The sequence below is a fragment of the Octopus sinensis genome, linkage group LG7 (assembly GCF_006345805.1).
Source record: "Octopus sinensis linkage group LG7, ASM634580v1, whole genome shotgun sequence".
Lineage (NCBI taxonomy): Eukaryota > Metazoa > Mollusca > Cephalopoda > Octopoda > Octopodidae > Octopus > Octopus sinensis.
In genome coordinates, this window is record NC_043003.1 from 21480587 (window position 1) to 21552675 (window position 72089).

General features: G+C 36.7%; 3 protein-coding genes across 18 annotated transcripts in view; 2 read left to right on the forward strand and 1 right to left on the reverse strand.

Annotated features, from left to right (window-relative positions):
* Window positions 1-6491: 6491 nt before the first annotated feature.
* On the reverse strand, window positions 6492-39469 carry LOC115214169 (glucose-6-phosphate exchanger SLC37A4). Of its 6 annotated transcripts, none has more exons than XM_029783254.2 (10): window positions 37669-39467; window positions 31437-31574; window positions 23619-23713; window positions 21105-21240; window positions 17396-17518; window positions 15644-15799; window positions 13667-13752; window positions 13372-13485; window positions 11326-11464; window positions 6492-6897 (listed from the first exon to the last, which is right to left on the reverse strand). In XM_029783254.2, exons 1-10 carry the CDS (start codon window positions 37802-37804, stop codon window positions 6725-6727), a joined length of 1296 nt encoding a protein of 431 aa, XP_029639114.1. In that variant the 5' UTR covers window positions 37805-39467; the 3' UTR covers window positions 6492-6724. The 6 variants fall into 6 exon arrangements, with proteins under 6 accessions (XP_029639114.1, XP_029639113.1, XP_029639115.1 ...); XM_029783253.2 differs by having other exon boundaries at window positions 15644-15802; XM_029783255.2 differs by lacking the exon at window positions 37669-39467 and adding an exon at window positions 29609-29704 and having other exon boundaries at window positions 15644-15802.
* Window positions 39470-44214: 4745 nt separating this feature from the next.
* LOC115214041 (anaphase-promoting complex subunit 15) lies at window positions 44215-60872 on the forward strand. Of its 5 annotated transcripts, XM_029783067.2 has the most exons (6): window positions 44216-44377; window positions 49072-49131; window positions 50039-50152; window positions 55337-55372; window positions 57745-57790; window positions 59225-60872. In XM_029783067.2, exons 1-6 carry the CDS (start codon window positions 44255-44257, stop codon window positions 59227-59229), a joined length of 384 nt encoding a protein of 127 aa, XP_029638927.1. In that variant the 5' UTR covers window positions 44216-44254; the 3' UTR covers window positions 59230-60872. The 5 variants fall into 5 exon arrangements, with proteins under 5 accessions (XP_029638929.1, XP_029638927.1, XP_036360510.1 ...); XM_029783069.2 differs by lacking the exon at window positions 55337-55372 and having other exon boundaries at window positions 44215-44377; XM_036504617.1 differs by lacking the exon at window positions 59225-60872 and having other exon boundaries at window positions 57727-57782.
* Window positions 60873-69152: 8280 nt separating this feature from the next.
* LOC115213880 (probable phosphorylase b kinase regulatory subunit alpha) overlaps window positions 69153-72089 on the forward strand; it is a 133593-nt gene continuing 130656 nt past the window's right edge. For 3 of the 7 annotated variants that reach the window (XM_029782830.2, XM_029782832.2, XM_029782834.2), the window contains exon 1: window positions 69155-69714. In XM_029782830.2, coding sequence (XP_029638690.1) covers window positions 69637-69714 — 78 coding nt within the window. In that variant the 5' untranslated portion in view covers window positions 69155-69636. Of the gene's footprint in view, window positions 69715-72089 lie in introns of all 7 variants that reach the window. The other 4 variants (XM_029782831.2, XM_029782833.2, XM_036504622.1 and 1 more) reach the window with 3 other exon arrangements.

Below are 72089 nucleotides of genomic sequence, written 5' to 3' on the forward strand. Positions count from 1 at the left end.
CCCTCCCCCAAAATGGCTGCCTGTGTTGCAACATTTGAAACCATTATTATTATTATTATTATTATTATTAGCGAAGAGTTAAATCATTTAACCAATCAATTGTTCAATCAATTGTTCAGCTGGTTTGTCAGACTTCTTTTGTTACAATTTGTGACCCCCATCATTGACATACCCAAGTAACCAAACTTTAGTTTTGTCATGTATGAGTGAAAGAGTGAGTGAGCATGCATGATGTGTTGGGTTGTTTTTATGGTTAGTATCTCTATAAGCAGGTTCTGTGTATGTACACGTACATGTGTGCAAGTCAGTTTGTGCATGCACACACGTGCCTTTTGTCACTTTTTGCTGTTGTTTTTGACGGATCATATTTTTCAGTTTATGGCTGTCAGCTTTGTATTCTTATCTCTCAGATCTGAAGGAAATAAATACATGAAGTCACATATATAATAGAAAAATGGCCGACACTAAATAGTAAATACAAGAGAAATAACAATTATCCAACCACCACCAACCATAAATTCCCTCACCATTATATAGAGCTGTGGGTGTGTTGAGTGTGTGTGTATGTGAGCATGTGTTTGAGAGATCATGTGCTGGTTTGTATATATAAATATATATATATAAATATAAATATACACACACACACATATATATATATATATATATATATATATATATGTGTGTGTGTGTGTATATATATATCATCACCATCATCATCATCATTTAATGTTCTATTTCCATGCTGACATTGGTTAGATGGCTGTATATATACACTTTTGAGGGTAGGGTGAAAAAAATTTGTTTTGGAGTTCAGAAATATCTCCAGATGAAGTGGATTCTTCAGGATCATCCACTTCTCCATTAAGCAGAGCATACAACCCTGCTGCAGCTAAAATACTGCCTACATTTTCCAATCATCTTCCAGTTGATCTTCATATATCACCACTTTTTCCTTTAACAACCAAATGTGTTTAGTTGATGTTGTAACACGTCACCTTTCCAGATATTAAAGGAGAACCTGTGGTTCTTCAGTGAGGTCTTGAAGGGGTCTTCTGCTATTCCAACATATCGTTGCACTTGTATTGTCACAATGGGATCCTTAGGTGCAATTTCCACTTCATACACAACAGTTCCTGTATCAAATTGGCTATTAAACAGTCATGTGTTGTTACCTCTGCATAAACAATCTACCTCCGTGCTTGATTTATGGCAATTATGCAAAACACCATATTTTCTACTCTGTATAAATTTTTACTCTTATCACAAAAGAGCAAAGTCTTATCAAAATTTTATATCTAATCTTCAGTACAAAAGACCTCTAGCTATACCATTCCAATAATAATGTCTCATAATTGTTTAATTCTACTTTCTGCCTCAGGAAAGTCTGAGCTTGCACAAAACCACTCAGTAACTTAGCTCGACTAAGACATGGTTCTTATATAATACTGTTTTCAAACCATACCCACTCTATCATATATATTAAATGTGCTTGCTTTTTTACTCATGAACTCTCTTTGGATAACTATATGTGTATGTGTGTAGGTGTGTAATATTGGGTTGTCCCGAAAGTTCGTGCCAATTTTTAAAGGAAAGAAAAAGGTCAATAAATAAATTATATTTTTAATCAACCAAATATGAACCATTTTGTTGTACAATGCGTCTCCATCTTTCCTTTAACTTGAAAATACCCTCTTCCCAGAATTGAGGTGGTTTCATGCCAAAGAATTCATAAAGGTATCTTTTTACATCATCCAAGGAATTGAAATTTTTACCATTAAGACTATTCTGCAGAGACCTGAATAATTTGAAATCTGAAGGAGCAATATCTGGTGAATATGGAGGGTGGGGTAACACATCCCAGCCGAGCTGCAGTAATTTTTGTCTGGTTACCAAGGCATCAAGTGCCAAAAATGAACTTTCTTATCTTCCATTTTAAAGGGTTACAGAATTAACACAGGTTATAGGAACATAAACCTTCTTCCACACAAAGATAGCTTAAACTGTGCTCTAAATGGAGGTGTAGTCAAATCCTATTTTATGGACTCAACCATGTTCTAAAATAAGTTGAAAGGTAAGCTACAAACTTTCTTGACAACCCTATATACATATATATATATATATATATATATACATACATACATAGGTATCAATCATGCAAATGTATATTCATCCATCCATATAAATATTTATATATATATACATATATATATATATTATACATACACATATCACACTTTCATCCATCCATATAAATATTCATATTTAAACACCCCTAGAGAGAGTTTTTGTCTTCTAATTGCAAAGACAATCTCAGTTAATCGAACTGAAATTTTTCAACTCATTATATTACATATGCAGGTTTCTACCATATATCTATACACACACACACACACATATATATATATATACACACACACACACACATATATATATATATTATATATACACACATATGTATATACACACACACACACATATATATATACACACACACATACATGTATGAATATATATATATTTATATATATACTATGCGTAATGCTCCCCTGGGGTACAAACAAATATATTGTTCTGTTTCTGATATACATTCAACCATACTGGAAGATAACTATGAATATAAAACAGAAAAGCGGAAAGGGAAAAGGTGAGACAATTTTCTTTCTCTTTTCCCTAACAAAAATATCAAGAACAAAATAGTAATTTACGAGGAAATGCTTTAAGAAAATATTATAAATCAATATAAAGGATATATTTTTGAACGGTTTGGTTTATATATAGTACAAAGTTCAACGTTGCCATATTTTTAAAATGTTTTATTTATTCGATTTTAATCCATCCTCTTCCTCATCACCACCCTCACCATCCTCATCATCATCATTTCTTTTCTTCAGTCCGGTCATATTTTTGTTCTTAAGAGATTAACTATTAAATTCAAGTTTAATGGAAATTACTGTTTATGGAAATAACAAATTAGGGCGCATTAAAGCAATAGCGATAAAAATATATAATTGCTTGCTTTATTCTCCTTTCCTAACTTACAAGTCATTAGTGTTTATTTGCATCACTGACGGTCAATATCGAACATCAAGAAACTAAAGATATCTTGTAATAACAATGATAGAAATACTTATTAATATTCTAATCTATGAATCAAATTTTTTCTAGTAACTTACCATAGAATAATGTATGAAAGATTTCTTGTTTAAAACCCAGAGCAATATTTGAACAGGAGAATGCAGTGAGCTGACAAAATCATTATGGCACCAGACAAAATGCTTAGCAACATTTTTCGGTTTTACATTCTGAGTTTCAAATATCACAAAGGTCAACTTTGCCTTTCATCCTATCAGGTTTAATAAAATAAGTACCAGGGAAGCACTGGGGTCAATATAACTGACTTTGTCTTCTCCCCTAAAAATTGCTGGCCTTGTACCAAACTTAGAAAAGCATATTTGAAGAGGGGTGGGACTTGAGTTACTTACCGTAAATCCTCGAGTATAATCCGCATTTTTTTCCCAAAATTTAAAGGTCAAAATCCCTAGTGCGTACTATATATGAGATTAGAAATGAAAATTATTTTCTAAGCAATGTCCGAGTCTCTATTTGCTGTTTGGCAATGTTTACTCAGACGCATTTTGTGATGACGGGCGCAAAAATACCCTAAGCTAAGCCTGAAAGCAATGAAGTCATAAAAGAATCATCCATAACTTGCAGTAAGCAACATTTATTAAACGTTATTACTGTTATTTCTTTATTTTCTGGAAAAAAATGCACAAAAAAGCTTCACGTTTGCATTATGTTATATATACAATAATAATAAAGGATGTTACCATATACATTTTTACAAACCAAGGACGTTATATAGACCTCCTTGACTCAAGTTAGAGAAGGGGTGCGTATTATACACAAGGTTTAGGTTTTTCAGAGGTACAGCCCCCTAAAAATCCTCTGCGTATTATACTCAAGGGCAGACTATACTCGAGGATTTACAGTAATCCAAACCTATATACTACCAATTCTTTATCTGCAAATTTGGATGAAGGAAAATGCTAACTTAAGCAAGGTTTGAACCCAGAACCAAGAAAGATGAATCTAAATATTGTAATAAATCATTTAGACCAGTGGTTGCCAAAAATGAGTAGTAATGCCCTGCTGGGAGTGATGTAAAGATCCGGGGAAGCGTTGAAGAAAAATAGAATGATAATGAGATTAATTAGGTGAATTTTTATTTGTAAAATACTGTTGTTTTGAATTTGCAGCAGAAAGTAGTCTGTATTTGTAGTGCAAGGAATGAGGCCTCATGGCCAAGAGGGCGGCAGCCTGAAAATGTTTGGAAACCACTGATTTAGTCCTATGGTCTCCTACTTCAGCCATCATCAGAGCCTACATGGCCAAGAGGGTGGAAGCCTGAAAAAGTTTGGAAACCACTGATTTAGTCCTATGGTATCCTAGTTCAGCTATCATCAGAGCTTTTTTTAGTATATGTAATAATATCTTACTGGAGAGGAATAACATGCAATCAGATGCATCACTTAAGAATACGACATCATAATATCAGTTTTGGAGAGATGAAAACTTAAAGCTGACCCCAGCATGGTTTGAACTTGGAAGGACAAAACTAAATATTCTAACGAATTTAGTTCAATACTCTCCATATTTAGAAATATACATACAAGGTCTGATCAATAAGTATCCGGATTGTTGCCATAGTAATGAAGCTAAAGCACACAAACTAAAGCCATTTGGCAAAGATTGACCTTGAACTCTGCTGTGCATGTGCACTAAGTTTTAACATTCTAGCTTGCTTCTGTTGTTTACAGCAGTGCTTGGAAGGAAGGTGTGTAGTATGTGATCGTCACACTGATCATGACAGAGAAAGTGGTCATGCTGATACCTGCTCAGAGCCCAGCAAAAATTTGTAGAAAGTGTATGAGCTGCACACAAGTGTACGAGTGGTTCAGACATTTCCAAAATGGCCGAAAAAGTGTCAGTATTGTTGAACATTCTGGGAGACCTACAGCCAGCAAAACTGAGAAAAACATCACAGATGTGCGTGCAGCTGTGAGGGGAAATTATCAAATCACCATCCGTGAGTTATCAGAGGATGTACAGATTAGTTACAGTTCAGTTCAGTCCATTATCACTGAAGACTTAGGTATGAGACATGTACCTGTCAATTTTGTGCCAAAACTGCTTTCAGTTGACCAAAAATGACACTCAGATTTCAGTTGCACAAGATCTCCTTAATTGAGTCAAGAATTACGAAAACCTTTTGAAAACTTTGTGTTAGGCCTCTGAGCAGGTACTGCCAAGCTTTTGACAAAATTTGATACAGATTCTCTTCTCAACATTCTCCGTGATGGTCAATGCGACAATCACATGCTACACACTTTCCTTCCAGGCACTGCTGTAAACAGCAGAAGTGAACTAGGATGTTAAAATTTAGTGCACAAGCACAGGAGATTTTAAGTTCAATCTATGTCAAGTGGCTTCACTCTGCATGTTTCAGTTTCATTACTATGGCAACAGTCTGGATACTTATTGATCAGAACACATGTATCATTTTTCAGTACGTAAAGATTATTTCTAATACTGATACAAAGCCATAAATTTAAGAAGGGAAGGAGATATTTGATTGTATTTGTGTGTTATAGCTGAAGTGTTATACTAAAAATTTGCCTGTGAGTAACATTAAAAATTTGTCTTTGTGTGTGTCACTGACAAATTGTGCATATTTGTAAAGCTAAAAAAATTATGTATGTGTAAAGTCGAGAGATTTTCTCAGTGTAACATTGCTAAAACTATGTGTGTGTCACTGACAAATTGCGTGTATTTGTAAAACTAAAAAATTATGTGTGTAAAGTTGATAGATTTTCTCAGTGTAACATTGATAAACTATGTGTGTGTGTGTGTGGGTGTAAAGTTGACAGATATTTTAAGTGTAACATTGATAAATTGTCTGTGTGACACTGACAAACTGTGTGCGCAGATACTGAAAAACTGTTAATGAGTGTGACACAGGCAAATTGTGTCTATGTGTGACACTAATAATTTGTCTATCTTTGACACCGACAAATTGCTTATGTAACACTAACAACTTGACTGTATGCAACATTGATAAATTGTGTGAATTTATGACAGCGACAAGCAGCTTTGTCAAGAAAATAGCAAATTACTTTCTTTCTTTTTTCTTTAATGACAATGACAGATTATCTTGGAAAAATACCAGAAGTTGTGATTAACTTTGAAGAGAACAGGTGCAGGTGAAGAAAAGAATTTGTTAAAATATAATGTTAATAACTGTTCTAGATGGCAGTGGAAATTTGATAGTTTGGTTTATGGCAGTAAATCCTGTGGTTTTAACTAAAGAGTTAAACTTAACTATTATTAGTTAATGACAGCTTCAGCTGAGCTCATCATTATTAAACATCATTTATTCAAACAGTTTTCAAATACTCTGTTAGTAATGTTAGTTGTAATGAAATGTGAGGTCGACTTTAAAAAAATAAATACTTTTTTATTCTCCAATTATGTAAGTAGTTGCTGCAACTTACGACAATAGCAACGGTGGTTTTGTTAATGCACTCAATGACAACAAAAAATACACAGAAAACAAGTTGCTATTTTCCAAGAGTCCTCAAAATCAAACGTATTCAAAGTGTAGCTGAGTAGCAGCCCTTCAGTATTTGAGGAAAATTTTGATGGATATATGAACAATCGGGTTTCAGGATGTTTTGTCTTTTGTGTCGTCTTGTTTCAGTTGACATTGCATACGGCCCAGCTGCCAGAATAAAGCCAGTGAAACAAGAGATAAATAGCAAATGTACACAAATGTTTGATGCCACCCTCGATGACTGGCCAGATATGTAACCGGTAAGCCAGCAATCACACCACCAGCTAGAAAAGACAAATTAGAGAAATAAAAAAAAATTATTTTTTATTGAAGGATATAAATGATGACTGATTTTTAAATATTACTTTAATATTTCAATAATATTTTAAATATTTAAATATCATTTTAACACAAGTTAAAGATGAACAAAACATTCACATAATGGATTTGGTAGATGGAAACTGAAAAAAGCCTGTCATGTAAGTATATATATATATATATATATATTTCAACAATTGAGGGTAAAATTAATTAGCTATTAATCAATTTCACCAAGTATTCAGTATGTAAAGGGACCATTTAAGGCGAATTCAAAATATTACATTGTATAAAAGGGCTTAGTAAAATAAATTACTTTGCCACATACTGAACTCATTAGAAATAGCAGCCAAAAAAAGATTTTTTAGCCATTTCTAATACTTAAAGAAAATTTCTCTCAGATAGTGTTTACTCAAATAGTGTTTACTCAGATAGTGTTTATTTTGAGTAAACACTATCTGAGAGAAATTATTAGAAGTATTAGAAATGGCTAAAAAATCTTTTTTTGGCTGCTATTTCTAATGAGTTCAGTATGTGGCAAAGTAATTTATTTTACTAAGCCCTTTTATACAATGTAATATATATATATATATATATATATATATACAAGCAAAATGCCCCCCGTCCAATGGACGGTGCTGAGTTGTCAAACATTTAAACCAATTTTTTTTTAAAAACAACTTGTCTGACCGTCCCATAGGCCTCCCCTTTCAGAAACAATGATTTAACTTAAATTTGAGACACCAGCAACAGAAGAAATAAAGATAGACATTTTTTCTTTTCCAAAGAATAACGATTTTATTCAGACAAATATGCAACCGAAGAGTTTAAAGTACCAGTAAGTACAGCACAACAGCTGATGTACTTGCACGTACAAATGCACGTTCCCATGGCTTTATCGACCGCATTCTCACCTGGAATTGATTTAAAAAATTTTTTCAAGACTTATACACGCCCTGATACCGTCAGTATCTACATACCAAATTTGAGCGCAATCGGATGGAGGATGCCCAAGATCCTAGAAGACACACACACAGACAGAACGGATTTTATATATATATCTTTGGGGAGGGGGATCTCTGTGTCTGTGCGTGTCCCCGACCTTGCTTGACAACCAGTGTTGGTGTGTTTACAGCTTCCATAACTTAGTGGTTTGGCAAAAGAGACCCATAGAATAAATACCAGGCTTAAAAGATAAAGTACTAGGGTTGGTTCATTCGACTAAAAAATTCTTCAAGACAGTGCCCCAGCATGGCCAAGATAACTTATGTTGATATACAATTAGTGTTTTGTCTGATGGCTTATTCAACCAGTCTGGCTAAATAAGCCATCAGGCAAACATAGAATCCTAACCAATATGAATTTTATATGAAAGGATACATATTTACAAATATTACATACTTAAGGCCCATTTTCTTCATAAGGAACCACTGTTTTTATAATAGCTTGTTCCACGATTAACCTTTTAGCATTCAGATAACTCTTTCAAATGTAATGTTTATTTATTCACATTGTTTTGAATTAATTATGCATCATCTCACAGCTTCGAGATTTTGATGATGTGACTGTTTATTTTTAGAATGACATTGTAGGCTAAGTGTGAGAGGCTGGATCTGGCCAGTTTGAACATAAAACAGGTATAATATTTAGGCCTCATATGGCTGGTTTAAATTCTAAATGGTTAATGATGGTCCTCTCTCAATCTTTTATTCATAAAATAATGTATCACAGATGGCATTTTTTTTATATGACAATAGGCATAGGAGTGGCTGTGTGGTAAGTAGCTTGCTTACAAACCACATGGTTCCGGGTTCAGTCCCACTGCGTGGCCTCTTGGGCAAGTATCTTCTACAATAACCTCAGGTTGACCGAAGCCTTATGAGTGGATTTGGTAGACGGAAACTGAAAGAAGCCCGTCGTATATATGTGTGTGTGTATATATATATATATATATATATATATATATATATATATATATATATATATATATGTATATATATATGTATGTGTGTGTATTTGTTTGTGTGTCTGTGTTTGTTCCCCCAATGTCGCTTGACAACCGATGCTGGTGTGTTTACGTCCCTGTAACTTAGCGGTTCGGTAAAAGAGACCGATAGAATAAGTACTAAGGTTACAAAGAATAAGTCCTGGGGTCGATTTGCTCGATCGACTAAAGGCAGTGCTCCAGCATGGCCACAGTCAAATGACTGAAACAAGTAAAAGAGTAAAGAGTAATAGAGCTTGATTTGATAAAGATATGGCTAATATTTTAGCAAGCCACAAAACCATGTAAAGCCTCCCTTGATAGCTTGTTTTCTATAACATTATGACAAAGATGTACAACATCTTTTATTAAAACATGATGCTATGTGACTTCAAAATTCTCTATTCAAATGGACTTTCAGATATTCTGACTCAGTGCACCTATCCATTGAGTTGTGATCCTTAATCAGGGCGGCCCTGCTTGCAACAGTTTCGATTCTCATTTACATGTGCATGGTTAATAGCAAAGAGTGTATTCATGCATGTATAAAAATTGGTGTTCAAATACAACCAAATTTTAGAAACCGAAAAAAAAAAAACCTTTTCCATTTATAATAAATTTATAAGCACTGTGTAACAAACTAGCTACTCACTGGAATTGTTAGTCAACATAATATACCTGCTGAACCAAAGACTATCACACCTAGTTTCAATAATATATATGAAAATAAAGTGGATGCAATTTTATTGAACACCTGGAATTAATTATTAATATAATTGTTCTGGCTGCATTGATATACTAATATGTCTATTGATGAACAGTCTTTAAAAGAAAATTGCAACTTGTGTTGTAACAGGCATGGCTGTGTTATTAAGAAGCTTGCTTCCCAACTGCATGGTCTTGAGTTCAGTCCTACTGCATGGCACCTTTGCGAAAATTGTTCTGCTATAGTCCTGGACTGACCAAAGCATTACGAATGGATTTGGGAGATGGAAACTGAAAGAAGCCCATCGTATGTATGCATATATATATATATATAAGTATAAGGTGTGCTATGAGCATTTATAGAACACATATCCAATATAAACTCAACAAACAATTAAAGATGGAGAAGAGATGTTAAAAGTTTTATAAAATGTTTTAAACTTTTAACATCTCTTCTCCTTCTTTAATTGTTTGTTGAGTTTATATAGGATGTGTGTGCTATGTGTCCTATAAATGCTCATAACACACTTTATACTTGTAACATCTTCATATTTTTTTTAAATACTTACAATAGTAAGCTACAAATTTAATATGAAAAATCTTTATTAGAAATCTAATAAAAAGTAAAAGGATGAAATTGAACTCAACCTTTCTCATATATCATCATCATCATCATCATCATCATCGTTTAACGTCCGCTTTCCATGCTAGCATGGGTTGGACGGTTCAACTGGGGTCTGGCAAGCCCGAAGGCTGCACCAGGCCAGTCAGATCTGGCAGTGTTTCTACAGCTGGATGCCCTTCCTAATGCCAACCACTCCGAGAGTGTAGTGGGTGATTTTATGTGCCACCGACACAGGTGCCAGACGAGGCTGGCAGACGGTCACGCTCGGATGGTGTTTTTTATGTGCCACCGACACAGGTGCCAGACGAGGCTGGCAGACGGCCACGCTCGGATGGTGTTTTTTATGTGCCACCGACACAGGTGCCAGACGAGGCTGGCGAACAGCTACGATCGGATGGTGTTTGTTACGTGCCCACAGCATGGAGGCCAGTCGATGCGGTACTGGCTACGGTCCCGTTCAGATGGTTTTCTTATGTGCCACCGGCACTGGTACCACAAGGATACAAATTCCATTGATGTTCATCTATTTTGATTGGTTTGATTTGATTCGATATATATAATTTGGGATTTTTTCCAGAAGGTGAAAGTGGTAACAAGAACAGGACAGTGAGAAGAAGACAGTAAAAACAAACGGTGAGGGCTGTTAAGCCAAGACGATAGAAAAATTACTATGAACGCTAGGAGGACGAGCTATGAAAGGAGACAGGTATAAGTATGTCTTGTCTTTAGGAAGGAAATGGACAGAAATAGATAAATAAATAAATAAATATATATATATATTTCTTTATTGCCCACAAGGGGCTAAACATAGAGGGGACAAACAAGGACAGACAAACGGATTAAGTCGATTACATCGACTCCAGTGCAAAACTGGTACTTTATTTATCGACCCCGAAAGGATGAAAGGCAAAGTCGACCTCGGCAGAATTTGAACTCAGAACGTAACGACAGACGAAATACTGCTAAGCATTTCACCCGGCGCGCTAATATTTCTGCCAGCTCGCCGACATACATATATACATACACACACACACACAGATACAAAATAAAATATATCAAATATAAATTGCAAATATTTACCATTTCCAAAAGCTGAACAGACAGAAGATGCAGCACCACACATATGTCCTGGCACTGATTCCAGAGCAGCAACTCCACTAATTGTGAGAGGACCATACACAAAGAAGCCAATAGCAAAACCAACCAGAACAACAAATATCTGTAAGAATAAAATAAAATATTAGAATAAATAGGCACAGGAGTGGCTGTGTGGTAAGTAGCTTGCTAACCAACCACATGGTTCCGGGTTCAGTCCCACTGCGTGGCATCTTGGGCAAGTGTCTTCTACTATAGCCCTGGGCTGACCAATGCCTTGTGAGTGGATTTGGTAGACGGAAACTGAAAGAAGCCTGTCATATATATGTATATATATATATGTGTGTGTGTTTGTTCCCCTAGCATTGCTTGACAACCGATGCTGGTGTGTTTACGTCCTCGTCACTTAGCGATTCGGCAAAAGAGGTCGCTAGAATAAGTACTGGGCTTACAAAGAATAAGTCCCAGGGTCGATTTGCTCCACTAACGGCGGTGCTCCAGCATGGCCGCAGTCAAATGACTGAAACAAGTAAAAGAGTAAAATAATTAAAAGAAAAAAAAACAATCCACAAAACACAAACCCTTCTGTAGTTAGCTTATTGAGTTAGTTGACCCAGGGTTAAACTGCTATTGCTGTTTAACCCTAGGTCAACTTCTATTAGGTAGATTTATCATCAAAGCCAATTTATTAATGAATATCTAATCTTTTATTTTTTACTTGTTTCAGTCATTAGACTGTGGCCATACTGGGGCACCACCCTGAAGAGTTTAGTTGAACAAATCCTAGTCCTTATTTTTAAATCTTGTACTTATTTTATTGGCATCTTTTGCCAAAATGCTAAGTTATGTGGACATAGACTGATAACAGTTGTTAAGTGGTGGAATGATAAAAATAGAGACACAAACGTGTGTGTGTGCGTGCATATATATATACCTTCTACCCCTACTGATGACAAAGGGTCTCTCGCTCAGAGTGAAAGCTAGATTGTGTGACGCATGTGTGCGAACTGTCATGCTTCACAGCACTGAAACATGGGCTGTGACTGCAGAGGACATGCGTAGGCTCGAAAGAAATGAAGCTAGCATGAGCCGCTGGAAGTGTAATGTCAGTGTGCACACACAACAGAGTGTAAGCACCCTGAGAGAAATGTTGGACATAAGAAACATCGGATGTGGCGTGCAAGAGAGATGTTTGCACTGGTATGGTCATGTACTACAGATGAATGAGGAGAGATGTGTGAAGAAGTGCCACTCCCAAACAGTTGAAGGAATCCGGGGTAGAGGTAGACCCAGGAAGACATAGGATGAGGTGGTCAAGCATGACCTTCGAACATTGGTCCTCACAGAGGCAATGACGAAAGACAAAACCTCTGGAGATATGCTGTAACTGCGAAGACCCGACAAATAAAGTGAGTTCATGGTTGTATCCTACACCAGCTTCACACAACCAGCCCCAGCCCATTCAAATACCTTGGATCGCGGGATGGCCTATAGTGCTTACCTTGGATCGTGGGGCAACCTGCTGTGCTCAAGGAGACCTATTGAGTCAAGTACATCAACATCAAAATCAAATGGAAATTGTAGTTGTGATACCCGTGCCGGTGACACGTAAAAAGCACCATCCGAATGTGAACGATGCTAGCACCACCTGGGCTGGCTTCCGTGCCGGTGGCACATAAAAAGCACCAAACGGTCATGGCCATTGCCAGCCTCCTCTGGCCCCTGTGCCGGTGGCATGTAAAAAGCACCCACTACACTCAGAGTGGTTGGCGTTAGGAAGGGCATCCAGCTGTAGAAACACTTCCAGATCAGACTGGAGACTGGTGCAGCCTCCTGGCTTCCCAGACCCTGGTTGAACTATCCCACTCATGCTAGCATGGAAAACGGACATTAAACGATGATGATGAGCATTAGGATTAGGTTACCTAGTTTACATGGTGTAAAAGTGACCAAAATTATAACACGCCCTCCTTTCACCACACACTCTGATGCTACCTTATTATGCATGTTAAATAAAACAAGTATATTTACCTCATTAGAATAATGATGCATGTGATGAACAAAGAGATAGAGGGATAGAGTGACACCAAAACAAAAGTTCCGAGCAACGTTTAGACGGCATTTGACTCTGCTGACAGATCCCGGCTATGAGGAAACAAACAAAATAAATAAATGAATAAATAAATAAATACATAAAGGAAATACTTAATTTTATGTTTTCTTTTTAATGGTTAAGAAAGAAGCAATTCATTGAAATAGAATATTTAAACATTGAGATTTTGTCTAAAAATTAAAAATAGGAAAAGGTGAAAGTAAGTTTGCTCACACTTATGCTAGCTTTGTCAGACCAGATTCCAGAGACAATAGAACCTACTATACCGCCAACCTCCATACTGGATGCTATCGTGCTACCTGTAAATGATTAAAAAAATTAATTAATTGTCATGAAAATAAAGAATATTGCCAAAATATTCCAAATTTAGAGTTTGTTGCTGTTTGGCTCTACGTTAGCCTTGATCTAAAGGTATTCCAGCTACAGCTGTCCATTTTTTTAAAGATATGATGTATCTAGGACTACAATATTCAATGTGTCCTGACTTGTTGTTTAGCCCCAGGTCAGTCCTGATGCAGTAGGCTTTTGATTAGAGGCATTCCAACTGTAACCATCCTGTCTTTGTTTTACAAATACAATTTATCTAAGACTATCCTCCTCCTCGTTTAACGTCCGCTTTCCATGCTAGCATGGGTTGGACGATTTCACTGAGGACTGGCGAAACAGATAGCTGCACCAGACTCCAATCTGATCTGGCAGAGTTTCTACAGCTGGATGCCCTTCCTAATGCCAACCACTCCGAGAGTGTAGTGGGTGCTTTTACGTGTCACCGGCACGAGGGCCAGTCAGGTGGTACTGACAACAGCCACGCTCAAATGGTGCTTTTTTTTACATTTTTTAAGACAGTAGAGTGTGATTTGAGGGAGTTGTAAGAGCTATTTCTAGCAGGTTGAATGACTGTATAAGAAGCATTTTTGTTGGTTTGTAATGAATGTTACCACAGGTATGTTCACATGTTCCAATCAGGATTTTTACAGGTGGAATGGATGATTGGATAAGATATAGAATTCAAATTTTGGCACAAGACCAGTAATTTTGGGGGAGTGTGTAAGTCGGTTACATCGATCCCAGTGTTCAACTGGGACTTATTTTATTGACTCCAGCATTCAACTGGTACTTATTTTGTCAACCCTGAAAGGATGAAAGGCAAGTCAACCTTGGCAAAAATTGAATGGATAAGATATTGAACTACTAGCTTCTAGAACATAAGTTCATATCACAATTGAATATTTAGTAGTGGCATGACAACCATCCTTGCATAGGTAATACATTCAAAATTATATTTGGCACGTTTAAGTTTTGGGATCTGGGTCTTTGCCTAACAGTGAATACAGAGTTCTCTTTGTAACTATGTGGTCTTGAGTTCTGTATTACTGTGCAGTGGTATCTCAGGTGTCTTCTACTGCAGCTTCAGGCCAACCAATGCCTTTCGAATGGAATTGATAGAAAGACAGTTTGGAAGCCTGTTGTCATCGTCGCTATTGTTGCCATCATTTTAATGTCCACTTTTCTATGCTTGTATGGGTCAGATGGAACATGATGAAGTAGATTTTATAATAATAATGAAATTATTGTATACAGTGCTCAGATGCACCACAACTTGTCAAAAATTGAACATAAAGTATATGCAGTAATGTACAAATGTCTGGAAAGTGAACAGTGTATGAATCAGATACATGCTTGCACGTGTATGGAGGGGAGAAAATCAGGTGTAGTGTTGGCGAATCTCAAGAATCATGGAAGTTTTGAAGGATGCAGTACTCCAACAACTAACAACTGATGCCGGTAGTTTGCTCCATGTTTCTGAAAGTCATGTGAGCTGTGCTGTTTTCTGACTTTGTAAACCTGTCCACGAGTGTTAGACAGGTGAAGTTTGAAAAGATACTCAGTGTTATTGTTAGTAAGAGGTGCTCAGTGTTATTGTTTGTAAGTTATTGTTTTAATAATTTTAAATCTGCATTCTGGTGGTACCTAATCTATTTCTTGTTTCAAAATACACTCCACGAATTTCAATTACATGTGAAATGCTGTTTGAAGAAGAAAATACAACAAAAAAAATAAGGGGCCTTGGAAAGAAGATGAAAGAAAAAAGAAAAGAAATAATGGGAAAAAGAAACAAAGAGAAAAAAGATGAAGAAAGGGACAAGAGCAGCAGCAGGTAATAAAGAGGAGAAAACTCTGTCAACTTACTCAGTATGGGACTAAACTGCTTCTCTTCAATCAGATACAAGTGACTCCAGTCCATCATACATGTACGGATACCACAGAGAATCAAATAGCTTATTCCCAACAGAAAAAGAAATGGATCCAGAAACACAGATGTTACTTGTGAAATGTTAGTCTCATCTTCTTTCGGAAAAGAGGAAGTAAGAAAAATAAAAAAGGGAAATTATAAAAATAGATTGAATTTGATAGTTGAGTGTGTGCCATCACACTTGATGCAGAAAAATTAATAACATTGTATTTGTAAGTAAAAAAACAAAAAACAAAACAAAAATGTTACTTGTTACCTTTTATTTCTTTCAGCCATTGGACTGTGGCAATGCGGAGGCATCACCTTGAAGGGTTTTGATGACTAATTCAACTACAGTACTTATTTGTTGTGATGGCCCGGCGTCCCATCCAGGTGGGGAACCTATACACCAACGTAACCAGGAAACCGGCCCTTATGAGCCAGGCGTGGCTCATGAAGGGAAAAACAACTTATTTGTAAGTCTATTACTTATTCTCTCAATCTCTTTTGTCAAGTCGCTATACCATTTGAGGCAGCAGGGTTTGACTCCTTACCACACCTCTGGAAATAGTCAGAAGTGGTCGTTAAACAATTTTACCAGGCCCAATTCTAGCCTTCTAATTCCCCTGATTGTAATCCCATGGAAATGTGAAGAAGATTCATCAACTTGTGCATGAGGATAGACAAAGGACAATCAACAATGTTTTGAAGCATTTGAAGGAAGATAATTTGGTGAAAGCAACCAGATCTGTGGAACACAAGAATTGGATTCTTCATGATGACAATGCATCCTGTCATCAAGCTCCCCTCAATAGTGAGCTTCTCACCAAAAACAACATGGTACCACTTCTGCACCCACCCTATTCGCCAGACCTAGCACCTACGGACTTCCATCTCTTCCCTCGAGATGAAAATGTAGCTCAAAGGTCACTGTTTCAACACTGTTGCTACAATCAAGAGCAAATAGCAGAAGGTTCTGCACCCACTTACCGAAAACAACTTCCAGGCCAGATTCCAGAAGTGGCAGGAACACTGGGACCAGTGTACCATTTTTGAAAGAGATGATATTAAAACTTAGGTAAATAAGTTATATTTTATTAGACATAACTACCGTAAATCCTCGAGTATAATCCACACTTTTTTCCCAAAATCCCTTGTACGTACTATATACGAGGTTAAAAATGAAAATTATTTTCTAAGCAATGTCCGAGTCTCTATTTGCTGTCCGGCAATGTTTATTCAGACGCATTTTGAGATGTCGGGCGTGAAAATACCTTAAATCATCCATAACTTGCAGTTAGCAACATTTATTAGACGTTATTACTGTTATTTCTTTATTTTCTGCAAACAAAATGTACAAAAAAGCTACACGTTTGCATTATGTTATATATACAATAATAATAAAGGACGTTACCATATACATTTTTACAAACCAAGGACGTTATATAGACCTCCTTGACTCAAGTTAGAGAAGGGGTGCATATCATACACAAGGTTTAGGTTTTTCAGAGGTACAGCCCCCCTAAAAATCCCGTGTATTATACTCAAGGGCAGTCTGTACTCGAGGATTTACGGTAGTCTGGGAATGTTTTGATATTATCTTCTACATAGGCATATTTATATACACATTTATACAAGTGTGTGCATGTTTGTGTATGTGTGTGCTTTCTTTTATTTCCATTCTTAGCAAGATTAAGAAATGTCCTTACTTTTGTTGATGGATTTGTCTTTGTCACCAGAATGTTCTTCCTGATAGTTTTGCAAACCAAACTGCGATGGATCTTCCTGCAGTGTGACAGTAAATATGACAGCCAGTACCAATGCACTACAAGCTGAAGGAGAAAAACAAGATGTAAAAAGAAATCATTGAAATATCCAACCCACCCATCCATCAATACACACACACACAATGGGTTTCTTTCAGTTTCTGACTACCAAATCCACTCACATGGCTTTGGTTAGCCCAAGGCTATTGTAGAAGACACTTGCCCAAGGTGCCACACAGAAGGACTGAACCCAGAACCATGTAGTTGAAAAGCAAATTTCTTATCCACCACAAAGTCCAGTGTTTGTTGGAGTGTTGGTGAGCTTCAAATGATCTTGTGATTATCCTAGTAAAGCACAAGTTCCTGGTTGGGCCTCCCATGCTGGACAGGTCAGACAAATATGGACCACTTCTTCCAGGAGGTAAAAATGAAGTTGTGTAGGGTGAACATCACAACCAAGAAAAAAGCTACAGAAGCATTGATGATAATTCAAGACCAACAAGACCTGAGAAAGGATGGACTTCTCTCTAGGAAAAACTGCCCAGATTTGAGAAACAGTGAAGCAAAGCCACTGATGGCCTATTGTTCCATAAAGAGCATGGAGCTTCAGTAAATAATAGATTTTAGTGAAGGCACATGGTTCAGTGGTTAGAGCATTGGGCTCACAATCATGAGGTAGTGAGTTCAATTCCCAGACTGGGCTGTGTGTTGTGTTCTTGAGCAAGACACTTTATTTAATGTTGCTCCAGTTCACTCAGCTGTAGAAATGAGTTGTAACATCACAGGTACCAAGCTGTATAAGCCACTTTGCCTTTCCCTTGATCAACATTGATGGCTGTGAAGAGGGGAGACTGGTATGCATAGGTGGCTGCTGGTTTTCCATAAACAACCTTGCCTGGACTTGTGCCTAGGAGAACTTTCTAGGTGCAATCCCATGGTCATTCATGACCAAAGGGGGTCTTTACCCTTTTTTAATAGATCTTGGTAGCTTTTTTTTGTTGCTATAAGATATGACTAAAAGGGATGTCAAGAAAAGGGATTTTGTATTAAAAAAAAAAGACATGGAACACGTTACAATACTTGGGAAGAGGTGAGGGTTGGCAACAGGAAGGACATCCAGCAGAAGAAAAACTGCCTCGACAAATTCCATCCAACCCATGCATACATGGAAAAGTGGATGTTAAACAATAATAATGATGATGATGATGATTACTTGCAACTAATTTGAACTTATGTCACATGAGTAGTTGTCCAATGCTTTATCCACTTGGCCACTTTGCTTTGACACTATGTCATCACCACCATCATCATCATCATCATCATCATTAAATGTCCATTTTCCATGCTGGCATGGGTTGGACAGTTTGATAGGAGCTGGAGAACTATGTCAGGGTCCAGTCATGTGCTTTGGTTTGGTTTCTATGGTTGGGTGCCCTTCTTAACACCAACCCCTTTACAGAGTGTACTGGGTGTCTTTTATGTGGCACCTGCACAGGTGCTTTTTATATGGCACCAGCACAGGTGCTTTTTACATGGCATCAACACAGGTGCTATTTTAAATATATACAATTCTATTTTTGGAATGGATCTTGAAGCACACATAAAGCTATAAGTAACAGCCCCGAAATATTGGGTTGAAAAACCCTTTTGGATAAAAGGAAGTTGAAGGCTGCATATGGGACTTGAACCCATATCACTTGTAATGGGTTTGAGCACCACCACAAAGTCCAGTGTTGGTTGGAGTGTGGTGAGCTTCAAATGATCTTGTGAGTATTCTAGCAAAGCACAAGTTCCTGGTTGGGCCTTCCATGTTGGACTGGTCAGACAAATATGGACCACTTCTTCCAGGAGGTAAAAATAAATTTGTGTAAGGTCAACATCACAGCCAAGAAAGGCAGATGACAACTTTTTTTTTATCCAAAAGGGTTTTGTGACCCAATATTTAGGGGCTATTATTTACAGTTTTATGTGTGCTTTGAGATTCATTCCAAAAGAATATTATTTCACACCCTCTCAAAAGTTTATACAATTCTTATAACCTTATATATATATATACCATCATCATCATCATCATTTAACGTCCGTTTTCCATGCTGGCATGGGTTAGACGGTTTGACTGAAGGCTGGAGAGCCAGCGGCTGCACCAGTCTCCAATCTGATCAGGCAATGTTTCTACAGCTGGATGCCCTTCCTAATGCCAACCACTCCGAAAGTGTAGTGGGTGCTTTTTACGTGCTACCAGCATGGGAGCCAGTCAGGTGGGTCTGGCATTGATCACATTCAGAAATTGATTTTAATGTGCCACCGGCGGACAAAGCATATATAATGGATATTACATATTTGACTCTAGTAAATTTGACTTACAGTTGTTTCCAGTAATCATTAGAGGTTTGCTATTGATACGTTTACTCAATCAGCCTATTGACTGATTGAAAAAAACTGAAATTGAAAGTAATTTCTATTCAGTTTTCAAATATATATATAGGCGCAGGAGTGGGTGTGTGGTAAGTAGCTTGCTTACCAACCACATGGTTCCAGGTTCAGTCCCACTGCATGGTACCTTGGACAGGTGTCTTCTACTATAGCCTCAGGCCAACCAAAGATTTGTGAATGGATTTGGTAGATGGAAACTGGAAGAAGCCCATCATATGTATATATATATATATATATATCCCGTCCAACGATGATGATGATGATATATATATATATAAGCGACTGAGACCTTTGGAGATATGCTGTGCTTGAGAAAACCCGGCAAGCCAAGTCAGATTATAGCCATGGCCAATACCAGTGTTGCATAACTGGCACATTTGAAAGTACCCTTCAATTGTCAGGCAATATGCTATGCTTGAGAAGACCTGTTGAGTCAAGCAAAATCATTATCGTGGCCAATGCCAGTGCTACCTGACTGGCACCCATGCCAGTGGCACTTAAAAAGCACCATTCAAGTGTGGCCAATGTCAGTGCCAGTGGTACATAAAACGCACCATTTGAGCATGATCAATGCCAGTGCCCCCTGACTGGGCCCCCCATGCCAGTGGCACGTAAAAAGCACCCACCACAGTCTTGGAGTGGTTGGCATTAGGAAGGGCATACAGCTGTAGAAACTCTGCCAGATCAGACTGGAGCCTGTTGCAGCCTCCTGGTTTGCCAGTCCTCAGTCAAACCGTCCAACCCATGCCAGCATGGAAAGCAGACATTAAATGATGATGATATACTTGAAAAAATGAATAGAAATTATTAGGTGTTTACAAATAAACACCTAATGATTTATAAACACCTAATTATTAATTTGGAAAAATCATCAGAAAAGGCATTTCCATTCATTTTTTCAAATATATAATACTGTACCAAGGACTTTCTGTTTCTTATTCTATGTGTGCATGTGTGTGTGTGTGTGTATGTTTGTGTGTGAGTGTGTGTGTGTGTGTGTGTGTGAGTGTGTGTGTGTGTGTGTGTGATTGTGTGTGTGTGTGTGTGTGTGTGTGAGTGTGTGTGTGAGTGTGTGAATGTGTGTGTGAGTGAGTGTGTGTGTGTGTGTGTGTGTGAGTGTGTGAGTGTGTGTGTGTGTGTGTAATGAAATACCAATTCTGCAGATTCCACTGCTTTTTTTTGAAGGATAGAAAATAAAATAAAGACATGTAGTTGTTACCTGGGATTATCATTCCTAATCTCCACCCATAGTGAAGTGCAATGGTTGTGATGAAGAGAGGACCAATGCTGCCGGATACATTGATGGATGTTGATAGTATACTCCACACAGTAGCAAAGTTATCAGGAGGGAACCACTGGGTAGATCACAGACAGAGAGAGTGAGTAAGAGGAGGAAGAGAGAGGGGTGAGTGTGGAAAATAAAAGAGATGAGAGTTTGTGAAAGTAGGAGGGAAGAGAGAAAGGTAAAGAACAAGAAGGAAAGAGAATGAAGGAAAGAAAAAATGGAAGAGTAAAATGGGAGAGAAGGAGAGAGAAAGAGGAGAGAGAGAGAGGAAAAGGAGAGAGATGAAAAGGAGAGCAAGAGAAAGAAGTAGAGAGAGAGAGATTGTGTGTATGTGACAGATATAATAGTGGAAGAAATATACAAGGGGATGCTGAAAAGTTCCTGGTTTTAAGGGTATTGCAAAGGCCTAGTTGGAGGACCAACTTTCCAATTTATTTTACAGAACTTAGAAGATCTGAAGGACCTCTGCAATAAGCATGTGAATCTGAGAGGTGAATATGTTGAATAAAATCATAATTAACCGATTTTCTTTTAGCCAAAGCCAGGAACTTTTCAGTACCTCCTTGTAGATTATATGAGAGAGTAGGAAGGAATTTCAGAGAGACAAGTATTAAGAGAGTGATACAAAAATGACCATTTGAGAGGGATAGACACCAGAATTGAAAAGAGTGTTAGTGGGAGATATAGGCACCAGAATTGAAGAAGTGTTAGTATGAGAGTGAAAGAGATAGACTAACAAGAAAGAGAACTGATGAGATGGAGTGACAGAAAAGAGGCAGTTTAGAAAAGGAAGAATCAGTGAGGTGATAAAAATAAGAAACTAAATGTGTATGAAAATCCAATTACAACAATGATTAATTAATTAATTAATTAGTTACAGAGTTAAATAAGTGTCTCTGTAAGAGCAATGCATTTTACAGTTAGATATTCTTGCTACTACGAAAGCAGGATTAGAAAAGGATTTGTGGGGTTTGTATTTAGCTTTTGTTAGTCAAGCAAATTGAAACAGAGTTGTGTACCTTGTTCATGGCTGTAGCATGATCTGACCTTCTGACAATGTGGTCAGAAGTCCATCTCTTTAACATCACAACTAGTTTGTCTTTAAAGTTATACATGATCAAATGAAAATAAATTTAGATGTGATAAACACTTCAATTAGATGTTGTTTTTATTGGTAAGCCTCATATCAGCTAACTATGCTCTCCTACCAATCAAGAAGTTGGCATCGACCTTTTTGTCACCATATTTCTGCTGAAATACATGGCTTTGTTTCAATTAACTTTTAAAAATTATAAAGAATTTACTAAGTTAATTTTGTCATTATTAAGCTGGTGTGTGGCGAGCTAGTAGAATCGTTAGCATACTGGATGAAATGCTTAGCGTTATTTCTCCTGTTGCTATGTTCTGAGATCATGTTCTGCCAAGGTCGATTTTGCCTTTCATCCTTTCAGGGTCAATAAATTAAGCACCAGTAAAACACTGGGGTTGATGTAATCGACTTATCTCCTCCCCAAAATGGCTGCCCTTGTGGCAAAATTTGAAACCATTATTAAGCTGGTGTAGTGACGTCATTTTCCAGTGTGCGCACACACAACATCATTCTTCAGTGTGCGTGTGCGGAACGTAATTCTTCAGTGTGCATGTGCGGAATGTCATTCTTCAGTGTGCGTGTGCGGGGCTGGAAACTTATGGAAAGGCCTGAGGAAGTTCCCTCATTCACATGCGCTAGAGACTGGGGAAGAAAATTATATCGCGTTCCTCGTTAGCGTCGTTGACTTGAGACACGGCTATTGAAGAGAGAGGACGTGTTTAAAAGTATGATCAGTCTATTCTCCTGTCCCAGACGCTTAGGATTTGACCTGCTTTGTTGCTGCTGAATTTGTTGTAAAATCTTACAAATGATAAAATTCAGCCTTGCTAGATTGAACCAAGTGGATACCAATATACCAACGTGCTTCATTTGTGAATAAGAGAATAAAGAATCACATATATTTTTAAAGTTGCGTTTTGTTCCTGACTGGTAATTTCTAGAAACAAAAAGAAAGGAAATTGTGTTGCACCCAAGTTACACCCCAAAAGTGTAAAGAATCAACCAGTTCCGTTTACACTGGTGTTTGAAACATAAATTATGATAGAATTTTGATGTGAGGTTATAATTTAGATCACCTTAAAACGGAGTTTTTATCACAGAACCAGATTTGTATCAAATGGGTTAACAAAAGGATTATCCAATAGTTATTGGCATTGAAAAAAAAAAAAAAGGATCCAACTGTAAAATACAAGCTATAGCAATTCCTGCAAATACTGACATTTGTAAATCTAATCTACCAATAGGAATGGGAGAGAAAGAATGGGAACAGATCTGTGAAAGAGAGAATGAAAATTGATCTAGATTACAAAAAAAAAAAACAAGAAAAGAAAATGAAGATGATATTTAATAATACTTACTGCCATTAATATTTTAGCACAAGCTGGCCAGGACAGTCCTTGACACAAACCATTAAGAAACCAGAAAATTGAAAACATCCATACAGAATTAAAACCTGCGTATGTATATTTAAAAAATGACAATGAGAAATAAAGACAACACTGAAAAGAAATTCCACAAAGGGAAACTTAAAAAATAAACTGAAATACTGTATGGCTTCTAATCTCTATATAATAATAATAACAACAACAATAATAACAACAACAACCAATATAAATGTCGGTTGGTCACGCTTTACATTGTTTGGAAATAAGGAGGAACGAGAGAGTAAGATAGATAGATATATAAAGGGAGAGAGAGAGAGAGAGAGAGAGAGTATGTGTGTAAAGGGTAAAGAACCCCTTCAGTCATGAATGACCATGAGATTGCACCTAGAAAGTTACCCTCTGAGGCACAAGTCCAGGCACGGCTGTTTATGGAAGACCAGCAGTTAGTTGCCCATGTATACCCGTCTCCCTTCTCCACGCTACTGATTGTTATCTAAGAGAGAGGCAAAGGTTGATACAGCTTGGCACCAGTGACACTGCAACTCATTTTTACAGTTGGGTGAACTGGAGCAACATGAAATAAAGTGTCTTGCTCAAGAACACAACACACAACCCAGTCCAAGAAACAAACTCACTACCTTATGATTGTAAGCCCAATGCTCTAACCACTGAGCCATGTGATTTCATTTAAGTGTAAACCCTTTTGTCAACATATGCTGTCTTTGTTTCAATTAATTTTCAAAATAGTGAAGAATTTAGTAAAATAACTTTCTCATTTTCAAGCTGGGGGTCTGGAACAAATTAGTATAAACTTTTAATAGAAAATAATAATTTAGACCACTTTTAGAACAGAAAGTTTATGCCACAGATCCTGGGGAATTCTCAGGCAGATTGGTACCAAAAGGGTTAAGGCAAAAAGTTCCCTGCAATTCAACATGAAGGTTTTATTTCTAAAAAAATATATTTTTATCAGTTTTTTTTTCTTTTTATACTTTGTCATAGGATTGATGTTGTCAACTTCAATATACAGCCTAATTGATTTGAAAAGAGGTAAAAAAAATAATAAACTATTTATGAAGGTTAGTAGCTAAACTACAGAAATAAAAAATTTGAAATTACATACAACATCCAAACAGCACATTACTGCCATATCTGATTGGGTGAAAATGGAATTTGATCCAATATCAAAGGGAAGATACATGCAAAGGTGAAAATACATTGATTAAAATGCATGAGACTAACCAGGAATGTTATTACCTTGACTACGTATGAAGAGTTAGTTGAGAACTTACTAAAATTAAAATACTCATTATTACTATATTTTAACATGTATAAGGAACCCCCTCATTTTTGGGGTTTCAATTTGGAAAAATGGTTTTGTAAAAGATTATGATACTATCCATGTATAAGAAACTCCCATAATTTTTAAACTTAATTTTTGCCAAAAAAGGTTCCTTATACATGTTAAAATATGGTAATTGATTGATCAACAGATATGTAACAAAATTAATAATGTGCTTGTGTGAAGATCAAAGAATGCAAACATCTCACTTCATAATGAAATGGGAAATTTTTTGAACAACGAACAACAGGGTGATATAAGGTGCAAACATGGTTGTGTAGTTAAGTAGACTGATTCTCAATCACATGGTTTTGAGTTCAGTCCTAACATGTAGCACTTTGGAGAAACATTGTTTACAATAGCTCTATAGCCCCAGGCTGACCCAAGCCTTGCGAGTAAATTTGGTATGTGTGTGTGTGTGCATGCATGTGTGTGCGTGCATGCATGTATGCACGTGCACATTTGTATGTTTGTGTTTTCTTGTCTTGACTCTAAACAAACATCCCTATTATACAAGTGGTATCATTTCATTTCCAGTCTTCTGGGAAAACATGTCCGGCCATGGGGTAATATTACCTTACTTGGAAACAGGTGAAGAATGGTGACAGAAAGGCCATTTGGCTGCAGAAAATCCATCTCAATGAATTCTGTCTGACTTGTGCAAACTTGGAACAGTGGACATTAAATGACATGTCAACAACTGGTAAATATCTTCTTTATGAAACCAGAAATATTCTTAAATAACAATCAACATTAATCATCATTTAACAGCCATTTTTCCATGCTTGTGAGGGTCATATGGAATTTATAGAGTCAGATTTTCTAAGGCCAGATGCCCTTTCTGTCATCATCATCTGCTACCTGTTTCTAAGCAAGGTAATAATTTCCCATGGCCAGACATGTGTTTCACAGGAGACTGGAAGTGAACAACATCACTTATATGATGGGGAAGCTTGTTTACAATCATCACATGATGTCAAGACATGAGTACACACAAACACACACACACACACCTACCTACCTACATACATACATACATACATACATACATACAGGTGTAGGAGTGGCTGTGTGGTAAGTAGCTTGCTTACAGACCACATGGTTCTGGGTTCACTCCCACTGCATGGCACCTTGGGCAAGTGTCTTCTACTGTAACCTTGGACTGACCAAAGCCTTGTGAGTGGATTTGGTAGATGGAAACTGAAAGAAGCCTGTCATATATATGTATATATATATATATATAAATATATATATATATATATATGTGTGTATATATATATATATATATATATATATATATGTATGTATGTGTGTGTATATGTTTGTCCCCCCAACATCGCTTGACAACTGATTTTGGTGTGTTTATGTCCCCGTAACTTAGCAGTTCGGCAAAAGAGACCGATAGAATAAGTATTAGGCTTACAAAGAATAAGTCCTGGGTCGATTTGTTCGACTAAAGGTGGTGCTCCAGTATGGCCACAGTCACATGACTGAATCAAGTAAAAGAGTATAATACATACATACATGCACACACACATACATACATACAGTGAAAATCTGTAAGATATTCCCAAAATTCTCCATCTCAGATTCTTATATAAATTGATTCACACACTTGGGTGTATGCATCAAAAGCTCAACCAACACACCATCTCAACCACATATTTACAAACACAGGGAACTCTCTTAACTCAAAAAGTCTTGTCATTTTGTTAGCAACTGGTTTGAACTCTCTCTCAAGAACTTAAATTAAACTCAAAGAAACACACATACACACACGACAGGCTTCTTTCAGTTTCTGTCTATCAAAACTGTTCACAAGGCTTTATCAGCTTTGGACTAATAATTGTAGGAGACACTTGCCTAAAGTGCCATGCTGTGGGACTGAACCTCAGACCACTTGTTTGGGAAGCAAGTTTCTCAACCATACAGCCAAGCTTCTGTTTATTGATATAAATAACTGCACTGGACTTGAGACAGATGAACAAATAATCCACACACAAGATATACATGCCAAAGTCTAGCTTAATGCTGCCAAATGGCGTTTACTTGTTTACCTTCTATTTTAACTTTTCTTATATCAAAGGTTCCAAACTAATTTAGTGTTAGCAGCCCCATCATCGTTGTTACAAGAAAATTTAAAATTTATTCAATAATGAATGATGGAAATACATGCTGCCAAAGAGGTGGTGTCAGATCTTTGGATAAACATCAAACTCTCCCACATTGGTAAAATTGCCAAGAAGGCTAAGGGTGTCTTGGCATCATTTACCAAGTCCTTTGTGAGCCGTTCTCCAGCTATCTATCTGAGGCTTTATATAGCTATGGTGCAGCCTTACTTGAAATTTTCATCACCGGTCTGGAACCCCTATCTTACCCAGGATATTAATCATCTGGAAACTGTTCAGCGACATGCAGCCAAGAGAATACCCTCCATCAGGCATTTGCCATATTCTGAACACCTTACTTCCCTGGGCATGGATACATTGAAACTCCAACGTCTGGCAGCTGACTTGGCAGACACCCATAAAATTATTAACCATCTTACTAACAATAACACTGAGCACCTTTTCAAACTCCACCTGTCTAACACCTGTGGACATGTTTACAAAGTCAGAAAACAGCACCGCTCCCATGACTTTCGGAAACATTTTTTCCTGCTAAGAGTTGCTGAAGCATGGAACAAACTGCCGGCATCAGTTGTTAGTTGTCAGAGCACTGCATCCTTCAAAACTTCCATGCTTCCTGAGATTCGCCAACACTACACCTGATTTTCTTCCCTCCATACACACGCAAGCATGTATCTGACTCATACACTGTTCCCTTCTCAGACATTTGTACATTACTGCATATGCTTTATACGCACTTTTGACAAGTTGTGGTGCACCTGAACACTGTATACAATAATTTCATTATTATTATATTATTATTAAGTGTGAATTGAAAGAAAAGAGTGATGATGATACAATGCAGTGATTGAAATGATTGAAGCTGATGATTCACCAGAAGAGGCCATCTTCAAAAATCCTGAGTTTTATGGGTATTTTTGATAATAATATTGTAGGATTTAAGGTGGAATTGTTAGCATGCTGGGCAAAATGTTTAACAGCATTTCGTTTGTTCTATATTTAAGAGATGAGGAATTATGTACATTATTTACATTAGACGGATATTTGTCCTCATTTTGTCTGTTGTTAACACAATGTTTCAGCTGATATACCCTCCAGCCTTCTTCAGGTGTCTTGGGAAAATTTCGAATCTGGGTTCTCATTCCTAAGGTACTTTTCGATGTTTTTGTTATTATTGTTATTATTATTATCATTACTATTATTGTTATTGTTCAGGTCACTACTTGAAATCAAACTCGGAATCTTGGGGTTAGTAGCCCGTGCTCTTAACCACTATGCTATAAGCTCATAGGCAATTATGGAGTGAATTTTAGGGTTTATAAATATATTTTTCTATCCTTCCTTAATACCAGTTCCCATATGCCGCTCATATCTGCACTCAGTCTGCTTAGGAGGTTGTTGTGTCCAAGCATATGTGCTGCTTCTTTTAGTTTTCGTATTTTCCAGTGGTGTTCTCTGTCTATTATTTTAACTTCATCCCACAGGGGGAGGTGGTCTCCGTTTTACCATACATGATCAGCTATACCCGATTTATCAATATCTCCTCATGTCACAGCTTTGCGATGTTCATCTACCCTTATTTTGAGGGGGTGGCATTTTTTGCCTTTGTATAATCTACCACAGCTGCATGGGATTGAGTACATGTAGTCTTTAGTCATGCATCTGTGGTAGGTTATACAAAGACGAAGCATGCCACCCCCTCAAAATAAGGGTAGACAAACATCGCAAGGCTGTGGCACAAGGAGATATTGATAAATCGGGTATAGCTGATCATGTATGGAAAAATGGAGACCACCTCCCCCAGTGGGATGAAGTTAAAATAATAGACAGAGAACACCACTGGAAAATACGAAAACTAAAAGAAGCAGCACATATGCTTGGATGCAACAACCTCCTAAGCAGACTGAGTGCAGATATGAGCGGCATATGGGAACCAGTATTAAAGAAGGATAGAAAAATATTAGATTTATAAGCCCTAAAATTCACTCCACAATTGCCCAGTGGGCTACAAAAAAAATAACATAAGGGTTAGCGCACCAGTACTGTACTGCAACGTAAATGCCGCATTTACCATTAAGACAAAAACTAGTTTTGGTAAATAAGGACCAAAACCTTTAGAATTTCTAAGATTATTGAGGTAACAAACTTTGTGGGATATTTCCAAATGTTGGCATTAGCTTGAGAATACCATTGACAATTCCAGTTACTAAAGCATTGGCAGAAAGCACTTTTAGCAAACCCAAACATATCAAAAACTTTTTTAAGGTGCACCATATCTCAAACAAATCTTGTTGATTTAGCAAGACTGTGTACTGAACCAAGCATTGCCAGAGAAATTGATTTTAATAGCATTATTAGAAATTTTGCAGCTAAAAAGAAAACCCAGTAAAGCTTATTTCATTAGCTGATTAGGTTTATTGTTGCTTTCTGCAAAGCATATTGTTATCTGGTCATTCTGGTGCACAGGCAATAAAGCATTTACAAAAATTTACCAGAGTTCATGTTCTGATAGCCTGAGATTAGCCATCGCATTCGATTATGCTTTCATAATCGTACATCAAAGTCATCAAATTTGCTTGTATATTTTTCTACAAAGAAGGAAAAATGACAACTTTAAAATTCTGTATGATGTCATTTCTGTTATTGAAGAGATTTAATTGAAGATATAAGAGTCTCAAATTTTAAACTTAATCAAATATATAAAGTTTTCATTTTAACCCACTCTTCCAGCAGATAGTAGTGACAGCCATCTTGTTCCACCTTAGAAAATTTCCCTCAGGAGCCTTGGTGTCTATGATACCTCCTTAGAACTATATAGATTTGTTATTGTGAGTTAAATTTCCACAATATAATGACAATGAGAGAGTACCAACCAGTTCTTTATCAACTTAGCCATTTTTGCTCTCTCAGTGCTTCTAATATTATTTGCTTTGCTTCAGTGATGGGAAAAACTGAAGTGAAAACAGAGGAGTTTGCACAAATGGACATAACAAACATTTCAATAGATTCCAATGCCAAATTAAAAATCTTCCAATGGACAAAATCTAAAAACTGATGAGCAAATAAGGGAACCTTTATACAACTGTTTGCCCTGTCAGAAATAGTAACCAAATATCCTTTAACTCATACACTGCAATTTAAAAAATTTACCAAGATATACTGGTTAATGTAGTCTGAAATACACAAGGATAGGATGGCCACACATTCAATGAAGGAACCACAATGAGGGGTTGCTGAAGAGTTCCTGGCTTTGAGTAAAAGAAAATCAGTCAATTACAACTTTATTTAACATATTCCACTCTCAGATTCACACATTTATTGCAGCAGTCCTTCAGTCTTTCTAAGCCCTGTAAAAGAACTCAGAAGGTTGGGCTTCCAACCAGGCCTTTCACAATACCCTTAAAGTCAGGAACTTTTCAGCACCCACTAGTACATGGTCATTTGATCTCAAAAAATAGCAACTTAGGTCTGTCGTGAGCCCTAGGATTCAAATGGCCAGAATTTAACCTGGTTTTCATGGTGCATAAATGACTGAAATTACAATATTTCCTGCTGAACTGGACACCAGTTCCTCACAGGGTTAACTTCCTAGCTTTATCTGGAACTCATTTTATGGTTGAGTGAAAAGGAGCAGCGTGAAACAAAGTGTTTTATTCAAGAATATAAGGTACTGCTTTGTCTGGGAATTGAAACCACGAGAGCAACACCATAACCACTAGGTATTGCAAATCCAAATAGCAGCTAAATCTCCTTCAAATCACACCTCTCATCTTTAATAAAGAACAGACATGCTAACTATTGTAGTCCTACAGAGTCCTATGGTTACAGATCTGTTCAGTAACCACTCAGAAACCAGACAATAAAGAAAACCGTGTTAGAGATTCAGTTTAGATTCAAAAATCCATCACCATCCCTAACCAGCATGTCACTCAATATTAGTGTCTTTCATTCTAGTTCTTACATTCAGAGCTCAATTCCTAACAAGATCAATTTTGTCTTTTACCTTTTCAAGATTAATAAAATAAACCCTGAGTCAAATACTGTGGTCAGATACAACCTTCCCAAAAATGAATGATATTCTTTCAACATTAGAAATCAAACAACAATTGTTGGGCAAAAAATTTGTCAAGAAAGGAAGGTTTCACAGGAAAATTTGGAACTAACTAAAAAAGAAAATAAAGATGAGAAGAAATACATTAAATATGTTTAGAGTTCTTTGTTAAGAAAGGAAGGAAAATATAAAATGCTTAGACCTCTCTCCTAAGAAAGGAAGAAATTTCATCTGTACAGAGTTGGGTTTATTTTTTAAAGTTTACTTACCTGTAAAAGCAAAAGCTGTCAGAGCTGATCCAATGAGACTTAATTGTAACAACAGCTTTGGTCTGTACTGGTCAGCTAAAAAGCCACTAAAGAACTTACTAACTGAGTAAGCAATGCATTGGCTGCTGGTCACTAGGCCTATGATAATAAGAAAAAAACATAGTAACCAATGTTGACAATTCAAAAGACAACATTATGTATATTATTCCAAACTTACAGGGAAAAATTCAATTTAGTAATACTAAGTCAAATTTCACAATATATAATATATGTATATAAATTAGAGAAGAACCACCGTATATTTAATTTTTTTCTATATGGTATAATTTAATTATATCATTGTTGAATTGATAAAAGGTGGTTTACCCACAAGGCTTTGGTCAGCCTGAGGCTATAGTAAAAGACACTTCTACTAAGAATTGAAACTATGCAGTGGGACTGAACCCAGAACCATGTGGTTGGTAAGCAAGCTACTTACCACACAGCTACTCCTGTGCCTATGTTGATGATTTTTGTTTGCCTTTTTTTAATATTTTCTGGGCTTGAATGTGACGATCTGGCAGAGTTGTCAACACATCAAACAAAATGCTAAGTGGCATTTTGTCCATCTTCACGTTCTGATTCCAAATTCCACTGAGGTCAACTTTGCCTTTCATCCTTTTGTGGACCAATAAAATAAGTACCAATTGAAAAAGGACTGATGTAATCAACTTACCCTGTTTCTGTCTAATTAACTAAAGTATAACAAGCAAATGAACAAGCAGATTATTATTATTATTAAGATGGTGGTGAGCTAGCGGAATCCTTAGCACGCTGGGCAAAATACTTAGCCACATTTTGTCTGCCTTTACATTTTGAGTTCAAATGCCACGAAGGTCAACTTTGCTTTCCATTCTTTGAGGGTCAATAAATTAAGCACCAATTAAGCACTGGGGTTAATGTAATCAACTTACTCCTCTCCCCGAACTTGCTGGCCTTGTGCCAAAATTTGAAACCACCACCATCATTATCATTGTTATTATTATTGCCATAGTTTCACTAGCCTGGGTTTACATTCATCTGTACAATATTCCTAATAACCATAACTGTTAAATTGCTCTAAATATTACCTTAGTAGTATCAGACCTTATAGGATATAAGAAGGTTTTTTGGTGTAGTTGGGGGTCTGCCAGTATATGAAGACATTGCAAGAGAGATGTGCCTGTCATTTTAATCAGCCGAGAGCTTGGAATGAACTAATGAGTCAGCTGACTCGCTATGCAGTCATTTAACTTGCTAGGAAAAGCAGCAAAATCTCCCTCAAATAAAACTCTGCCAACTTCATAAAAATAAAGGACATATTGAATAACAAAGTTCTTGAAATTTAAGCACCAGTCTTTGTAATACAGTCCTTTCTACATTAAGGATGTGCTTTCAACAGGAAAAATCTTCAATGATAGAGAGACTTAACATTGGGAGTGATGGTGAGGGATCTAGTTGTGTGCATGCTCATATTTAAGAAAGAAGAATGCAATTATGTTTCCTTGTGATAAATGGTGCTTGTGCTTTTATTACTATTGAAAGAGATAAGATTGACAGGTCTACAATGGAGGATGCTTTCAAAAGTACTGTTCATGGAATCTGTGCAGGTTTGGCATTTCTTGTCCAGGATGCAAGAGGGTGATGATTTGTTGAGAAAGTTTAGGGAAGAATGAAGGGTAGTGTCATCTGTATAAGAAGGGGCATTGCTGAACAAGACAAGTGGGTCACTGACATATAGAAAGAAGAGAGTGGGAGACCAAACCCTTTTTATTTGCTGTTGAAGGAACTAAAACTTGGCATGTCCACAAAGGAGGATCCTTTCAAAACTTCATAAAATGAGTGCAGGTTTTGCTGGTGACAAAGCTAGAGAGTGTGCTGTTATAGCTCCTAAGCCTATACAAGCTTATACAGCAGACCCAAAAGTGCCACCCCAATAAAAGCATTGCCTGAAGAAGACACCTTACTCACCTCTACTATACAACAGGGTCTGACATGCAGGGATGGTGCATGGCTGAGAAAGGATATAGAATAACAAAGGGTAGTACCATCTGCTTAAAAAGTGGCCATTGTTGGATATACCACCAAATGGGCCATTGATGCACAGAAGGAAGTTAGTGGGAGTACAAAACTGAAACCTGGAGCATGCCAGAGTTATAGAATGTGGGACGGAGAGAGTTCTCTCAGTTCTATCTGATATAATTGTGTTCTGATAGAAAGAGATGAGAGATAGCCAGAGTCCAAAGGTTGGCAATTATAATGGGATATTTAGATTTCAAAATGTACACAGAATGTTTTAACTCTTTAGTATTCAGATTATTTGGTTAAATGCTTGTGGTCAACATACTTTTGATCAAAGATCTGCGAGATGAGATGTGAACTGAGAATTAACAATTACTCTTTTGGTCAGCATTAGTACAATAATCTAGTTACCCTTCCAGCATGTTCACTTTGGATAGAGTGTTAAAATTCTATTTTTAGATGCATTATTTTATTATGGATTTGGTTAGTTGTTATTTTACCAAAGATTTGTTTGTAGTTAAGGTGATAACCCCACTCCCCATCTGTAAATAGATGTTAGGATGTTGTCATCCCTGATGATGAGCAAATGGGCATTAATTTACAGGAATGTGACTTGCACTAGATGACAACCAGAGCCTATAAAAGGAAGTGGATTCAACCAATATCAGCTTGGAGCCCAAAGAGTCAAAGAGGAGCTCGTGAATGTCCTCTAAAATAAAATGCCACTTATCCACCCGCTAAATTTCGAGAAGACTGCAGCGCCCTTTTTAAACTTCTTGTGGAGGCCGTGTGACAGATACAGCTGGAAAAAAACCCACGATAAGCTTGCACAATGATTTATTGTGCAATGCCATGCTATAATGCTGAGAAGATTTGACTACTATCATCAAAGAGGTGCAATCTGCAAGAAATACACGTTCTACGTCCAGACATTGTTTTCCTCTTTTTTTTTCATTATGAGCAATGTGAAACTTTCCTAAATACTCGAGATGTTGTATTGGTAGGCAAAACAAAAAGCGAGTATAAGCAAAGGATAGTAATATCTGAGGGAGGGATTAAACCAGAAGCAATTGTTAATGGGTTCAATTATTTCAGAAATATATGTACAGTAAGGTGCATCGATCATCTAGTGATGGTTGTCATTGGAATTGATGTTGAAATTAATGAATCAAGATGCATGCAATGAAAATACTATTATCGACATTATAGTAAATGCCTTTGGGTTATTGGAATGGTGGGACGAGGAGCAAAGAAATGTATGATGGTGTTGTTTGAGGTTCGAAGGGCTGCCTTTTTGTTACCGATTATTAATCAACGTGTCCTACAATCAGTGGCGTGTGGTGGTCGTTGTATCGGGTGTGACGAAAGATTGTAGGCAGAGTTAAAGAATATGCACACCACTCGTTTTCGGCGTAATAAAAACTATAACCCTACTTTTAACCCTAACCGGGTTTTAACGGAACTTAAGACCACAGATCTTAATGGAAAACAAGTTTTCCATTAAGATCTGTGATTAAATTAATGAGAGTAAGGTTAACATTGATAATTAATTTGGCATTTTCGATGGGAGTGCAGCGCACACCTAACACACCCGGAATATAGGCCCCTGCAGCCAGTCCTCACCCCACCACAGGTTGAGAGATATTGGACTTTCTATAAGTTTCTTATTTCTTTATTGCCCACAAGGGGCTAAACATAGAGGGGACAAACAAGGAGATTAAGTCGATTACATTGACCCCAGTGCGTAACTGGTACTTAATTTATCGACCCAAAAAGGATGAAAGGCAAAGTCGACCTCGGTGGAATTTGAACTCAGAACGTAGCGGCAGACGAAATACCGACTTCCTATAAGTTTCTGTATAACCAGTTTACTGTGAACACTAACAAAAATTGTAAGGACGTCGTCAATTGCCAAATCAAAATAGTTATCTAATCTCTATATATAAAATCTTTATATATAAAAGTAAGGTTGTGTGTCTGTCTCCTACGATTTAGATTCCTAACTACTCCCACATTTTGCGGTACAGTTTAACCAAAACCGGGTATCTTATAGTCGTGATTCATATCGAGCCTTTCTGGGTATTAGCGCGCGTCTACGATGAGTCTACGATTTAAAAAAAAATTTACCATAATTTTTTTTCCATTTTTAATGCATTTTTTTGCCAAATTTTGGCAATAACTCTCTAAAAATGCTTATATAGTTATTTCCCTTACAAACCCGAGCAACGCCGGGCGATACTGCTAGTGTTTTATAAACAATAAAAGGGAGCAATCAGATGCTTTATTTGCTATAAGAATTTCATTAGAGACGAATGCTTTCTTTGAACTAATATTTTTTCTGTAAGACATTATTAGAGCATACAAGATAGAAAGGTGAGCATGCACTTTGTGGAGAGCTAAAAGTACAAAATCCGAAACTACCGCCCTGAATGTGAAACTGAACTGCTGTAACAATAACATTGAGGTAATGTACTGATAATATACAACTAACAAATAATTAGTGTGTTAATATCGAGGGCATACTCATAGATTTTGCATCTATATGTTAAAGGGTTACACACACAAAAAATGTTCTCAAGCAGCCCCTTTTCCACCGCTCACGATTAAGAACTAATGCTTGTACTTTATTTAAAAAACAATTTAACGCTGATCGAGCGTTTTTATTTCATATTTGTATCCTTTTTCTGAAGATGGCAGGGTGTGTGATTTGAGAGAGAGAGTTGACTGCTATCGTCTGTATTCTATCAGCAAACGTAAAAGACGCATGTTTTTTCGTCTTGGCAACAGATCGGTTGATTCAAAAATAAATAAGAGCGCCTCAAAAGTCATTAGAGACGTTTCCCAGCGCCCTAAAACTTTCTACTTGTTCGAGTAATATGATACTATGACAATTTATTATTGAGTTTGTATTGATTAAATAAAGTTCAACCATAAAATTTGAGAAATAAGCAAAACTATAGGCTTATAGTGTTTGTGATTTTAACTTGGAAGAGCGGGGCCTATGCATGGAATGATGAGTTGAAATTTCACAGCTTTCCTCCTAAAAGTTTCACTTAAATAAGCAACAGAAGGATATGTCGTGACGGGTATCGGGTATAAAGTTCACTTTTAAATAGGAACTGCAAGCCGGTCTCGATTTAAGTGCTCGAGGGTGCATACATGGTTCCACTTATTGTTGCCTTCTAAAAACCCAGGCTTTTTTCGAGCTAGAAATCTTGACTACATGTATTGTCCTGGATTAAGAAAATGGTAAAATATACTGATTTCTTACAGAGGTACAAACCACACATTTGTAGGAGGAAAATGGTTGTACAACACGCATGATTTCGTAAATATTAATAAATCAAACTGAGTTGTGAAGTAGTTTGTCAGAGTTTAAGGGGAAGGACTATCGCGAAATAAATTATAATGCTTGTTTTCATTAATATAGCAAAATAAAATTTGCCTTTAACTATCAATGTATTCGTCAATCTATAAACACCTCATCATTTGTATCGTAATACCGTTTAACTACACATAATAATAAGACTTCTAAGCTGCGAAAACTTGGCACCATTACATAATGTTTGTTATTCAGAGCCAGTGAGGGGAGCCTCTACGTGGTTGTTCGCAACCTGTTAGCAATAGCAGCTAAATCTCTCTTAAATGACAAATACTGTGAACCGCCTTTAAAAGTAAAGGACATTAGATATTGTGTTCTTGGATACACTATGTCAGAAAATAGACGAGATGTTCACGCTCAGAATACCTTTTGATCATATGCATACTTAATCAATGCTGACCAAGGGCTAAATAATTGCAACGAAACAATCATTGCTAGCATACCAGATATTTTTTACGAGAAAAAAGATATATAATCGAAGGAACAGAATTCAGTATACAATCGGTACTTATTTTACTAATCAGAAAAAGACAGTTCTGTAATGTTTTTTAAAGCATGAAATCATACACAGACGACTAAGAATTGAAACTATACCACCGGCTTTTGTATCAAATAGAGGTTATTATATAAATATAAATAGATGCCATCCTATTCATTATCTTGTTTGATGTTATTTTAGGCATAACATTAAAAGTAAACAAATGACAATTTTATACATCGTGCAATAAAACAAGAAGAAACATAAAAAGCAGAATAAACCAGTAAAATAACAGATTTCCCCTCCCCCCGTTTTCAAATGTCTCAACTCACCCAGCTGGCTTCTTTCAACACCCGTAGAATTAATAACATCTGGCAGGACAAAAGTAAAAGATTTCCGAACGAAAACACTCAAACCATATCCGACATAGAGACTGGCTAGCTGTAACAACTGTCGAAAATTAGGCATAGCTATGTCTCAGCAAATAAAATATTTTTAAGAAAAAAAAATATCAAAACCTATATTTTCAAATCATTCAACAGCATTTGAGATGTTCATCGTATGAATGAATGGTGTTACAAACATCGTCATGGTTAAAATGTCACAAACTCCTTGCCACAAGAAACGGCGGTCGAACTGATCAGAGGTGAAGCTTTTCGTCATCTCGTAAACAAGTTGTTTAATTAAGCTTATCGATTCGACAAGGTTTATTTATGATTGTATGACAGAAGCATTATAGATGATCGTTAATTTGATTACCACTGCTTTTTTCTATGTATTGTATTTTCTCCTCTTGTCTTTTACTTTCTTTCTTCCAGTGATGAGTCATACGTTATTGGCATTTAGTGTTGTGTATGTTATATTTCAATGTGAGGCTTTTTTTTATTTGTTATACATACACACACATTATCCTATTCTTTCACTCCTTCCAGGTCATAAGCCGACGTGCTGAGGTCAGGCTGGGGTTTTTAGTTGAACGTATCAATATCCAGTGTAGTCTCGATGAATTTGAGAACAAGAATACTGTCATAGAAACATAATGAAAACACTCTGATAAACAGTAAACAATGTTTTAAAATTCTGTTTGTGTAGCGAGGGAAACAACAGCATTAGTAGTTTCACTTTGGGAACCTCTGAGGAATACAATATAAACAACACCGGTTAATACATATATAATGTGAATGTGTGTGTGTATGAAATTTGAAATGTAACGTAGGGTATACACTTCTGATAAATATACAGGTTTAAGATTGCTCTAAATAGTAAAGAAGTAGTTTCGCTATAGTTTCTAGTTTCTCCGCGAGTAGAAAGCAAGTGGAAGTCTATGGAAATTAGACGAATCAGCACAGCTGAGTTCGAATTTGGATATACTATAAATAAACTATAACCCGGTTACATGAAGCTGATAGTTTTTGTCTGTGTAATTTCTAAATAGATTCCTCTGATTTCTTTTTTCTTTGTCTGTCCCTGGATATCTGCGGTGTGACCACTTTATTCATTTTATTTTCACTACAAAGCTGTGTTACGCAGGGCTAAAAAGAGAAAAAACCTTGTGTAGTGCAATAATTAATTTGTGTATGAGTATGTCGTCTTTCAGATGGTAGAACGATGCTTGAAGGAGATTTGGTTGTTATTTTTAGTTAGATAATGCTTGCCTAGTGCTGTCATAGGGAACCTGCAGGCTCCATGACTTTCTCAAGAGTATGCCTAGCGAAAAGTTACTAGTAGCGCGGCCATCTGGTAAGTCAATTCTCAAGCGGCTCGCTTCTCAAAAAAGGTTGCCCATGCGTGACTGAAAGGTTCAACCGTGAACTCGATAAAGCCCAGGTTTAACGAGAAACTTTTGAGTGGTGATAGAGTGGATCATCAGGTTCGAACAACTAATAGGCAATTTCGACTGAACGACAGAGAAACCAGAATTAGCACTCCATCCGTATTTCTGCATATTCAAAAGGGTGATTGTAAGGAGGGCTCGTATTTACAGTCCGAGTTTCATTTGGTTGGACTCAACAGCTGGGCAGGCCACAGAGTATATATAGAAAGCAAAGCAAATGCAGAAGATTTTGTTCATAAAATATTTAGTTACATACTGAGTATTTTAAGAACAAAAACTCATCTATTCTGTGTTTCTCTCCTGCTATACATACACAATATGTATTCATGAATATATGTATCAAACGTATTTTAAATTAATGGTTAAATTTGTACAGTGGTTTATTATGCACATTACTTTATTATCCAGTGTTTTTTAACTTTTGGTGTCATTATATATGTTGCTAAACCTGTTCAACTTGTAGTAGGTACTTTTCAATCTTTTGTAATTTAGTGACCTCTTTCTGTGGAATGCATTTTACAAACACATACTTGTCATGTTTAGGAATTTAAAAAAAAGGTTAATTTTGCACAATGGTTTATTAGGCACATTGTTTTATTGTCCAGTAGGAGCAGATGTGGTTAAGAAACTTACTTTCTAACCATGTGGTCTCAGGTTCAGTTCCACTGCAGAGCACTTTGAACAAACGTTTTCTCTTATAACCAGAGGATTTGTGAGTGGATTTGGCAAACGGAAACTGAAAATAGCTCATTGTATAGATGTCTTGTGATTAATGGATTTGGTAAATGGAAACTGAAAGAAGCCAGTCAAATATATGAGTGTTTGTGTTTTCTCTCACCACTGCCTGTAATGTAGCTGTTCAGCAAAATGAGACTGAAAGAATAAGTTACCAGACTTAAAAAAAATGTGCTAGGTTTGAGTTGTTCAATTAAACCTTTCAAATCAGAGCCTCAGCATGGCTGCAGCCTAGTGACTAAAGCAAATAAAATATAAAAGATTCTTCCTTTTCATGCTCTTTAAGTTTTAATTTTCCTTCCTGAAGTTTATGGTTTATCATCATCATTTAACATCTGTTTTCCATGGGTTGGCCAGTTTGACTGGAGCTGGTAAGGCTTGGGGCTGCACCAAGATCCGTTGTCTATTCTGGCATGGTTTCTACAGCTGGATGCCCTTCCTAACACCAACCACTCCATAGAGTGAACTGAGTGCTTTTTATGTGACACCAGCACCTATATCAATTCTATAGTGGCGGATGGGTCTTCTTGAGTATAGCAAAGCACCAAAAATCTAGGTCCTTAGTCATTTCATTTGTAAGGCTCCGTGTCTTGAGATCAGACTTCAATACTTTGTCCCATGTTTTCTTGAATCTCTCTCTTCCACAAGTTCCATCCACTTTACACGGTTAGCACTTCTGAGGAAATTAAGTAAAACAAACGATGATGATGATGAATCCATTTTAGAAACATTTTGTGCTTTTAGACATGAAAACAGAAAAGAGAAATCTTTAAAAAATAGAAAACCTTCATTGCTATAGTTAGTCATAATACTGAATAACACAATTTTTTTGTCTTTGAGTAGCAACTGTTATTTCCTATTTGCTTATCCCTAGAAAGTTTGAAAAATGGCTAATATTTCCTTTGAAACTTGCTTCTGTTAGATTTATTCATTTATTCAAACCCCAAAGAACATCTTTCATGCTCCCCAACTACTGTTCATAATCAGAGATGCATATATTCTTTTCTACTCAAGGCACAAGGCCGGAAACTTGTGGGGAGGGGCCAGTCAATTAGATCGACTCAGTATGCAACTGGTACTTAATTTATTGATCCCGAAAGGATGAAAGGCAAAGTCAACCTTGGTGGCATTTGAACTCAGAACATAAAGACAGATGAAATACCTATTTCTTTACTACCCACAAGGGGCTAAACACAGAGAGGACAAACGGATTAAGTCGATTACATCGACCCCAGTGCGTATATGGTACTTAATTTATCAACCCCAAAAGAATGAAAGGCAAAGTCGACCTCAGCAGAATTTGAACTCAGAACGTAACGGCAGACGAAATATGGCTACGCATTTCGCCCGGCATGCTAATGTTTCTGCCAGCTCGCCGCCTTAAGAGATGCATATATTGTCAACCACTAAGGGACATGCTCAAGTGGTTATGGTCAAGTAACTGATAAGCAAATCTGTGGTATTGAGCAGAATATTTGCTATAACAGAATCTGTCTGAGATGTAATGGAAAATAGGTCAGTTTCAAAACATTGATGTCCATGTCACAAAAGCAAAGTGTGAAGGGAACAGTAGTCATTTCCTTTGATTTTCTGATAGAAACAAATGGGAAATGATACTTACTGACCAAAGACAAAAAAAAATAATTAAAATTTTGTTACACAGTGTAATAAAGCCTATAAATCATCAGTTGTTGTTTGTCTATATTTTACTTCTTTTTCCAAAGTAGTTCATATTTGTTTATGTCCTTCTGAATACTTTTCACTACACTGATCTGTAGCTTTTTCAGTGGGTGTATATTTTAAAAAAGTATACTGGGTTGATGTAGAGAAAAATATTGGTGCAGGAGTGTGGTAAGTAGCTTGCTAACCAACCACATGGTTGCGGGTTCAGTCCCACTGCGTGGCATCTTGGGCAAGTGTCTTCTGCTATAGCCCCGGGCCGACCAATGCCTTGTGATTGGATTTGGTAGACAGAAACTGAAAGAAGCCTGTCGTATATATGTATATATATGTTTGTGTGTCTGTGTTTGTCCCCCTAGCATTGCTTGACAACCGATGCTGGTGTGTCTACGTCCCCGCCACTTAGCGGTTCGGCAAAAGAGACCAATAGAATAAGTACTGGGCTTACAAAGAATAAGTTCCGGGGTCGATTTGATCGACTAAAGGCGGTGCTCCAGCATGGCCACAGTCAAATGACTGAAACAAGTAAAAGAGTAAAGAGTACGTGTGTGTGTGTATGGGGTACAAACAACTATTTTGAAAAAGGAAATGAAGTGAAATACAGACAAACCGCAACAAATGAGTGTTTGTAGGCTTTGTAAATTATGATTCTTCCCAAATATGACAGAATTGTTTTCAACATACTATTTCCACAGGTTATCTCTTTAAAGCTTATTGTTGCAGTATGAAGGTTGTTGGTCTGGTCTGTGGTGATCACTGGTTGAGCTGTTGAATGAAAGTAAGTTTCTGGGGCTGCATGAAGTAACTTAACACTCATAAGCACTTGACAGGAGATTTTATTATTGCACATAAAGACAAACTGTGTTGGCCTTTAACAGATAACAACAAGAGGACTCAGAAAGTGCAAACCTCTGCCAAGGCAACACCAACGTCCTCTCAATGATTAGCCAGAGATGATTTTTACAATGATAATATCTCAAATAAACTCAACTGCTCTTACAAACAAGTATACTAAAAATGAACTCGACACTCAAAAATTAAATGGAAAAATAATCCAGAATCCTTGTCTGGTAATGGATTGATCGCAAAATCTAATCAGTTCATGCTAGTCCTGAGGCGAAACAGCCCTGAAAGTTTCATGTGAATCCATCCTGCAGTTCTTGAGACATTTTGTCCACAGACAAACAAACACAACTGAAAACAATACCTCTGCCTTAGCATAGGTGGAGGTAATAATTACATACTGGATGAGAGATACTACTTGGAGTTTATGACAAGCTGTTGATACGGCAACTTCTGGCTTGCTTGACATAACTGGAAACAATTGTGCTATATTCGTGGCAATGGAGGTTTCTCTCATTTATCTGCACCATCTATCTTAGTTACTTTCCTCAGTCATATGGCTGGTAAAAATGTACACCATCTCATGTAGCAAGAATGGAGACACATATCGCTCGGCTGCCTCAACATTCTGCAATTAATTAATTCCAAAAGCAACCTTTTAAAAGGCACAAGAAGAGGATTCTAGAAGATTGAATTATATGAAGGCTTGATGCTGGTTAGTTGCTTAATAGAGTGAACATATGAAACTATTGTGGTTTGGTCATGATGTCTGACTGGTTACCTAGCAGTTCAGTTTCAAAACTACACTATTATATAGTTGATTGCTGCTCTGGGGCATCAACACACTAAAGCTCTGATGTTTAGCCGCTACTTTCATAGAAGACCACAACATTATCCATCATTTTCTCAACAACTTTGGCCGCTTTTCTGAATTCAATATTGCTACCATCCATGGACATGCTTATAAAATAATAACCCCTTCCCCTCAGAATACAATAAACAGCACAACATTAATAACTTTCTGAAAGATCTTTTTCATGCTCAGGATTGTTAAAACAGGATAAACTCTATGCATTGGCTGTTAATTGTCAGGACACTGCATCCTTCAAAAATTCCATACTTTCTGAAATTCGCCAACACTATTCCTTTTAAGCCTGTGCACCTTTCCCTCCGTTTGTCTCTTTTAATGTTCAGTTTTCTGCCTTTTTTGTGTTTTCCCCTGTGTACTATATGTAGCTGTCATTACTTTCTTACTTTACATGATTTATTGATAATTTCTGTGTGGCCTTTTACCCTTTATTCAATGATTGTAGTGCACATGAGCACTGCATATGATAAGTTTGGTGAGCTGGATGTTTAATCAACTAACCGATCCCCTCAAAAACTGTGTCAAAATTTTAAATCTATATTTCTTCCAACTCTTTCCCATCATGAGTTCAAATCCTGCTGAGGTCAACTTTGCCTTTTATTCTTCTAGGGTCGATAAAATAAAGTATTAGTGTAGTAAATAGTGAGATCGAAGGTAAGGACTAGGCTTCCCCCACTCAAATTCCTGGCCTAGTGCCTCAATCAGAAAATATTGGTTTCAAATTTTGGCACAACGCCTGCAACTTTGGGGTCAATTACATCGACTCCAGTGATTTACTGGTACTTATTTTATTGGTCTTAAAAGGATGAAAGCTAAAGTCAACCTCGGTGGAATTTGAACTCAGAACATAGCGGTATTTTGTCCGGTGTGACAATGATTTTTAAAATGGTTACAAGGGAAATAACTCCGATAGCCAAAGTGAGTGTTCCATTTACACCGGTATTGTGGTCCTGCAGACATGTTTCGACCGTTGTTTCCAGCTCTTGTTCCAAAAGCAGTGGATCCTTTCTGGTTTCCCGTTGATAAACCTTGTCTCGATGAATCTGAAATAAGTGCGCTGGAAGCTGATTACAACAATTGGGTGAGCATTTCCGACATGCGTAATTAGATATTATTCAAATCTGCTCAATCAGTGCCAACATATGATCAAAATCGTTTTAGCCAAGAAGCAGCCATTCTTTATTATTATTATTATTTTGTTCAGGTATTGCATGCATACCTTACACGAATTGTTCCTAAATTTAATTTGTCGTCGAACCCTTATAAGATTTTTTATAAAATCATTGAAGCCTTATCAATAGAATAAGCACAAACTCGCTACTAACTTTAATAATTTTTATGAAACATTTGTTTAGAATGAAAAAATGTAAACATCGTCTCCCAACACGTTGTCACTTGCTCCATATATCATTTTTTCTTTTTAGACTGAATCATTCAATTTAGTTTGTAATTTCCTGTTGGTCAGAGTGCAACATAATCTGAAACACATTGAAATAACGTGGTGTAATAATAAATTTGGTCATGATCCTCTAGGAAATATTTATGAAGCATGGTTAATATTATTTTTGTGTGTAAAGGTGGAGAGCTGACAGAACTGCTTTTAAAAAATGGTTAGCGGTACTTCTTCCGACTCATTATGTTCTGATTTCAAATCGGGCCGAGGTCGACTTCCCTTTCATCCCTTTGAATTCTATAAAATAAGTACCAGTTAGTCGACTTATCCCGCCCCTTAGAGTTGCTGGCCTTGTGCCAAAATTTGAAACCACTATTATTGTGTGTAATAAGTTAAAAATTTTATTGGTATATTTTAAAACGATATAACTATTTCGAAAATGGCGATTGCTATGTTTTAATAAATTTTTAATTTTCATTTCCAAAGAAATTCTTTTTCTTGCAATACTGTTCCGTCTTAGGGAAACTCTACTCACTTGTACATTATAAAATGTTGTCTCGGATATGTTTTTTTTTTTATAGCATTGTAGAATGTGAATGGAGGGAAATTTTGCTCCCATTTCTAGCAGGTTTAACGACCAAATACTTCTAAAAATAAATTCTTAATTTACCAAAATAAGCACAATTTCAGTTGCCATTCTTGAAAAATTTAAGAACTTGATAAAAGTACTTTTTGACATCCAGAGATGTCAGCATATTTTTCATTCGTGAGAAGAGAGTATATTAAAAGGAATCCAGGAACTGTTTGTGCTATGAATCTCTCTCTCTATATATATATAATATATATAATGAAATTTATTGTATACAGTGCTCAGGTGCACCACAACTTGTCATATATATATATGTGTGTGTGTGAGTGAGAGATGGTTATATTTATTATTTGAAGAGAGAGTGGGAGTAAAAAACATGCCGTGGTTTTAAACACAAACACTTCTTGCATTTTATGAAGAACAACGCTGACATCTCTGGCTGTAGCAAATGAAAAACAGACAAAAACTTCAAAGTTGACACTGATGATTTCATGAAATTTAAATATTTCTACTTAATAGATATATTGACAAATTTGATGCTTAATTTGAATATGAATAGTAACTATTTTGATTTTAATAAATCAATTTGGTTAGTATACTTTGACTTAATGTTTTGTTTTTTTAACTAGTGTGAATGTGTACTTAAATTGTTGAAGATAATGTTATACGGTAGAAGGAATATTATTGTCACTGATATTTCGAATGAATGTTTAGGAACCTCGAGTCATCTGTTTTGCTTGAAACGTGGTCGCCATGTTTAATGTTTTGAAGAAATTCGTTTTACTCTTTGTATTGTTTTCTTTTCTGAAGGAATGGAGAATGTATAAAAATATCGTGGTTCTCTTGAAATAGGGAAACGAAAACGGTATTTTGTTTATAAAAATACTTTCTTTTTAAAAGGACAACGTATTAGGAGGAAAGAAAAACATTTAGACAACTTATAAGAATTTAATTAGAAAATTTTCAACTTCTATTCAATGGTTTCTTTAAACCCAGTATTATTTATAGCTTTATCTACTTCGAGTTCCACTATTAAAAACTATATTAATTTTACATTATGACGTATGGGAACCATCAATACTTTGGTTTTATAAACGTTTGTATCACGAGAAAAATGCATTTAAATAAAAAGTATTAATTAAAAATACATTAAAACCTAAAATGCAAAAATTTATAAGATACACCAGAAATTATGGACTTCCTATGTTTGCAACTGCAGCAATTCACCCTCTTATAGTAAACAATATTTGATTTTTGTTTTCATATTTCAGAAAAAAACAAAACAAAAAACGATATTATTAAACACTCGTCATGTTCTAAAAAAAAAGCTGTTTTCTCCTAAGTACCTCTAAAAAAAACATTCGAAAATGTTAAACTTGAACGTTTCTTCCTTAAGTACCAAACATTATTTTAAAATTTTCTTTTGAAGCGATTTCACAAACATGCAGTATTTCAGATATGGATCTCAGCATCAGATGAAAGAACAAACTGTTGGGCATATACTTCTATAGAATGTTGATAAATTCTGTTTTCTATTTTAACAAATAGCGTTGTATGCTCTCCACCCGTTGAAGAATATAAGACGTACATGCTCCGATTTTACTCCACGATCTTAATAATCAACAATGTACGCCAGTGCTTCTTTGCCATGACTATTTATCGAACAATGATATCGTGTTTTATCAGATTTTGTGTGACCCCAACGCATTACTCAGTTTAATACTTCTATTGTTGGCCCTGAGTGCCTTGGCTGATTCCAGCCTGTTGCAAGTATTCGACCAGGTCCCTTATCAGAGGCTAGATTAACACAATGTATTGCTATACTACTTTCTGTTATAGAAACCCATGGGTCGCTTTTCCACCAAGAAAGAGTCATAAATGCGAGTCTTCCTTTTCTGACTAAACCTTAAAAAAAAAGTAAATGTTTTTATTGAAGAAAGACTTGGATCTCTGTATTTTCTACCACAGATGGCAAACGATTAAAAAAGGAAACCATTCTTCTGGCAAACTGCATCTGTGACTTGTTTTGATCCTTAGTCAGAACCATTTTATTTCTCTTGTATTACTTCTCTCTCTCTCTCTCTCTCTCTCTCTCTCTCTCTTCTTTTGAAGATCTTTTAGATTTTTAATTTGGCCTTACTCAAAATACTTAATTTAAAAGGGACTGCTCAAGTTTGACTTCAACTTATCAGTCTTCCTGAAACTATACAATCCATTGAAGAAACTTACATGGGTACTCAACATATACATTATTTGAAATAGCTGCTAAATCTACTTCAAATCACACCCTGCTGTTGAAAAAGTGGAAGGACACAGTGAAAATAAATAGAATGATCATAGTGAAAACTAACTTTTGGTTATACAACAACATAAAAACGAAAGCAACCAGAGAGGGGTCTCCTAATGGGATACAGAACATTTCAACAGATTGGACGTCCCACCTTACTCCATTGTTTCATATCAGTCATTAAGGATGCTAATAAATTTCTCTAATACATTAGATTTAGTAAGACAAATGGAATACATTTTATTTTTTATAACAAAGACTATCAAAATCATTTTCTTTAACCCTTTGCCTATCTTTATCTTTTCTTTTACTTGTTTCAGTCATTTGACTGCGGCCATGCTGGAGCACCGCCTTTAGTCGAGCAAATCGACCCCGGGACTTATTCTTTGTAAGCCCAGTACTTATTCTATCGGTCTCTTTTGCCGAACCGCTAAGTGACGGGGACGAAAACACACCAGCATCGGTTGTCAAGCAATGCTAGGGGGACAAACACACACACACATATATATATATATATATTATATATACATATATACGACAGACTTCTTTCAGTTTCCGTCTACCAAATTCACTCACAAGGCATTGGTCGGTCTTAAGTATTTACATAAATTTCTCCTAAACATCCATGCTTGTCTTCAAACTTTTAAATAACTCTTGTGTCATGCATTCTGGGTAATATAAAACTTTCTTTCATAAGTCCCAAGTTTTTTTCCGGTGGTTGAAACAAATTGGGAATGCGTATCCTACATGATGTTAGGACACAAGGGGATTCTGTCTTGTGTCTCACATGTGATACACAAGAGTTACAATTCCACTGACAAGTGATGTCCATTGAAAACATTTTTGATTCATTACTAACTTCATCTTCACACATGTTTCAATGTTTTAAAACTTGTCCAGCTTTGTATTGTTAGGAGGCACAGGCACTTACACACACACACACACGCACTTCTGCCTACTAAATTCAATCACAAGGTTTCAGTTGCCCAAGGTGTCACGCAGTGGACTGAACCCAAAAACATGCGGCTAGGAAGCAAGCTTCCTAAACACATAGCCATGTATTGTTAATCTCTATATATATAAAGCTGAAGTTGTCTGTGTATGGCAGGTTTGATAGCCTTCAACTAACACTATCTTCTCCAAGACCCTGCAGCGCAAGTTGACCAAAAATGAGAGTATGATAGAAGGCTTGCTCTTTCTTCCATAGAAGAAAAAATTCAAAGCGGACCATGTTAACACCAAAAATTATTTACATCAAAAAGATGCTTTTTTCTATGAAAATCCCTATTTTTTACGATTTTTTGACTGCTGTGTCGCCATTTTTCGGTGTATTTCAACCAAAAAAAATGTTCACTTGAAGAGAATAACAAACTACATAATGCAAAATTTTTACTTTTCAAACATTCCAATTCTAAAGGGTCAAAGCAACGCTGGGTGATACTGCTAGTTATTGATATTTTCAAGTTTATTCTATTTATTATCATTTGTCATTTTTTAAAATTCTAGGCTCAGAGCGTCGGCGATAAAGACAATGCTATAGTACCAATAGGAAAAACTGCCCAGGAGGTAAACTCTTTTTCTTTACTCTGTCATTTGCTGTTGTTTATCCCCTAATTCAATCTTGATCAAATAGACTCATGACTGAAGACATTCCAGCCATAATCATTTTGTCTTTTTACAAGTATCTAGAAGTATGTTATGTATTTCTTTTGTTTTTTATAAGTTAGTAGAGTACTATGTGAGGAAGTATTGGCTGCTATTTGTAACAGCTCAAATGACCATGTAGTGCAGTGGTTCCAAACCCAGCATATACAGATGCCTGGGGGGTGCACAATCTTCGTACTGTGGATCACTTGAGCCCATAGGATTAATATGGCTGGTTGCCCAGTTTCTATGGCGTATAAGTGATGTAGATGAGTGGTTCCCAAAGTGGGTAGTGGAAAGATTAGGGATGGGTGCATTGAAGAATAATGGGGTGACCAAAACAGAGCAATGGATGTGAAAAAAACCCCCACAAAATAAAGGGTTTATTAGGTAAGTTTTATTTGTGAAATACCATTGTTTTGAATTTGCTGCAGGAAATGGTCTGTCTGTGATGATAAGGGTGAGTGGGGCACTAGGAATGTGGCCTTAGAACCAAGGGGGCAGCAGCCTAAAAAAGTTTGGGAACTGCTGATCTCGATCAGAATATTGGAAGAAATATCATTAAGCATGTTGGGTCTGACATGCTAACAATTCTGCCAGCTTGCCACATTCATGAACTTTGTACCATTATTATATAAATGCATTGTGCCATCCACAGTTTTGTTGTGTCCAACTTCAAATTCGAGTGTTCAAATGTCAAAACACTGACAGGATCCTGTCAGTGTTTTGATATTTATTGTGTTGCATATTTCCCCCCACCAACATTTCCTTTCTGTGTTGTGATGCTTCTATGGATGTTGCTTACTCTGTTTTCACTTACTTTACTCAGCATTATGATGAAGAAGAGGAAGAAGAGGAGGAGGAAGAAGTTGATGATGAGAGCGACACTAATGATGATGAACTTGACACAGATATGGTTGATGACAGGGATTCTGCCGATGATGTGAGTAAATTCTTCATTCTTATTCCGACACATTTGGCATATCCTGTAGCTTTATTGTGTTTGGTTTGTTGTTGGTTTTTGTATATAGCTTTATTTTTATCTAATTTCCTTTGTTTTTCTGTTTGACAAGTTCTAATCTGAGTGTTACTTTAGTCTTGTAAGGTCAGTGAGTTAATTACTACCCTCATAATCCTGTGTTCAAACTTTACAATTCATGTGTGTCCCTTTGGTGTTAGCTTGCACACTTGTAAATTTATGTACCTTTCCAACCTCACAGCTTATTGTCAGTTATTTCTTTTATTTTTTTATTTTACTTCTCCTGTTTCATCTGTAATATATACTCATTAGAAAGGTGGTTGTTATTATTGTTGTTGCTTAACTCCAGATCAGCCCACATTAAGCAAACCTATGATCAAAGTACCACATTATCTGATGACTTCTCAGTTTTAGACATTCTGGTGTGATTTGAGGGAGATTTGGCTGCTTTTTCTAGCAGGTTGAGCAATCACATAGAGATTCCTTCATTGGCTCATTGATAGATATGTTTCATATACAGATGAAGTTTTGCCTTTTCTCTCTCCACAACTACATACATTTTAGTGTAATGAAGCCGCTGCACTAAATGATTGATATAACTATACTATGGAAGGTGTTAATGTAACAATTGCCAACCCTTCAATATCTCAGTCCACTTATTAAGAAAGTTCATAACATAATTTGATTTGTTCATTTACTATGAAGAGTAAATAATTTAATATTTTAGACCTTCATTGTAATTCTACTTATCAAACTTTTCTACGGCACAGACTATCAGACTTATTACCTTAAGTTCTTGACTTCCATCTTGTCTATCTATTTGCCCATATTTCTTATATTTACTGAAAATGTGCTTATTTGTTCCATCTGTCAAGTGTGTTTGTTCTGTATTGCAGTCTCCCTCTGTTCATCCTAACACACTGTCCAGTTTACTACCACCATCTGCTCCCCCACCTACCCTTGTTTTCTGCTTATGTTTAAATTTAATCAACTTAACTATTCCTGAGTAAAAGTATAAAAACTGCTCCACCTCTCTGCCAATCCATGCTGAGCCAGTGTAGCAAACTAGGCTCACCAGACCAGTATGGTCTTGACCTCAAATTCACAGCCTCCTCATCAGACTCAGTTGGTGGAGAGAACATGCTGAGGCCTTTGTCCAATAGTGGACTGGACATAGGCAATCCATTCCAATTTTTTAAGTTGGATATCAGCTACTTTAGTCTTACCAGTCCAGAATGGTCTGGACCAGCAATGAGTGCTGCCCATCTTTGCCTGATTAACTTGCCAAAGGTGAAAAACGGTAATAGGAAGAACTTCTATGCAGGAAAAACCTCTATGATTACATGCTTTAATAATAAACATACAATTATGGGAATTTGTAAAAGAAAAAAAAGCCGTTTTGTCCATGCTAGTATAAATGTTTGTAAAAAATAGTTGGGCCTTCCCTCCCTCCCAAATCTCTTTCTCTCTTTTTACTCTTTTACTTGTTTCAGTCATTTGACTGCGGCCATGGTGGAGCACTGCCTTTAGTCGAAAGCAAATCAACTCTAGGACTTATTCTTTGGAAGCCTAGTACTTATTCTGTTGGTCAGAATGTGTAATAAATCATCAATAGAATAACTCTTTAGTGCTTAAACCAGCCATATCAGGCCCAAATATTCTACCTTGTTTTATGTTCAAACTGGCTAAATCTGGTCTCTCACACTTATCCTACAATGTCATTTTGAAACTAAGCAATCGCATTATCAAAATCTCAAAGCTACATGATCCCGCATGATTAATTCAAAACGATGTGAATCAGTAAGCATTACATTTGACAAAGTAATCTGAATACTAAAGAGTTGACCCTTTTGCATTAATCTGGCCATATCCAGCCCAGATATTCTACCTGTTTTATGTTAAAACAGAGACCAAATCCAACCTCTCACACCTACCTCACAATGTCATTCTAAAAATATACAAACACACCAATTGAAATCTTGAAGTAACAAGATAATGCATGATTAATTCAAAACTATGTGAATATGTAAGCAATACATTTAACAAAGAAATCATCATCATTTAACATCTGTTTTCCATGCTAGCATGGGTTGGATGGTAAATCTGAATACTAAACAGTAAAACATTTGAATCCTATAAAAACTCCATATTTCTTCATCTGAAGCAAATATTTAACCTCTTTAACAGACACTGGAAAATTCTGTTTCATTATTTATATTGCACTTCATAGTTCTCTCTGGTTTATGTATTTAGTATGTGTACTTTACTTGTAATGTTCATAGGAAGGGATTAAAATTCATTGTTTAGAGAATGTAAACAGTTAGCTTTTAGAAAACATGGTTTTGAAATGTTGGGAAACTATCTTCCATGAGAGAGTTCACAATTTATAGGGAAGATCCAGGGGAATAATTACATGGTAGCTAAATTTTGCTTAAGTGTCCCAGGATTTAATTCCGGGATAGTAAGTCGTATTTTGTAGAAAATAGGAAAATTGAATAAGGAGATGAATGCTTGGGATGTTAAACTATTTATATCTTGAAGTCTTCTACATATGTTTCGATGGATGCACTCCAAAATGTCAGGCATTTTTGGAGTACATCTGTTGAAACATATGTAGAAGACTTCAAGATATAAATGGTTTAACAACATCCCAAGTATTTGTCTCCTTATTCAGTTTTCCTCTCTCTCTCTCTCTCTCTCTCTCTCTCTCTATATATATATATATATATATATATATATATATATATGTATTATATGTTCATCATTTAACGTTCATTTTCCATGCTGACATGGGTTAAACTGTTTGACTGCAGATGGTAAGCCGGAGAGCTTGCACAAGGCTCCAGTTGTCTGATTTGGTTTGGTTTTTATGGCTGGATACCCTTCCTACTGCCAACCACTCCAAAGAGGGTACTGGGTGCCTTTTACATGTCATCAGCAAGGTGCCATGACAGGCTTCCTTGCAGTTTCCATCTACCAGATTCACCCACAAGGCATTGGTCAGACCAGTGCTATAACATTACTAATTAATTTCGATTGTTTCATAACATTTTATTCTTCATTGTGCTGAAAGCAGTTTCCCCATGCTAGATCATTCTACCCAAATCAGTTTTGGAAAAAATGAATGTAAATAAAAGGCAAAAACCCATCAATACTGAAGGAGTTGACAATCATGATCTGACTTAATGTTATTAGTGTTTATTAAAGAAGCAAAGCCTTTCTTCTGTTCTTTTATTCTATTTTTATTGTAGTTCAGTACAAGTTCTGTCATAGGTTTATATAACTTTCATGACACAATTGGTAAGCCTTGTATTTAGTTACATCTCTTTCTGCTCTGAGGTCAAATTTACTTTGTCATCATTATTTATTGTTTGTAAGGCAGTGAGCTGGCAGAATAATTAGCGCGCTGGATGAAATGCTTAGCGGTATTGTGCCCATTGCTATGTTCTGAGTTCAAATTCTGCCGAGGTCGACTTTACATTTCATCAATTCAGGGTCGTTAAAATAAGTACCAGTTGAACCAATCCGTCCCTCAAAATTGCTGCCCTTGTGGCGAAATTTGAAATCATTATTTAGTGTCTGTATTTCATGCTGACATAAGTTGACTGGTTTGACAGGATCTGACAGGTTAGAGGACTGCATCAAGCTCCAATGTCTGTCTGAGAATTTGGATACCTTTCTTAATGCCAACCACTTTTCAGAATGTCCTGGGTGCATTTTTGTGTCACTGGCACTTGGAAAACAATACCCCTTGATTGAGGGGAACAGCTTACACCTGGTTTGAGAAGTAGAAGGATAAGAACAGTTCTTTTGTTGTGGAGCAGTTACACAGCTACCCTAGCTGGAAAGGGATAGAAGATGATGGTGAAGAAGGGTGACAGGAAATACTCTCCTTCTACAGTAAATACAATAAGTGCATTAAATACTGGGTCAAAATAATCAACTATATCCTGTTGAAAATGTCATACCATTGTGCTTATGTTAGGACCAATATTATATGCCTTTATTACTTGTTCCTATTGGTCTCTTCTTATGACCTGGTCTTGTTAAATTTCATTTTGTGGCTTTATTATTCTTCATACAATATGATCTTTCAAATGAAAGTGAGAAGCCTTACATGATAGAGCACTGGGTTAAATGCTTCATCGTATTTAATCCCATTTTCTATGATCTGAGTTTGAATTTTATTTTGATAAGCTTCATCTTTTATCCTGCTGGCAAAAATAAATAAGTATCAGTAATAAACACATTGATTCAGTCTATTTGCCTATATTCAGTCCTTTGCAGAAATTGTCCTCATGTCAAAAGATCACTATATGATATGATATAACTCTGTGACATATTTCTTTTGACTTTTAATTTATTTAATCTACACTGGATTGTATTTCTAATTTGTCGTCCAGTAACATTTTTCTTTGAGATCTGTTAACACCCTGTCAATCGTTGACAATATATCTTTGTGACCTGTTTAACATTCTGTCAGCTATCAACAGCTTACCTTTAGGATATGTTAAGTCTTTGTCAACTGACATCTCTGTTTTTGTGAGTTGTTGACACTGTCAACTGTTAATAATGTTTTTAACTAATTAATTCTTTGCCACATGCTTAGAATGTCTTTGTAGCCTGTTAGCGTTGTCTACTATGGATTGTATGCTACTGTGACATATCGACACTATCAGCTGTGACTTGTCAACACTGTCAACTGTGGATAACATATTTTTCTGAGTAGTCAGCACTGTCAGTTGAGAATATGACTCTGTGACATATTAACATTACGTCAACTGTGAACAGTGTCTTTGTGACGTGTCAACACCTTGTCAACTGATAATATTTTATCCTTGTAAATGTTTTTACGAATTGTATGTTGTCTATCTGTGCTGATAAGTTTACGCCATACATATTATGAGTCTGCTGTCATTATTTGGTTTGCCGTTTGTAAGTGCCTCTGACTGTCTTGACTTTGTTGCACCATATTTCTTACTGGCTAGTCCTGACGTTGCTGCATCACAAGTACCACAGTCTTATTCCGACCACATTGCACTGTATCTACCACAGAACCTTATTGCAGCATGTGTGTCACTGACCTCACTCCCTGACCATATTGCATCATGTGAACCACTGACCTGCTGTTATATCTCCCTTTTACAGTTTGACTTTAGAGGCCGCCGAAACAGTCTCAACCTGGTAGGTTAATCTCTGAATCTTTTTTTTTTTTTTTCCATATATAATTTGCTCTTATGATGTAGCTGATAGGTCTCTCTTCATAAGCATATGCTTAGTCTCTCACTCCCTTTTTGTTTTTTTTTCTCTCTCTCTCTCTGCTTTTAGTCTTTCCCTGCATTAGTATACTCTCTGAACTGCACTAGTTATATGAAACCTGCACTGTAGTTAAATTGTTTGCAGTCATAGATAACACATAGTTTTTTGTTTGTCTACTTCATCTTGAGCACTCAATCATCTTCCTTCTCTTATTTCTGCACTGATGTTTTTATGTACGCATTTAAATATCTCTTTTATGTTTGATGTACTTTTTGTCTGCTTGATATTTGTTTTGTCTTTCTTTTCCACTGTCTGCTATTGTTGTTGTCTAGCATTAGATCAGCATTGATTGGTCGAAGGTATTCCAGCTGTGATGATTCTAATTTTTTCATATACTTAGGACTGCATTATCCAGGAGTACATTCTTTCAGTTTTAAGATGGCATGGTTTGATTCGAGAGAATTTAGCTGCTATTTCTAGTAAATCAAATGACTGCATAGAGGTTCCCTCCTTAATTTAAAAAAATCAGCGTAATTGCATGAGAGAACTACCGTGATTGAGTGGGTAAGAGTATCAACATATCAGTTTTTGAGTTCCTGTATTATTTTATTTATTTATTTATTTATGCGCCCTTTTCAAGCCTAGCCAGGCTCATGAGCCCAGTTTCCCGGTTTCTATGGCGTATGTGTTCCCCCCAGCTGGACGGGACGCCAGTCCATCACAGCGTTACTCAAGAAACAGGAAGAAAGAATGAGAGAAAGTTGGGGTGAAGGAGTACAACAGGGGTCGCCACCACCCCCTGCCGGAGCCTCGGGAAGCTTTAGGTGTTTTCGCTTAATGAACACACAAAATACCCGGTCTGGCAATCGAAACCGCGATCCTCCGACTGCGAATCTGCTGCCCTAACCGCTGGGCCATTGCACCTCCTTGTGCCCTTTTAAAGCCTAGCCAGGCTCATGGGCCCGGTTTCCCAGTTTCTATGGTGTATTCCCCAGCTGGATGGGATGCCAGTCCATTGCAGTGTTACTCATTTTTGCCAGCTGAGTGGACTGGAGCAACGTGAAATGAAGTGCTTTGCTCAAGAACACAACGTATCGCCTGGTCCAGGAATCAAGACCACAGTCTTATGATCATGATGCTGACACCCTAACCACTAAGGCACATACCTCCATCCCTGTATTATTGCTGTATGCCAAACCCTAGCTACTCATGGCTTTTAACCTCTCCCACATGGCTGGAAGCCAAGTACTTAACACAAGAGTTAGATAACAACGGTTATTGGGGGTTTAAACTAATTTGGATTTTGTTGAATAGTTTCGTAGTTAAGAACCTCTGCTTGAATTTTTCTACCAAAAATGCAATAAACAAAAGTGTACTAAGAACCCTTTGTATCTTTATGTCTAAAAACGCCTTTCAAGATTGCATAATTCATTACTTAAAGCTTCCATCCGCTGTCAAATCAATATTTGATAATGCTATCAGGCTGCCATCATCATCATCATCATTGTTGTCACTATCAGCAATCACAACAATTGTATGTCTATCTTTGTCTTACATGAGTTGTACAAGTTTGCATCCCAGCACCTTCTCTATATTTAAATCTGTAATGCATGTGACATGTCTTGTATGAACTCCTTTGACACATGATTGAGTAATTGTCATGTAACCCTAGGGAAGCCCTAATTCAGCTAATCTGTGATCAAAAGCATTCCAGCTGTGACCATCCTTTTTTTTTTTTCCAAGTGTGGTAATTGTAATATATTTGGGATTACATTATCCAATGTGTCCTTCCTTTTTTCTTTCTAAGACTAGGAGATTTCTAACTGTTTGAGCATCCATAGAGAGGCTCTTTCATTAGCTCATATATAGTGGAGTTTTCTTATTTCTTTATTGCCCGCAAGGGGCTAAACACAGAGGGGACAAACAAGGACAGACAAAGGGATTAAGTCGATTACATCGACTCCAGTGCATAACTGGTACTTAATTTATCGACCCCAAAAGGATGAAAGGCAAGGTCGACCTCGGCAGAATTTGAACTCAGAACGTAACAGCAGATGAAATACCGCTAAACATTTCGCCCAGCATGCTAACATTTCTGCCAGCTCGCCGGAGTTTTCTGCTTTTGCACAAGGTATTGGCTCAAATTATGACCAACGCCTTACCCTTCAAGTTGTCAGTATTGGCACTAATGTTAGATGAGCTCTACTTATTGATTTAATCTAAAGAATTTGTAGGTTTTTCTTGTTCTCAAATATTGTATTATGTTTTTATTTATTCAGTTTTCTGATTTTGTGTAGATTTATTTGGAGCGGAGTTTGAGCATAAATACAGCGGTCATCGAGGGTTAGTACTGGGTTTTATGATTTAGTGTGTGTATGTCTATATATATTTATACGGTCCAGGCATGGCTGAGTGGTTAAGAAGCTTGCTTTGCAATCATGAGGTTTATTGTTCAGTCCCACTGTGTAGCACCTTGGGCAAGTGTCTTCCACTATAGCCCTGGGTTAACCAAAGCTTTGTTAGTGAAGTTGGTGGGTAGAAACTGTGTGAGTTGGCAACAAGGACATCCAGCTGTAGAGAATCTGGCTCAATAAATTCTGTCCAACCTATGCAAGCATGGAAAAGTGGACATGAAACTGATGATGATATATTTGTTTCTGTTTGCTCCCCACTTCCACCACCACTTGGCAGCTGATGTAGGTTTGTTTACACTCTTGTAACTTAACTGTTTGGCAAGAGAGACTGCTTCAATATGTACGAGATTTAAAAAATAAATACTGGGGATAATTTGTTTGACTAAACTCTTCGAGATGATGCTCCAGCATTGCCACAGTCCAATGACTGAAACAAGTAAAATATAAAAGATTGAGATTCTGATAGATGTTCTGAATATATCACATTGAAAATTTATGATATAGGTGCAGGAGTGGCTGTGTGGTAAGTAGCTTGCTTACCAACCACATGGTTCCGGGTTCAGTCCCACTGCGTGGCACCTTGGGCAAGTGTATTCTACTATAGCCTCTGGCCGACCAAAGCCTTGTGAGTGGATTTGGTAGACGGAAACTGAAAGAAGCCTGTCGTATATATGTATGTATATGTCTATGCGTGTGTATATGTTTGTGTGTCTGTGTTTGTCCCCCCAACATCGCTTGACAACCGATGCTGGTGTGTTTACGTCCCCGTAACTTAGCGGTTCAGCAAAAGAGACAAATAGAATAAGTACTAGGCTTCCAAAGAATAAGTCCCGGGGTCGATTTGCTCGACTAAAGGTGGTGCTCCAGCATGGCCGCAGTCAAATGACTGGAACAAGTAAAAGAGTATATAAAAAGCTTTTCCATAGGTTTAGGTTAACCAGTTCCTTGTTAGTAAAATTTTGTCACCAAAAACTATCAAGAAGCTTCTGTGTGTACGTGTGTGTGTTTATATAGGTGTTCTTGTATTTTTTTACTGAAAGATTTAAATATTGACAAGAAAACTAATGAATTAGTGCATTCAAATGACAAGTTGGAAACATGGAAAGAGACTGAAGCTGCTGTTGAGACATGCACCTAACTAAACTAAACACTGCTTTTCACTAACTTAATCATTCATTAGACAATAACAGTTTTTCGTTTTTTGATCTACAGATCAGTACTTCATGTTCTGTTATGAAATTTAAATTTATCAGTAGTGTTTTCCAAAAATAAAAATACAATTATCCTCCCTCTTCTCTCTCGTTCTATCTCCCCTCACACATATACACACATACTGATTTAAGTTATCTTTTCTCCTCTCCAGGTTGACATGGATGCCCAAGTAACTGCTGGGAGCTCTCCCATGTGGGGAGTCTGAAAATGTATTTGTGTGGAATGGAATCTCGTTTTTGTTAAAGAATTTTGCAGAAGTCCTGATCACTGGCTTGAAACTACTCCACAAGTATTATGGAAAAATAATTTCAATGAATTTAAAATATTTTTAAAGTTCCATTAACCTCTCGGCTCTGAAATCCTGCTCACCGATAATCTAAATAATTTTGGTAAAACAATCATTTCTCAACAAAAAAGAAGGAAAAAAAACTCAATCCAATTATAAAAATATTTGTTCTAATTTGTCAAATGTACAAGTCTAAATTTTTTTGTTTTGATTAATTTTTGTTCTCTGCTTGATTGTTTTACAAATGTATCAACTGCTTCCCTACACAAAGTTTGTAATGTTAATCTTATCAAGAACAAAACCATTTATTTAATGTACTGAAACCTCACAGTAGGATCACTGCAGGCTTGTTTTATGGGGCCTTCATTTACCTCACCTGGTTGATTCTCTCAGTAAAACTCTCATTTATCCCTGTCTACTAATAAAACATACATTTTTAGACTTCCCTGCAACATTAAGATAAAACAAAACTGGTACAAGACATTTCTTCTTTTATATTTCTGGAAATGCTTGACACGATATTGACTTAGGTTACACAAAATTTGCAAAGTGGGATAAATATTTTATTACACTTAACAGATTTTTTGTGCCTAGTCTTTGTCAACATTGACTATAGTTAGTGCCCTCAGATTCTTCTATTTCTCAATGGTTTAGTTTGCTTTGTGATGTAGACCAACAGCCCCCATCCTGTTATTTTGAGCCAGGGATCAGTTTCATTCATGACAATTTTCCCACAGACCAAGGAATCATGTGCATAAAAATAAAAACACTGTAAAGCACATAATATATAAGCTATTGCTTATGTAATACATATATATTACATATATAATACACATATAATGCAAAAAGCACTCTGCAGACTACGATAGTCATTAAACTATAAATAAAATTTAAAAATTTATTTTTATGGCCCCAGTACTGGTCTGCAGCTCAGAGTTTGGGAACTCCTGATGTAGACTATTGGGAAATTTCATTGTGGGTGGATGTTTTCACATCCCAAGGGATGTGTCATCTGTATCACTTTATCCTTGTAATACCAGAAAGATTCCTCAGTTTGTGTAGGGTTATTTGGAGTAGAGTTTGAGAGTAGATATGGCAGTTGGAACTGGTTAGTGTGGGGGTCTCTGGGTCATATCTACCATTATGTGTATGATGTATACAGATATATACGTATATATATATAAATATATATATGCACACATATATAAAATTAATGTTTAATATTTCATCAATCTGAACAATATAAGTTCAGACAAAGCTATCTCCAGATCTCCTGAATATATCAACACATTATAAGATTATTATATTCAAATGCTTTTATTCACTTTATTCCAGCCAAGCATCTCTTAAAAATGCATTGCTAAATGTCTTTTGGTTTTAATGTGCTTGAATACTATATATAGGTTGTATTGGTGTTGTGAATGCTAAAGTATAAGCTTATGTAATGATACTCTTTGCATTCATTGGTATAGATATATACATGTATATAAATTATGTAAATAATAATACTAATAATTAAAAAGGAATTGTATGAGTTCAAAGCTTACAATAAATGATATTTCGCTTCTTACCAAATATAGAATATTTAAAGCAAACATAGGGGGAATTTTTTTTTATGTCCCTAGCTTAAGACATTTCATCTTCAAATTTCAACCTTTTCTTTAGTGTATCTTCATATCATTATCTTTTTGCTGTCTTTAAACCAAAGACGGTAAAGATAGAGAACTAGATTGTTTAAGAGTATAGTCAAACAGTCATTTTTTCTGGTTCAGAGACAAATTCACTTAGAAATACATCATATATATAATTTTCATTATAGAATATTTTGAAGGGGGAAGAATGAAGTGGAAGATTATCTTAGAGTCATGGTTCATTTTCTTTCTCTTAATTAAAATCTGTTCATGGGGATGGAAGTTAGATAATACAGATCTCTTATTATAACAGAATATTTTGTATATAAAGAAAGACTCACCTTATATTTTCTTATTTTTCTGTTCTTTTCTTTTTTCTAAATAAAATTTTCAGAAACATATCTGTTTTGGACATTGTAATTTAAAAAAAATTTTTTTTTTTTTTTAAATTACTGTATATTTTTTAAATATAGCCACCTATGTATCACCCAATGTATACAAGGTGTTTGGGCTAAATTTGACAGTCTGCATAAAAGGAAAACAAAGCACAATATCCTTTCTAAAAATACAAGTATTTTAAAATCAAAAAATATCAACTAGATTATGGCTGAGAGAAGGACATGCATAGGCTTGAAAGAAACAAAGCTAGCATGATCCACTGGATGTGTAATGTCAGTGTGCATGCACAACAGAGTGTAAGTGCCCTAAGAGAAATATTGAACATAAGAAGCATCGGATGTGGTGTGCAGGAGAGACGTTTGCGTTGGTATGGTCATGTACTACGGATGGATGAGGAGAGATGTATGAAGAAGTGCCACTCCCAAACAGTTGAAGGAATCCAGGGTAGAGGTAGACCCAGGAAGATATGGGATGAGGTGGTCAAGTATGACCTTCGAACGTTGGGCCTCACAGAGGCAATGAGGAAAGACCGAGACCTCTGGAGTTATGTTGTGACTGTGAAGACCTGACAAATGAAGTGAGTTCATGGCTCGCAGGACGGCCTGCTGTGCTTACTTTGGATCGTAGGGCAACTTGCTGTGCTTGAGGAGACTTATTGAGTCAAGTACATCAAGTTCAAAATAAAAATCAAATGGAAATTGCAGTTGTGATACCCGTGCCAGTGACATGTAAAAAGCACCATCAGAATGTGGCCGATGCCAACGCTGCCTTGTCTGGCGCCCATGCTGGTGGCACATAAAAAGCAACAACTGATCGTGGCTGTTGCCAGCCTCCTATGGCCCCTGTGCTGGTGGCACGTAAAAAGCACCCACTACACTCACGGAGTGATTGGCATTAGGAAGGGCATCCAGCTGTCATAACACTGCCAGATCAGACTGGAGCCTGGTGCAGCCTCCTGGCTTCCCAGACCCCGGTCAAACCGTCCAACCCATACTAGCATGGAAAACGGATGTTAAAAGATGATGATGATATCTTAAATATTATTTAAAAAAATTAACAGGTTTAACACAACTGAAAGGAAAATAGGAGAGAAAGTATGATGATTCTAGACAAAACCACAAGATATTAAAGTATGATGAGAGGAGCAGATATACAGTTGTGAGAATGTTGTAGGGGAGAGAGTAACAATAGACATTGTTGAAGAGATAGTGTAAAGGAGAGAAGAAGGGATGAGTGAGAAAGGGAAGGACTGGGTGGTAAGATGATGAGGTAAGTCATGTAGATGAGATCTAGTATTGTCCCTTATAAAGAGCTGTATTAAAAGATGCCCAAGGTATGGTGTGTGGCTTAGTGGTTAGGGTGTCAGCATCATGATCGTAAGATTGTAGTTTCGATTCCTGGACCGAGTGACACATTGTGTTCTTGAGCAAAACACTTCATTTCATGCTGCTCCAAAAATGAGTAACGCTGTGATGGACTGGCGTCCCGTCCAACTGGGAAACACATACACCATAGAAACCAGGAAACCAGGCCCAAGAACCTGGCTAGGCTTTAAAAGGGCACATTTATTTTATTTAAGGTATTGTGTAGCAGAACTGAACCTGGAATCATATGGTTAGGAAGCAAGCATCTTAATGACACAGCCATGCTTGCACCTGTGTGTATGTGACTAATGCTACTTTTGTATGGCTCATCTGAAAGATATATATTATTTTCTTGCAGATAAATATTGATTACACAACCCATTATAGTAATTCGTTCAATACTGTTATATTTTCACTGATGTCAGTGTGCTTTGTTGTTGTTTAGCCCTAGGTCAGTTCTGACTAAGCTGACCTATGATCTGAGGTATTCCAACTATGACTCAATACAGTGTTCAAGCTTGAACTTCATAGGCTTTGAATTGAAATTTTAAATCACTCTCTCAGCACACTATGTTTAAGCACATTGAAACAGCAAATGGACTGATTCATTGGTTTTGTAAATGAACCAAACCAATGAAACATCTTTAGCTTGACTGCAGTTGATGTTTCAGAATAATTATATAAAAAAAAAATCAAATATACATAATTAGGTCTTTTATGAGACTATCAGCTAATTAGGCTGGAGCTTATTTTGATTTATATGGTATTTCAGACGTAGACATGGCTGTGTAGTAAGAAGCTTGCTACCCAATCACTTGGTTCCAGGTTCAATCCCACTGCATGGCACATTGTGCAAGTGTCTTCTGCTATGAGCTTGGGCCAACTAAAGCTTCGAGAGTGGATTTGGTGAATGGAAACTGAAAGAAGCCTGTTTATATATATCTATATATATATGTGGCCGTTGCCAGCGCCGCCCCGACGGGCCTCCGTGCCAGTGGCACGTAAAAAGCACCATCCGACCATGGCCGTTTGCCAGCCCCGTCTGGCACGTAAAAAGCACTCAGAGTGGTTGGCGTTAGGAAGGGCATCCAGCCATAGAAACATTGCCAGATCAGACTGGGCCTGGTGCAGCCTTCTGGCTTCCCAGACCCCAGTTGAACCGTCCAACCCATGCTAGCATGGAAAGCGGACGCTAAATGATGATGATGATATGTGTCTTGGTGTCTATGTTTGTCCACATTACTGCTTGACAACTGGTGTTGGTGCATTTACATCCCTGTGACTTAGCAGTTCAGCAAGAAAGACCAATTGAATAAGTACCAGGCTTAACAAAAATAAGTACTGGGGCTGATTCATTTGGCTGCAGTCTAATGACTGAAACAAGTAAAAGATAAAATATATTAACAACCCAAAGAGTACCATATTCCCTGCCTCCCCTGAACAGAACACCAATCCATTGAGAATGTAGAATGCCCTGATTCCTTGAATTGGATGTGAGTTCATTGCAAGGTTAACCTCCGTTTGCTGCTAGGTATGATTTTCAGCTGAGTGTACTGGAGCAGTAAGAAGTGTCTTGATCAAGGAAGCACTATGCCTTCGGAACTAGGAATGGAACTCACAATATTATGACTATGAACCATGCACCACCAAACTAAATAAACTATGAGTTAAATGTTTGTCATCTGAGGGGGTGCTGAAAAGTTCTTGACACTAAGGGTATTGCGAAAGGTCTGGTTGGAAGCTCAACCTTCCGAGCAGAAAGGCTGAAGGACCACTGCAATAAGTGTGAATCTGAGAGGGGAATATTTTGAATAAAATCATAATTGACTGATCTTCCTGTATTTTCTTTTACCCAGAGCCTGGAATTTTTCAGCCACTGCTCATACTGTAATTCCGACAGTTGACATTTTCCCCAATGAAGCCAAAGGCAGACATTCCAATTAATTTTATACATTATATTTCTACTATTTATTGTCTAATGACAAAATTTCAAACAAGTTTGTGGGATAGATCAAATCAAACTCCCATCAAAGGAGAAATTCTAAAAAAGAAATGGGGCTATAGTAGAAGACACTTGCCGAATGTGCCACACAGTGGGAATGAGCCTGGAACCATGTGGTTGGTAAGTAAAGTACTTACCACACAGCCACTCCTGTGTGTGTGAAAATTAATTCAAGTTAAAGACACAAATCAAGATCACAGTTTAATGCACAATTTCCTCTGGCAAATTATCAAAATCATTATAATAGTTATTTGTGAAAGTAATGCTTATATAACTGTAGAAGTGGAGGAAGGTGGAAGAGTATGATGTATATTAGGAAAGGGCAAATGGGAAAGAAGATGAAGATTGGCGAAGTTAACTACGTCTTCAGTTTAAACAGCTAAGAATATAAAAGGATGATTGCAGATGAAATATAAAATAGCATAAAGTAAGATGAAATAAAATGAAGTGTATGAGAATCTATCTTCATCATTTAATGTCCACTTTTCTATGTTGCATGGGTCAGACAGAATTGGTTGAGGCAGATTTTCTATGACTGGATGCATTTATTGTTGCCAAACCTCACCTGTTCCCAATTAAGATAATATTTCTTGTGACCAGTCATGGTCACAAGGAAGACTGGAAGCAAACATTGCTGGTCTACAACTATCATGTGATGTCAAGACAAGGGAGCAGCTTGAAATGAAGTGTTTTGCTCAAGAATGCAACACACCATCCAGTCTGGGAATCAAATTCACGATCACTAACTACTAGACCATGTACCTTCACATGTATGTATATATGTATATACATATATATATATATACATATATATATACGTATATATAGGTGCACTCCATCGGTTGCGATGACGAGGGTCCCAGCTGATATGATCAATGGAACAGCTTGCTCGTGAAATTAACATGCAAGTGGCTGAGCACTCCACAAACATGTGCACCCTTAATGTAGTTTTCAGGGAGATTCAGCATGACACAGAGTGTGATGAAGTTGGCCCTTTGAAATACAGGTACTACTCATTTTTGCCAGCTAAGTGGACTGGAGCAATGTGAAATAAAGTGTCTTGCTCAAGGACACAATGCGCTGCCAGGAATCGAACTCATGACCTTACTATCATGAGCCGAATGCCCCTAACCACTAAGCCATACGCCTTCACATATATTACCTGTATTTCAAAGGGCCAACTTCGTCACACTCTGTGTCATGCTGAATCTCCCTGAAAACTACATTAAGGGTGCACATGTTTGTGGAGTGCTCAGCCACTTGCATGTTAATTTCACGAGCAAGCTGTTCCGTTGATCGTATCAGCTGGGATCCTCGTCGTCGCAACCGATGGAGTGGTCCTCATACATACATATATAAATATATATATATACAAATACACACACACATACATTTATATATATTCACACACACATATATGTAGGTGTGTTTGAGTGAACCAAAGCCTTGTGAGTGGATTTGGTAGATGGAAACTGAAAGAAGCCCATCATATGTATGTGTGTGTGTGTGTGTCTGTGTTTGTCCCCCAACATCGCCTGACAACCGATGGTGGTGTGTTTATGTCCATGTAACTTTGTGGTTCAGCAAAAGAGACCAATAGAATAAGTACTAGGCTTACAAAGAATAAGTCCTGGGGTCGATTTGCTCGACCAAAACACAGTGCTCCAGCATGGCTGCAGTCAAATGACTGAAACAAGTAAATGAGAGATGAAATTATACCCGTAATTAAAATATCAGGATTTGCCATATTGTACTTATTTTGCCGGAGAATTGCATTAAATGAAGACGTCTTTGGAATACTCAGACATTTGCATGTTAATTTCATTAGCAGAAATTCAGTTGGTTGAAGAACTAAATATTCTTCACTGAGATCAATGGCGACGTCATCCCAGGATTGTCTTAAGGCATGGCACACTGGGCACTGACCCAGGGGCCTCACACATCTAGAGGCCCTATTCTGATCTATATATTCTGTGGCTTGCTTTCAATAAATAAATATAATAGAGCCCGGTGCATTGATTTGCCTGGGGGTTACAAAGCTGCTAAAGCAGCCCTGCTTCATCTATTGAAGAATAAGACATTTGCTGACAATTAGAGATGTGGTAAATCTAATTTAAAGAACTATAACAAACCAATGTGGTAGCTACATGGCTAAATCTTGAAACCACAAAACACTGTAAAACAAGTACTTTGTTTTACAAAAAGAGCATTTTGCCCTTCCTGAGTGAAGCACATAAACCCTAATCTAATTGAACATAGTCTTGATGTTCTGGCAGACAATAAGAAATAAAAACCCCTCTGGTTTTACTCTACAATCTTGAAATCTAATTATGTCAACAGTAAGGAAATGAAGGGAATTCATTTATTAGTAGTGTGTCATAAGGGAATTCAAAGATCTTAGTCTTTATCAACATGAGAAGCTAATAGTAAATAAAACTAGAATAGCTATATGGATTATATGTTGTTGTTTAACCCAGGTCAACTCAGATCTAGTGGGCATAAAATCAAGACCAGCTTATCTTTTACAGGATATATCAAGTTTCTTCCTTATTCAAGATAGTAAGGTATGATTCAAGGGAGATTTGGCTTCTATATCTAACAGTTCATGCAACAGTGTAGAGGCTCTCTCAATCACAGTAAAATTTTGGTAAGATGAATAGACTGTCTGGTACTCCACAATTCTCTCTTCCCACAGCATATAAAATTCACTAAAACATGAGGAGGAGGAGGAGGAGGATGATGATGATGATGAGTTATGTTTAAAAAAACAATATATGCAATAATTTTATGTATTTTTTTATTCTCAAACAATTAAAAAAAACTTTTTATATGAAATACGCAAGTAAATTTTTATATTTATTTCTTCAATACATCATGAAATAAAAAAAAAAAGAAGGCTACACCTCGAGCCACTACGCTATGGGTATGATTTTGAGAGGGATCTAACTGCTATCTTTAGCAGGCCTGGTCGAGCGACCACGTAGAGGCTCGTTCGTGGCTTTCGAAATGCTACAGGTATTATTACATAATGGTGCCACCAAGTTGTCCCAGCAGCGAATTGTTATCATGGCAGTATTGGTGAAGAGTAGTTAAATGGTGTCAGAGTCAGCTTGCTGCTGAAGAATTTCACATCGCCGTCGCTGTCATCATTACCATCGTTATTGGCATCATCATCTTCAGCAGCAATTATTCCACCACAAAGTTGGTGTTGTTTAGTCCTATATTAAACCTGATAAAGTATACTCAGAACGAAAGGTTTATCCAGCCGTGACCATCTCGTCTTTTGTATGTTGTCTGTGTGTATGTGTAAATATAGGACTACATTGATTATCACAATGTTCCTTTTTCTTCAGATAATAGTGGGTAATTTGACTGTTATTTCTAGTAATTCAATAATTGCGTAGAAATGAAGAATAGCTCTTTGCAGGAGTTTGTACAGTTTTAGAAGAGTATGTGTTCTGTGTGTGTGTGTATTTGATTAGAAATATATCAAATTACAATACCATATGAGCTCGTTTTGTTGTTGTTTTTTTACTGCATTATTCATGTAGGCGTAGGAGTGGCTGTGTGGTAAGTAGCTTGCTTACGAACCACATGGTTCCGGGTTCAGTCCCACTGCGTGGCACCTTGGGTAAGTGTCTTCTACTGTAGCCTCGGGCTGACCAAAGCCTTGTGAGTGGATTTGGTAGACGGAAACTGAAAGAAGCCCGTCGTATATATGTATATATATATATATACTGTCTATATCTCGTTTAGGGAATTATTATTGCTATATATATATATATATATATATATATATGTATGTGCGTGTTTGTGTATCTGTATTTGTCCTTCCAACATCGCTTGGCAACCGATGCTGGTGTGTTTACGTCCCCGTAACTTAGCGGTTCGGCAAAAAAGAGACCGATAAAATAAGTACTAGGCTTACAAAGAATATGTCCTGGGGTCGATTTGATCGACTAAAGGCGGTGCTCCAGCATGGCCACAGTCACATGACTGAAACAAGTAAAAGAGTATGTATGTTTATAAACACACATGCATCTATGTGTGCGTTCATTTCCAAATGCGCTCCTGGTAAAGATCGTCCTTATAAATTATAGGTTTCATAAACAAGAGAACCTCGTCTGGTCTCACAAGATAAATCTCAAGAGAAGTTTTAACTTATTTGACATAGTTATACCTCAACCAAAAGCCCAATTTCTTCCCCACTACGAAGCCGAAAGTGACAAATTTATGTACAAGGCCAGCAATTTTGAGGAGATACTATCGAGCCCTGTACTTGTCTGGCGCTTTATATTATCGACTCTGAAAGAATAAAAGTCTGAGTTGACCTCGGCGGGATTTGAACTTAGCACGTAAAGAGCCGGAACAAATAGCACGAGGCACTTTTCCCTCGATGCTCTAACGATTCTGCTAACTTGCCAATATTTACGTGAAGATGTTTACATAACCCTGCACCCTCTCCACTCGAATTACAATTAGCGAAGGACCGTAAATTAGTAAAAAGGAAGGGAGGGACGTTGGCATTGTTTTTGTCGAATATAATAGAATATAATAGAACAGCTGGAGTGGAGTGAAACAGGTAAGAGAATGAGTCAAGGCTAAACGTGTAGAACGGAGTTGAATAGAAGACAGATAGCTTATAGGTTAGCAATTATTGGTCTGTCACGTGTGAGGAACGGGCAGAGACAGAGCAAGGGAATGCGTGTATGATGGAGAGACGTGAACAGCAAGCATTGTATATACATAACTAAACACGCACATACACACACGAAAAGTAATCAAAGCAAGCGAACCCAAACTCTCGGCACTTTCCACCGACCTTGACAGTCGCCTCTTTTACTTGAATGTCCTTGACAAAACAAAACTGAACCAGCCATTATGAGAATTCGCAGTAATTCCGGAGTCCGTTTGGACTATTATTCGAGGTTGGTTAGCAAAACCATCCTCGCAAATCAGGTAAGGAAAATATATTTCTTTCGAGCTATTCCCTTTTGGGGGGTAAGGTTCTTTAAAGGATGGAGGAACATTCTTATCTTACTCGTTTCAATCTCGTCTCATTTTAGTAAAACAGGTGCTTGATTTTCTTTTAAGTTCTCTCTGTGTTTACTTCACACACACACACACATACACACACACATAAATAGATACATAGATAGAAGCATGGAACTCAAATTGCGAGATAAACATTGTTTCATTAAGCTACACAAACACACACACACACACACACATATATATATATATTCTCAGCATGTCTACGTCCACTACTTTTTCCTGTTTTTCCGTATGTCCCTCTCGTCTCCCTGTGTCACATTCTTACCCTATATATATATATATATATATATATATATATATATATATAAAGGGGTTTGTATGATTGTGTATAGAGAGAGATATATTCAAAGAAATTCCAACTCTGTCTGTTTTTTTATGTTTTATTTATATTCTTTATAATATTAATGTAGAATATATAGTATAAATAAAATGTATAGTAAAATGAAATGAAGTATTGTCTTATTGAATAGATGAAATATTGACTATAAAATATTAAGGGACTAGTATACTTTCTTGCATTAAAGCAGTCTTCAAGGTCCCAGTTTGTGACAGAAGATTATTAGATAGATAGATAGCTACACACACACTTTCGCGTCAGTCTATCGTGTATTGTATGTAATATCAACGAACGTTGTATCGAAGTATTTATTTCACATATTCAGTATCTGTTGTCTTTTAGAAATTACCATTTAAAGTATCAACATATAAACATTCATACATCCACAATTTATGTGTATGTCACCCCTTCGTGTATGAAATATATAAACTTAGAACAGAAAATGAAAAATTAATATGTATTTAAAAAGCTTCCTCCAACGTTGTGATATAGTTAGTGCACATGTACCTTGTAATTGTTTATATTTACGTCAACTCGCTGTTAACAAATGCTTAAAGCACAAGGAAATTACCGAATTGGGATAGTGTTTGTTAGATCATATTACATTAATGTTTTTAGTACTTTGAGTTCAAATGCAGCTGGGGTTGACTTTACTTTCATCAGCTCTTGTGTCAATATGCAGTTGATAATAGCATACTTCTGTCATTCAATAATTGGCATTGTGTCAAAGAAAGGATAATTTCTTTTATCATTTTCATTAGGTAATCACAAGGATTCATTATTTTGCAGAAGAAAGCATTATTATACAACAGCTTGGTTATGAGTTTCTTTAATTGTTTTCCCCACCCCTTTGACTATCTTTTTAATATATTTCTAGTTATTAAGTCGTTACGGAAAGAAATACAGGCACGATTCGGATTAACCTATTTCGATTAACTTAATTATTATTAGACTTACAAGAGCACGAACTAACATAAACTGAAAAAAAGCATTTACACAGTCGTTGACATGCTTGAAATTGTAGCTAAATCTCTCTCAAATTGCACTCAACTCATCTTTAAAAAAATGGGACTTGTTGAATAATATAGTTCTTGATGCATCATACCAGAAAAAAATTGAGATGGTCATGCCTGGAATGTCTTTAATTATAAGATTTAATTGATTAGAACCAGGTCTAGAGACAGCTCTGCGAGGGTTTGATAATTTTTAGAGGGAACTCAATATTTTAATGATCGTCATGTTTTAATATAGTATAAATAAATAAATATAGATATTTATTTATACTTCGTCGGGAGAGGGAACTGCACTTTTCAGGTGTGTCTGACCGATTTCTGAGTACCTACTTCTTGTCTGCAGCTATAATCAGAACCAATTTGGAGCTAAATCACAACGACTAAAATTAAAATTTCTTTTTCATAACAATAATGATTTGTCATTTGAAGTAAGGCCATCAATTTAAGGTGGTGATTTATTTCTTCTTATTGATCCGGGGGGTCAATAAGAACTAATAATGCTGGGCGCTATTCGATATTGCCGTCCACTAAAGACTTCTAATAATAAATATTTCTTAATAGATTATTTTTTGGTATTATTATTATTATAGTTGGTATTCAACAATAATCACTACGGTAACTAAGGTACTTACCATTTTTGGCTAATTGCTAGTGAAAAGACTAGAAACGTTATTGCTAGATGTCAGAAATTTTAATTATTCATTGCTGTATGAATATTGTTTAGCTTATTGATAATAGATAATTACAGAAACAAGAATTAGTGACACCGAACTACAAATGAATAATTTTGACTAAAAAAAAAATATAATGGTGGTTGGTTAACCCTCCTAAACCCGTTGGCAGTTCTTATCAGTTGTTACAGGTACAGCATAACTTAGATACTTATCTTCTTCATTAGAAGATACTGCCTTACAACAACCCTCCTCTCT

Bases quoted from the DNA above. Each gene is read 5' to 3' on its own strand.
- LOC115214169 (XM_029783253.2), bottom strand. From the start codon at position 37,804: ATGCCTAATTTTCGACAGTTGTTACAGCTAGCCAGTCTCTATGTCGGA. The intron at 21,241-23,618 runs GTAAGTATTATT...TGATCTACCCAG, and splicing joins GTGCTAAAATATTAATGGCA to TGGTTCCCTCCTGATAACTT. The intron at 13,753-15,643 runs GTAAGTTGACAG...AATCATTTACAG, and splicing joins GCAGTTTAGTCCCATACTGA to GTAGCACGATAGCATCCAGT.
- LOC115214041 (XM_029783066.2), top strand. From the start codon at position 44,255: ATGTTTCGACCGTTGTTTCCAGCTCTTGTTCCAAAAGCAGTGGATCCT. The intron at 44,378-49,071 runs GTGAGCATTTCC...TTAAAATTCTAG, and splicing joins AAGCTGATTACAACAATTGG to GCTCAGAGCGTCGGCGATAA. The intron at 50,153-55,336 runs GTGAGTAAATTC...TCCCTTTTACAG, and splicing joins ACAGGGATTCTGCCGATGAT to TTTGACTTTAGAGGCCGCCG.